The sequence below is a fragment of the Bidens hawaiensis genome, unplaced genomic scaffold, assembly GCF_021521415.1.
Source record: "Bidens hawaiensis isolate Kalapana, Puna unplaced genomic scaffold, B.hawaiensis_p1.1 tig00029276_1, whole genome shotgun sequence".
In the NCBI taxonomy this organism is placed as follows: domain Eukaryota; kingdom Viridiplantae; phylum Streptophyta; class Magnoliopsida; order Asterales; family Asteraceae; genus Bidens; species Bidens hawaiensis.
The window spans coordinates 123,522-182,626 of record NW_027494822.1 but is presented as its reverse complement, the minus strand read 5'-3'; the positions used below and the strand labels follow the sequence as shown (position 1 = coordinate 182,626).

Below are 59,105 nucleotides of genomic sequence, written 5' to 3'. Positions count from 1 at the left end.
ATCTTTTGAGGATAAGTTAACCTTTGAACGTGGTTGATAACAGGTGAAGTTTTGCTTCCTCTTTCGTGATTGTGCGGGTAGAACCGTCACTTGCACTTAGTAGGATGGCAGAACTTTACCCTTATCTGACCTGCGTGTAGGTTTTTCTCATCTTTTTAAGAATTTTGTTTTGAACCGTTCGACGCGCGGTTGTCGATAGGTTAGTGTTCATTTTCCTTTCATGATTCATGCGGATAGACCGGCACTTTCATTTAATGGGATGAACTCTTTCAACTGACCTGCGTGAAGGTTTGCCACGTTATTGGGTTCGTGCGGGTAAGACCGCCTTCCCACGCGACGACTTCACGTAATGTGTGTCGTCACCAGTGTTGGATAGTTTTAACCGTTCGACGCGCGGTTGTTGACAGGTTATTATTCAGTTTCCTTAATGATTCATGCGGATAGACCGGCACTTTCATTTTTGGGTGCTGAACTTTTTCCCCTTCAACTGAGCTGCGTGAAGGTTTGTCTCGTTATTGGGTTCGTGCGGGTAGGACCGCCTTCCCATGCAATGACTTCACGTAATTATGCGGTGAAAACCGGCATATTAGTGTTCAGAAAAGTATAAATGTAAAATCATCAGCTTCGATATTCTTAAAGAGAATCATTTCCATTAGAAGTGGCTCTTGGCCTTCTCTTTACAAATTGGAATTGATTACATGCAAACTGTGTAATTGAACTCCCTTCCATGTTGGGATGGGAGTGCCATCGAGCCGATACGCACCTGGTTCGGGATCTCGTTCTTTACGCAGCATGTAGTCTCGATTTTGAGGCTGAAATTGGTTCGTGTTTTCCCCAGCTGGGGTTCTATACGCACTCGCCTGCCTAGCTTTTATTTCGCCACGAGGTGCGCGAGCGTCCCATCTCTGACGAATGTTTCGACCATGTCTTTTACGTCTATGCATTCTTCGGTGTTGTGGCCTTTTTTTCTGTGATAGTCACAGTACTTGCTCCGATCAGCATCGTGACGATGCCGGATTACTGGAGGCTTTGGCCATGGGAGCTCCTCAGTAGCAAATATGTCAGTGACGCTTTTGGTAAGTGGCGTCCACCTGGAGTTCCGGTGCGGCTTTACATTATCCCTTTCACCCAATCGGTGCTGTAAGCCGGATGAGGTGTCAAAGTTTACCCTTGACTGCCAAATGCCTTGCTTCCGTTTTTTGTTCAATCGGGCGGTGAGGACGTTGTCCTCTCTCGTCCTCTGGGTGTAAAGGTTTGTGTTCTGCGGAAGGTCTCTACCCAGTTGCTTCTCCGTTTCCGCATAGCGTTTGGCTGCTGTCATGATGCCATCCCATGTGGATGGCATTCCATCTTTACCCGTTAGGGTGCGGATAAGCTCTGGGTCTTGCGCGCCCTGGATGAAGGCTGCGCGAACAAGATCCTCGCTGATATTGCCCAAACTTAACTTCTTTGAGTTGAAGCGAGTGATGAAGTTTAGCAGAGATTCATCTTCTTCCCGTGTGCATTTGAGGATTGTCCATTGCTCCTCGGTATACTTTCGCTGCTGGCTGAAGTGTTGGCTAAACTTCTGCTGGAAGTCTGCCCAGTCGTAAATGTGGTTAACCGGTAAACGATCGAACCAAGCCCTAGCAGCCCCCACCAGCGTCATTTGGAACATGTAACACCACGTGGGTTCCGTCCAATTGCTAACGGTTGCCCCCGCTATGAACCTGTTCAAATGATCGTCTGGATCAGATATGCCGTCATATGTGCCTATGTTAGGCATTTGTTTAGCACTTTTCGGGGCGATTGCTTCAGCAATGTCCCTTGCAAATTTGGACGTTCCTGCATTTGTAACGTTTGGTCTGAACGTTTTAGAGAAGTCTCGTGGACCTCCATCTATGCTTTTTGGTTTGAAGGCTTGTCCAAAATGCCTTTTCGGTTGGGTTTCCGTTTCTTTACGCTTCCCTTTTGCCTTATGACGAGGGTTCGCGTCGGAGTCGGATTCCTCCGAGTCATCCTCCCAGTATTCGAATTCGTCGGCCTGTTGCACGGAACGCAAGCGTTCGTTCAACTCAGCCTGGAATTCCTTTTGTCGTGCCTCCGCCCATGCCTTGACTTCGTCGAGAGTCTGGCGGGGGAGTCTTCGTTTTTCAAACTGGGTATCGGTGGATCCCAGTAGGCGGTCATTTACTGCACTTGCCCCTGCTTTAGTAAGTGGGGTAGTGTTCGTAAAATTTACTTCACTTGCTCCGGCTTCGGTAGCCGGAGTAGTGTTTGTAAAAACTGTGTTGCCGGTATTCCCCCCAATAGCTGGGGTTGTGGTTACCGGAATTTCTCTAACCATCTTTTGTATAAAGTTTTGAAAAAACTGGAGAAAATTGTAGTTCTAGCTTTATGCACGGATGGCGCCAATGAAGAAACACTAACCGAACCCCGGGCAGGTTACTGGTAACCTGGGGGTTGGAGAGATGTTTCCCACGAGGGGTTAGACCCTTGGAAGATGGTTCTTCTGATAACCTGCAAAACAGACACCGTGAGCTCGTCACTGAGAAGGGGGGGGTTCCTCCTTGTGACCACCCTCCGGCGTGAGAATCAGACTAGATTGCTCTTTAAATATAAAAGTATATTAAGAGATTGCTAGAGCAGATATCAGGTATAATATGATGATAATGTAGTAAGATATGATAAGATATGATGTCCATACCATTTGTGGTATTTATAGCCGAAGGTAGGTTTCCAAAGAGGTATGGCCGGCTGCAACAGTATTCCTGTTCCACCAACAGTAGCCTACGCACGTGCCCTGCTGGTAGTTGGTGGGTAGGTAGCGGCTGATAGTGACCAGGCCTGCTGTATACTATTCCTGTTCCACCAACTGACGGCTACGCACGTGGTATGGCAGTAGTTGGTGAGTAGGCAGCGGCTAATAGTGATACAGTACAGGAGCATGCTGCTCGCCATACTGTATCAGTGAGCTGTCGTATCTCTGATCAGATCTTTCGCCCATACCTCGTCAGGTACAGTAAAAGATCCTTCAGTATACGGACTGGCTTATTTGGGCGGGAGTATTCCCCCTCCCGCCTCTGTGCGGGATTGCTCCCGGCTTGGCTCATTCCTTCAGGTGACACTGAATGATCGAGAGCTAAGTGCCTTGTGCGTGTAGCCATGCTGCGCGGGTGGCCTTCCCTAATGGCTTGTATCCGAGGCTGCGGGGACAGGCGGAGTCCTTCACCATTGGGAGGCATTTCCTGCGGGACCAGCTTGCGTACTGCGCGTAAGGACGTCACGTCTCTGAGCATGGTTGGTCCTGCGGATCCAGTTGGTCTCTGCGCAGACGTTCCTGTTTAAGGTGAGTCTTGCGGGTCCAACTGGGCTCTGCTGGGACCTACCTCTTCAAGAATCATTAAATATTTGAAGTTTATCTGATTCACTAAGTGTAATGTATCCACACTGGTAAATAATATGGCAGGTTCCATATAGAATCAGTTTATTAGTTCAAAACGTGAGAAACACTATTTCTGTAGATCTCTTCGCTAAACTTTTTTACTCATCGTTATTTTCATAATTGAAGTAAAAAATACGTTGTAATAATATAAATATACACAAATTGGAACCAATGAAACCAAAGACTGCAAACCCACCACTAACAACTAAATAGAAAACAAATAAAATAATTACCTATTCCAACCGTCACAAATCATCGCCACAAATAATAATAATAATAATACTACACACTTCTCCACCACTCACAAATAGCAATTGTATACCACATACTTTCCATTTGGACTAGAGTGGGGGTTATATTGATCACGGTCCCATTCCAAAACGTACAGACTGTACGGTACAGTTAGTAATTGCATGAACAACAGTTTACACATTGTATTCAAGTGAAGTCATACCATGATTTACACACAATAACTCAATAACACCTGCTTTTGATGGGACATAAGCTTATTTCGATTCTCATTGTTTAAATCTACTATGACTAAAAGTAATTTATATTGTTATTGGCTGTTGGAAGACCATGCCGTTATTATAAGAGAAAATAATCTAAATAACCATTTGGACTAAAAAATATTACTAAAATAGTCAAGAAATATGTCATAATTACCATTCAATCATTTTGACTCGGGAAGACCAAGAATGGCGCGAGAGAAATGATGGCGTCGTAGGAGATTAAGAGTTGGCGTAGAATGGCTATTTAGACTATTTTCTCTTATAATAATGGCATGGTCTTCCAACAGCCAATAACAGTATAAATTACTTAGTCAAAGTAGATTTAAACAATGAGAATCGGAATAAGCTTGTGTCCCATCAAAAGCAGGTGTTATTGACTTATTGTGTGTAAATCGTGGGATGACTTCACTTGAATACAACTACAGCTTCAGACACCTACAATTATGACCGGGTCGGGGCCTGCATGTGTAAATTGTTATTTATGCAATTACTGACTGAAGAAACACTAAGTGAACCCTGGGCAGATTATAGATAATCTGGGGGTTAAGTAATGTTTCCCACGAGGATGAGGTTCAGCAGAGAAGATTGTTCTTCAGATGACCTGCAAAACAGACACCGTAAGCTCGTCACTGAGAAGGGGGGGTTCCTCCTTGTGACCACCCTCCGGCGTGAGAATCAGACTAGATTGCTCTGAATATAAGTGTATATTAAGAGATTGCTAGATAAGATGAGATATCAGATCATGTCCTTACCATTCCAAGGTGTTGGAGTATTTATAGCCGAAGGTAGGTTCTTTAGAAGGTACAGCCGGCTGAATAGTATTCCTGTTCTACCAACAGTGGACTATGTACAGGCCATGCTGGTTGGTGGATAGGTTACGGCCGACAGTAACAAGGTCGGCTGTATACTGTTCCTTTACTGCCAGCTATACACTGTTCCACCAACTGTAGGCTGCGCACGTCCCATAGTAAGGGTTGGTGAGTAGGCAGCGGCTAATAGTGACAAACAGTACTAGAGGGTGCTCCTCCTCGTACTGTTGTCAGTGAGCTGTCACCCTGTGATTGGTTCATGGGCTGTTCTGGTCAAATCGTCTGTTCTGCCCATACCTTAGTAGGTATAGTACAAAAGATCTTCCAGAAGCATATGGACTGGCTCATTAATCGGGAGTATTCCCGCCTTGCTCATTCCTTCATGTGACTACTGAAGTAGCTAATGCCTTGTGCGTGTAGCCTTGCTGTTAGTGCGGGTAGCCTTCCCTGATGGCTTGTATCCGCAGCTGCGGGAACAGGCGGGGTACTTCACCATTGGGAGGCTTTCCCTGCGGGTACAGCTGGCGTACTGCGCGTAAGGTTCTCTGAGCATGGTGGGTCCTGCTGGAGCAGTTGGTCGTTGCGCAGACGTCCCTGTTCAAGGTGAGTCTTGCGGGTCCAACTGGGCTCTGCTGGGACCTACCTCTTCAAGTCCCCCCAGTCCAATGTTCTTCTCATGGATTATTAATAAGTGAGGTAAACTTTTGGACTTAGCAAGGGGTTTTGAAAAGGGTTTAGTTTTTAGGTTTTCCGTGGTGATTCTTCCCGCGGTTTTCCTGATGTCACGCAGAAATTCCCGACTTTTCTGCTTGATCTTTGGGTGTGAAGCGGGTAGGTTTGTAACCTTCTCGCAAGTCAGGAGCGTTGAGTCCCACTTGTGTGGATTCTCCATGGGGTTTTGGTAGTTTTCAACATATTGATCAATTATGCTAAAACCACCAATCCCATCATGGAGTTTCAAACAATATAGTTCTCGACGTTCCCGTCATGCGGGGATGTTATTCCGGTTTCCGCAAGCATGGCCCAGAAGATCCTTCTTGGTTTGAATTTCCTGCAGAGTGCTAAATATGTGAAGGGTTTTGCCTTGACACTGTACCCGCACTCGTCTTACGGTTACTTTACTTCCAAGGTATTCCTGGCGTCAATTCCCTGCGGGTGCTAAGTATGTGAAGGGTTTTGCCTTGACACTGTACCCGCACCCGTCTTATGGTTACTTGGTTGCCAATGTAAGGAGTATTTTCCCGCTTATTTTTGAATCTTTTTGAATTTTTTTTTTTTTTTTTTGAAATTCGAAGAGTTGGTGAAAGGATAAGAACTGTTCAAACCTCTGAAACGTCGTGCGACGGTTTCTTCTGACTGTGTCAGGACGTGCAGGAAGTTATGGTGACGTGACAGTACCTGGTCATTCCAGACGCTTTTTCAGGCGCGTGGGACCGATTTTTCGGGCGCGTGGCCGCGAAATTAATGGTATGCGTCCTTTCAACAGCTGTTGCCAGCTTGCTTTTTGCCACGTGTCATAGTTTCATTGCACCTTCGATTTCTCTCTCCTCCGCATTAAATTCATCGCATTAATTGCGATTAGTATATAAAGGGGGAGAGGGTCCTTTGCAATTCACACTTTCACTTCTCTCTTCATCTTTAACGATTTCCGGCGAATACTCACCTTTTCTTAGTCGAGCATTCTCTTGAAATCGTTTTCTTCTTTCATCTGCAAGATGTCGTCTCGTGATCTCGAATCTACAGCCGACGACAAGAGTACTGCTGGCGAGTGCCAGTGTGCTTTGCCTGTCGATCTGTATCAGTACGTCGTCAGGAAGTTCATGCTCGAGTCTCTCGAGCCTGAGTTTCCTGAACCCCATCAGACAGTGTGCGATGCCCCCAGAGGCAAGATCGGGGTATATGCTGCATTCTTTGTTTATGGGAATCTTAGGTTCCCATTGACAAAGTTTGTGTACCGTGTCCTGGAGAGGCACGGTGTGCACCTGACTGAGGTGCACCCGATGGCGATTGCCAAGATTCGGCACTTCGAGTGGGTGTGCCGGATTCTGGGCATTGAGCCCTATGTTGACCGCCTGATGACCTTCTACTCCTGGAGGTGCATCCAGGGGTGGTATACGTTGATAACCCGGATTAAGGGTTTAAAGATTTGCGCAACCGAGCGCAGTCTTCGCTCGTGGAAGCGGGAGTTCTTCTACATCTCCGCTCGCGCCATCCCCCTTGCCATGAAGTTCAAAAATGGGCAAGCACTTCCCAGCCTTCACGCCTCCAACAACGAGGAGGCGGAATGGTTTTCGAATATATCCCGAGTCCAATCTCCGGTTTACCGGTTTGCGGAGTCCGGGATGGTAATGCTCGGGATGAGCCGGGTGTGGAAGGATGCGGATGCGCGAAAGATCCCGATCGTCCTCAAATACGGTTCGAACTCTGTTCCTTACGGTATGCTTTGTTTCTTTTTGTTGATTTAGAATCTCTTCTAACTTTTTCCTGTTTATTTCAGAGGGGAACGACTTGCAGTCGCTCATGTACCCGCGGGAGGCTGACGGTCCCGCTCGGATGGGTACTCGCGCTCTAGACGAGAACGAGTTGCCCATCCTAGAACAAACGGCGGATCGGTTCGTGGAGGTCTACCCACTAGGCCACGAGATCCTTAGCGCCAGGCGGCCAGGTAAGGCGCTATTCAACCCTCGACCCCTCAATGTTGAAACCTCTGCTGGAATTCCTCTAATCGTATGTTCTGATGAGGAATCCGCAGATGGTCCTCCGTTGGTGCGGAAGAAGAAGGCTGCCGGCGGGAAGGGGAAGGAGAAGGTGGCCTCCACTGCCGATCCGGTGCCTCGGTCTGACTCGGAGACCGAGAGCGAAGAGGTGGCGGGGAATCCCGGTGGTGATAAGACCACCGTTCCAGAGGCTGTGACAACTGTCACCGGAGAGCCCAGGATGACAATGGTGAGCGGCGTGAAGAGGCCGGCTCCATCGGGTTCATCCCCGCCTGTCCGTACATTTAGGCTCAAGAAAACCCGTAAGTACAAACTTCCTTAATCTTTAACTTCATAGCTTAATATCATTAACACTTGTCTTCTTTGTGCAGGCGTGGATGTTGACGCATTCCAGGGTGGAGCGCAGAGTACCCCTCCGCCAATGACGGTAGGCTTGGTCAGCCTACCTGAGGCGACGACCCAGGCGCCTGCGCCTGCTTCCGCTGGTTCAGTTGCTCACTCCTTTGAGCCGACTGTTCCAGCTGTGATGACGTTACCTCCGGCTGTGAGTGCTATTTTTACCGCATCCTTCACCGAGCCGGCGGTTACTATTGCTGCGGATTCCGCAGCGGCGACCCCGGCGGCTGTTACCATGCCGCCTCCGTCATCGGCCACGACGGCCGATCCTTCAGGTATGCCCGGGGCTTATCGCCAACCTCTGCCTCCTTCCCATCTGCCTGACCTCTTGGATGGATTTCCGTTGGGTTCAGGTGATGGGTTTGGCGGCTATCGGCCTGTTATTGACCCTACAGGTGCGTAGGGTTCTTTTGGCCTATTTTATATATTTTTATCATCTTTTCCTAACTGCTTTATGTTTTTTGCAGTGTCGGATTCCAATGAAGTGTATGTTCCACGATGGAACATCCGCCGAGGAACAACCCTTCGCACCCCTGTGGAGTGCGTGGAGTGGGCTCGTCACGCTGCTCCCAGTGGTGCGTTGGGGGAAGCCATGGCTAGCTACCAGGAGGGTAGGCTAACCAATGAGCTTCGGGTTCTCCTGGCCCGGATGCAGCCGCGCGTCGAGCTGCTTTGTCGTGAAAACGACAAGTTAAAAGCAGCTCGCATTAAAGAAGTAGCTCAGGCGCGGGCTGTCCGGGAGGAGAACCAAAGGCTTACCGCAGTGGCTGCGGAAAATGAAAAGGCCTTCAAGGCCCTCGAGGTTGAAGTTCAGGCCCGGCTCGGGGCCCGTTCCAAGGCTGCCCAAGCTGTTAATGAACAGCTTCGGCTGGCTAAGGAAACTGCAAGGAACGCAACCGAGAGGGCCACCAAGGCTGAAGCTGTTGCTGAGCCTCTACGCGTGGAGAATGAGGAGCTTAAGGCCAAATTAGAGGCTCTCCAGCAGGCTCATGATGCCTTGGCGATGGAAGACGCCAAAAAGCTCCAGGAGATCTTGGACCAGAGGGGGGTGCTTGACCATACTGAGCGGAAGCTAAAGGGTGTCGAAGAGGCTGCTGCAAAGGAAGTGTTGCCAACCTTAATAAAAGTGAAGCCGAACGCGCCTGTACCCAAGCTCAAGCCGCCCTCCAAGAAGCTCTGGTTGCCAAGGAATGGCTTCTTCGAGAAGCGTTGTCTCAGGTAAGCTTTTCATGTCTTTACGCTTTTCTTTGTAAATAGAAAAGGTTCTGATACTTGTATTTTTTCTTTGTAGGTTGTGCATCGGGTCTTCTCAGAGACGTCTTATGACGATGCTATGAGCGCAGCCCTCAACGCTTCTCATGAGGATGGGGAAAAGGCCGGCTTCCTGCTTGGTCTAGGGTTCGTTGAGAAAGGCATCCCGCCTTCCAACTTCCCTTTGTATAATGTTGATACTGAAGCTGTTTACGACCAAGCAGTGAATCAGTATGCCGCCTTCCCGCATCCGGTGGTGGAGAAGGTGAACGAAGTCGCTGCTGCTGATGATGGGCTAGCTATCCTTAAAGCTTTCCTTGAACCACCACGCTCTACTGATGGAGCGGGTCCAAGTGGAAGTGGTCCTGAAGCTTGATTCTGAAGATCCCTTTCCACCATAAGCGTAGATTTTTGCTTTTGTATAGCTATCTTTGTAATATTTGAATTTGATGGAATAAAGATTGTGTTAGTTCTTTGCCTTGTTTATTTTACGCATGTTTTGATCTAACTTAGCAATTTCTTTAGTACTTAGATAAGTTAACTTTTTTAACGTGGTAAATTATAAGTTTGTTTCACTTCCTCTTTCATGATTGTGCGGGTATGACCGTCACTTACACTTAGTAGGATGGCTTAACTTTACTTATATCTGACCTGCGTGGAAGTTTTCCTCATCTTTCCCTTTGAAATTTTCTAAGTGTTCAGAATAAGTTAACCTTTGAACGTGGTAGATGATAGGTTGAAGTTTTGCTTCCTTGTTCGTGATTGTGCGGGTAAGACCGTCACTTGCACTTACAAGGATGGCTAAACTTTACTTACATCTGACCTGCGTGTAGGTTTTCCTTAAAACTTGAAATTTTTACCGTTGTGTTTATGCGGGTTTTGCCGCCTTCCACACGTAACGACTTACTTCTTCCCCGATTTATGCGGTGAATACCGGCACATCAGTGTGGGAAGTTCATAAGTATAAAGGTAAGGCTATTAACACATTGTGAAAGGAGAATCATTTCCATTATATGTGGCTCTAGGCCTTTTCTTTACAAGTTTGGAATTGATCTACATATAACATTTGCGTAATTGAGCTCCATTCCATGTTCTTGGGATGGGAGTGCCATCGAGCCTTTCGAGCCGGTATGCGCCCTTTCCTAGAACTTCTTTGATAAGGTATGGCCCTTCCCAGACCGGGGCCAGCTTTCCTGGGCGTTCTTGGTTCGAAGCCTCGTTGTTACGCAGTATGTAGTCTCCTACATTGAAGTTGCAGAGTTTTACCCGCGTGTTGTAGTACTTTTGCATTTGTCGCTTGTAGTTCTCTTCACGCACTGCGGCTAAGTCTCTGCGTTCCTCGGTTAGCATAAGATCTAACCGTCTTTCCGCATCATTGTCTTCTGGCTGAATCAAGACCCTTGGTGAAGGTAAACCAATTTCGACCGGGACCATAGCTTCAGTGCCATAAGTGAGGCTGAACGGGGTTTCTCCCGTACTGGCCTTTTTCAGCGTTCTGTTTGCCAAAAGGACGTGCGGAAGCTCGTCCACCCAGCCGGATCTGTGTTCCAAGAGTCTTTTCTTTATGCCTTCGACGATGCTCTTATTTGCTCTTTCCACCTCACCATTACCTTGCGGGTGTGCCACTGAGGTAAAGGTGTGGGTGATTTGAAGTTCTTTCAGCCACTGTTGTAGCTTCTTGTCAGCAAAGTTGGTGCCGTTATCGCTCACCAAATTCTGTGGAAGTCCAAAACGACAAATAATAAATTCCCAAATAAATTTTTTGATATGTTTCGCGGTTGTTTAGGCTAAGGGTTTTGCTTCTATCCACTTGGTGAAGTAGTCGATGGCTACCACTAGGAACTGAACATTTCCTGCTGCTGTAGGAAATGGGCCTGTCACATCGATGGCCCACTTATGAAATGGCCATGAAGAGGTGACTGGAACAAGTTCATTCTTCGGGCGGTGCGTGTTGGGTGCGTAGAGCTGGCAAGACCTGCATTTTCTGATGTATGCCAGCGCATCCGTATGCATCCCCGGCCAAAAGTATCCCGCGTTGTTTAGCTTAGCTACAACAGCGCGGGGACCTGCGTGTACTCCACAGATGCCTTCGTGTACTTCCCTTAGGAGGTAGTCAGCATCTTGGTTGTCCACGCATCTTAAGAGTGGGCCAAGAAAGTTACGTCTGTAAAGGATGTCATCGATGAGTTGATAATTCAGTGCTTTACAGCGTAGTTTTCTTGCCTGTGCTTTTGATTCTGGTAGTGTACCTGCCGCAAGGTATTTTATTATTGGTGTCATCCACGTTTCCGTGCCTGTTTGGATGACACAAATTTCCTTGTGCGGGACCGAAGGTGTCTCGAGGAGTTCAATGCGGATATCCTTTCCTAAATGGGTGAAGGCTAATGATGCAAGCTTGCTTAACGCATCCGCAGATTTGTTTTCGCTTCGCTTGACGTGTATGACTTTGCAGTCGTTGAAATCGCGCATAAGGGATTTTGCTTGTGCGAGGTACAGGGCCATTGTGTCGTTCACGGTCGTGTACGTCCCGTTGATCTGATTGGCTACTAACATGGAATCCACGTGGGCTTCCAAGTTTTTCACTCCCATCTTACGCGCAATTCTCAGCCCAGCCAAGAATGCCTCATACTCGGCTTCGTTATTCGTACTTGGAAAATCCAGTCGAATAGCGTAAGTGTATTCTTGGCCTGCTGGGTTGGTTAGTTTCAGCCCTGCGCCTGAACCCTCGTTACTGGCTGCTCCATCAGTGTAGAGTCGCCAGACATCATTGATGTCTTGTGCTAGAGAGGATTGAGCCTCTTCCTGGCACTCTTTTTCCCGCGATGCAGGCACTTCCGCAATAAAGTCGGCCAAAACCTGGCCTTTTATGGCTGGTCTTGGCTTATACTTTATCGCGTACTCCCCCAACTCAATTGCCCATTTGGCTAGGCGTCCCGATAACTCGGGTTTGCCTAGAACGTTTGCAAGTTTGAAGTTGGAGAGAATGGTGATTGGGTGACCCTGGAAATATCGTCTTAACCTGCGTGAAGCGTGTATAAGTGCTAAGACTAATTTTTCGAGGGTAGAGTACCGGGTTTCTACGTCTGTTAGGATACGGCTGACATAATAGATTGGCATCTGGATGCCTTTTCGCTCTACTAGCAGGACTGCCCCGGTTGCTCTATCTGTTGCGGAAAGGTATAGGATTAACTCCTCTCCCGCTTTTGGTGCTGTGAGCGTTGGGAGTTCGATCAGGCGTGACCGAATCTCCTGAAAAGCTGCTTCCGCTTCTGGTGTCCAGCGGAAGTGCGTTTTCTTTAAACAGTTTCTCAACGTTGACACGAAGGGAAACGACTTATCCGCGTGGTTTGCCAGAAAGCGATTAAGTGCCACTAGTCGTCCATTCAGTGTCTGAGCCTGTTTGATGGTAGTAGGTGATTCCATTTTGATAATGGCTTCGACCCTTTCAGGGTTCGCTCTGAAGCCATCTTTAGTGACGATGACCCCCAAGAACTTCCCTTCTTCCATTCCAAAGGCACACTTGCTCGGGTTGAGCTTCATGTTTATCTTCCTGAGCGTGTTGAAAGTCTCTTCGATGTCTTTCAACATCGCTTCTGGGTCAGGGCTTTTGATGACCAAGTCATCCATGTAGACTTCCAAGTTCCTCCCAATTTGGGCATGAAACTGGTTGTCCATCAGGCGTTGGTATGTGGACCCGGCATTCTTAAGTCCGAATGGCATCATTTGGTAACAAAATGTGCCATCGGGCGTCCGAAAAGCGGTTTTGTCCTGATCATCAACGGCCATGTGGATTTGATGGTACCCCTTATACGCGTCCAGGAAGCATTTAAGGCGGAACGGTGCCAACGAATCCACCTTAAGATCAATTTCGGGTAACGGATAACAATCTTTGGGGCATGCTTTGTTCAAGTCCTTGAAATCTATGCACATGCGCCATTGTTTGTTATTCTTCGGTACCATAACGGGATTTGCAACCCAAGTTTGATATCTACTAACGCGTACGATGCCTGCGTCAAGGAGTTCCTTGACTTGGGTTCTACACGCGTTAGTTTGTTCTGGCCCCATTACTCTGCGCTTTTGTACGATCGGCGTAACAGCCGGATCGCATTTGAGCTTATGCTCTGCCTTACTTCGGGGTACACCAGTCATGTCAGCTGGTGTCCACGCGAAGATGTCAGCGTTTTTTTGTAATAAGCGCTTGAGTAAGGTGCGTGTGGGATCAACAACTGTTGGGCCAATGGAAACGGCCTGGTCAGGGTACTTGCCGTTGAAGGCCCATCTTTCTGGTTCGGTGATGGTTGGTTTAGCCATCTTTGGTTTGGGTTTAGATGAGACAGATGCGATGCATACCTGGGGAATGCCGGTGATCATCGCTACACCCTCAGCTGTTGGCCATCCCATCATGCCGTGGACTGAGGATACCACGGCGTTGAATCTTGCCATCCCGTCTCTTCCGAAGAGAATGTCGTATGTGTGGTGTGGCTTCCTCATTACGACAAAATCCACGTCTTCTGTGCGTGAGTGATTCCCGTCCGTAAGAGTGACGGGGAAAGATAGGATGCCCAGGGGGGTGTTTGTGCTGCCATCGAACCCTTCCATCGAGGCGCAGATCGTTTCCAGGCGCTCTTTGTCTTCGTCATCTAGCTTGTCGAAGAACTGCCTGTACATCACCGTTGACGAGGCGCCGTTGTCAGCAAGAGTGCGAGAAGTGATGTAGTGCCCCAGCTGGCTTTTTATGACGATAGGGCCTTCTTTGCTGGGTCCTCCTGGCACTCGCGGGAAGCGCACCTCAGCTTCTTTCCACGCACATGGTTCTGTCGTTCGCCTTTTTCTTCCTCTGATCTTACCATGAACCATGTTGATGCTGATGTCAACGGGCTTTCGTCCGTTGCCTCGGTACCGGTTGTCGTTCCTTCCTCCCTTCTTGATTGATGCCACCAGGTGTGCCAGTCTTCCATCCTTGACGAATGCTTCAACAATATCCTTCAAGGATGTACACTCTTCCGTACTATGACCTTTTGTCCGGTGGAAGTCACAGGATTTACTCTGATCCGCATTAGGTCGCTGCCGGATCATTGGAGCTTTTGGCCATGGTAGCTTTTCAGTGGCAAATATCTCCGTGACGCTTTTGGTGAGTGGCGTCCACCGGTGTTTTTGGCTTGAAGGGTGTGTGTTATTTCTTCCGCCGACAAGAGGGTGAGAGCTGGATGAGGTGTCAAAGTTTACCCTTGACTGCCAGATACCTAGCTTCCTCTTTTTGTTCTGCCGGGCGATCCGAATATTGTTTTCTCTAGTCCTCTACGTGTAGAGGTGTGTACTCTGGGGAAGATCCCTTCCCAGCTGCTTCTCCGTCTCGGCAAAGCGCTAGTGAATGGTGGTATACAATTGCTATATGTGAATGGTATGTGGTATTCATGCAATTACTGACTGTACGTATTGGAATGGGGCCGTGATCAATATAACCCCCCACTCTAGTCCAAATGGAAAGTATGTGGTATACAATTGCTATATGTGAATGGTGGAGAAGTGTTTAAGATTATTATTATTATTATTATTATTATTATTATTATTATTATTTTTATTTTGTGGCGATGATTTCTGAGGGTTGGAATAGGTAATTATTATTATTTTTTTTATGTAGTTGTTGGTTCCAATTTGTGTATATTTATATTATTACAACGTATTTTTTACTTCAATTATGAAAATAGCGATGCGTAAAAAAGTTTAGCGAAGAGATCTACAGAAATAGTGTTTCTCAAAGGGAAATAATAACGCATGAGGTGATGTGTTGCACCATCTGACACATGATTAGATAAATAACCGCGCACGAGGTATATATGGTCATGCTGTAAAAAGACCATATTCAATAGCTTTAGTATATAGTGTTGTGTATTCAAGAAGACTAAGGGGTTGTTTGTTTATATCTGAATGGAACCATTCAGATGTAAACATCTGATTCATTCAGACTTCAGACTGTTTGGTTCTAAACAAAAAAAAACATCTGAATGGTTTAAATTATATCTGAATCATTCAGACTTATTGTTGTTGCTGAATGGGACAATGGCTCATTCAGATCTGACTCATTCAGATCTGAATGAATCAAACAGCTCCTAAACATTGTGAAAGAAACTAACAATACCATCCAAATTCAACATCACAGTTGACCGTCTTGTCACTTGACGTTTTGTTGAAAGTTCACTCAAACCTCCATATGCAAATTCACTTCACAAAATTAAATGGGTTGACGTGTAACACGACACAATATTAAATATATCTAACAAAAATCTTGAAGTATGCGTTACACACAATTATTTATCATGTCTCGTTTTTATTTAGAAGACAATATTTGAAAAAAAAAATAGAACCACATATATATGCTAGATTACAATAAATAAACTAGCATGTGCAAGATTCCTAGTAGTATAAACTTAGGCTTATATATAAACATTAACACACAAACATATTTGTAAAGAAAGCTCAACCATTATTAACACATAGATATGCCAGAGGTTGTGAGAAACAAGCAAGTGATATTCAAAGACTACGTCAATGGGTATCCAACTGTATTTGACATGGTGATAACTTCCGATGCCACCGTCCATTTGGAGCTGCCATTGAATGATGGCGGTCTAATTTTAGTTAAAAATCTCTATCTGTCATGCGACCCCTACATGAGGAATCGAATGACAAAGGCCATGGAAGGAAGTTATATTGACTCTTTCACTCCTGGTTTGGTACGTATGGTTACTAATAAACGTTTGGTTAGAAATCTAGAACGCGTTACCTTTATATCTCGTATTGTGTAGTCTTGTGTTTACAAGAAAACCATAATTTTTTGCAGCCTATAGTGGGTTATGGTGTGTCAAGAATTTTGGATTCTAGTCACCCAAACTTTAAGAAAGAAGACTTGGTATGGGGTCTTGTTAATTGGGAAGAATATAGCTTGATTAAAGATACAAGTTCCCTAATTAAGATTCAACATACTGATGTTCCATTATCCTACTATACAGGAATCCTAGGTAAGTTATAGTTCTATCTATTCTTCTACATCGTACAATTTACTTGTTCTTTTTCAGATTTTAATTGATTTATGTAATGGTTTAGGTATGCCTGGAATGACTGCTTATGTTGGTTTTCATAAGATATGTTCTCCAAAGAAAGGGGAGACTATGTTTGTGTCCGCAGCATCCGGAGCTGTTGGTCAACTTGTTGGACAATTTGCGAAGCTTTTTGGTTGTTATGTTGTTGGAAGTGCTGGTTCCAAAGAAAAGGTGAAATGACGCATACCATTTATTATCTATGTTTAGTGTTCTTATCTTACTAGTTTGTTAGATGTAGACACAAGAAATACATTCAACACCAAAATAGCCTCATGTTTTCTTTTTTCAGTTTCATTGCTTAGATGCAATTCTGATGTGGTTTAGTATAATTTCTTCTTTTCAAAAGGTTGATCTACTCAAGAACAAATTCGGGTTCGACGAGGCATTTAACTACAAAGAAGAGCAAGATCTTAACGCCGCATTAAAAAAGTCAGGATTTCTACTATATTAATATAATGTAGCTACTTATAGTGTTAGAAATTATTGATAAATAAATTTGACTTTCAGGTATTTTCCAAATGGCATTGATATATACTTTGAGAACGTTGGGGGAAAGATGCTCGAAGAAGTACTACGTAACATGAGACTTAATGGTCGCATTGCGGTTTGTGGAATGATCTCGCAGTACAACCTTGACCAACCCGAAGGCATTCACAATCTCTTTTTGCTTGTCATGAAACGTATAAGAATGGAAGGGTTCATTGTTTTTGATCACTATGATGAATATCCGAAGTTCTTAGAAATGATTTTGCCTCTAATTCATGAAGGAAAAATAACTTATGTTGAGGATACGGCTGAAGGTCTTGAAAATGCTCCGGCTGCCCTAATCGGTTTGTATAGTGGTATGAATGTCGGAAAACAAGTGGTGGTCATAGCTCACGAATAATTAAGCAAAGTTGTCGTTAAGACACAACTGTGTTTTTGTCTTTGTCAATTGTCATTGTCAAGATTTAATGTTTTATGTTTTACAAAATTATGTCTCAATTCAGCTTCATAATGATGAATTATGATGGGCTGATGGCAATCAAATGAAACATGTTTAATAGTTTATATTACAAGATGCATGTTTGGTTAAAGTTACAAGTATTGTTTCATGTAGAAATTAATTATTTACCCTTTTAATTCTAGTTTGATTATTTGTATTTATTTAAACAACTAAAATAACTAAATCTATCTATAATTATATATATAAACGAAACCTCTAATATCCTAAATGACGCGTTCTGGTAGCTCCCCACCCTTTATGGAGCCACTAGATTGCTCCGTTGGTGTATACTGTTGTTAGTAAGTAGTAACATCCAGTTTTGATATTTTTTTATGGGTTTTTTAGATTTGGTGAAGATTTTGATATGAAATCAGAGGTAAACATGGAAGCCATTGTTGCCTCTGTTCTTCGGAACAAAGCATTTATCCTAACTTCACCAAACAACAATGAGAATGTGCAGCAGAAGCTCTCGGATCCTGTCTATAATCTGAATTACGGTATACTGAAATGATCTTTTTGATCTCTATGTATTTTTGTTTTCAAAAAAGGGAAAACACTCCGGGTGGTTGTTATTCTTCTAGCTGCCACTTGTGGATTGCTAACGCTTTCAACTCGACAACATAATATGGTTTTCGGTCTCATCTAGCTAAATCTGCAGTTATTCAAACCATTGTTTTGGTTCTCCTTGATGGTGGTGTGATTGAGGTTGGGTCCATTCGGTCGATAACCAAAAGTTAACAAACTTTTCCGTCCATTAGATTTACATGTAACTGGATTACTTCTTCAATACCCTCATCAGTTACTATTCACAATAATGGGAATTCAAATAAAACCGACCGCGGTTTCCAAGATTTTCGGGCTAATGTGTGTGAGGGGTTTGATCCTTTTGTTTGACTATCCACCGCCATGTACGTTGAATCCCTGTCACGTCAATCTCGATTTCACTCATCGCTCCCCACCATTGGCCCCAATTCCTTTCATAAAAACCATAATTTACTACAATAGATTCCGCCATCATTGCAGGCACGACTATTAGCGTCGTTAGAATGCCTCTGTACTGGTATTCTGATTCATCTTCTTCCTTAAATCTATCAAACTTGTTTTAAGTATTACACACAAGAAAGAGATTAATAATGTTTGATTGTTATAACACTTAATTAACATATTAAGAGGGATGTCTAATCTTTGGCTACTGATTGATTTCACAGTAATGAATTTTATCTTCTAATTATGCCTAGAAATCGAACTGGAGTATGCCAAATTAAGATCATTTATGTAAATGAAATTCCACATGTAAAATTATTTTTTTTCACATAGCATTCATTAAGCCTATAATAATGTTTTTACTAAAAGGTTCTATTAGTCACTTCGCAATAGGCACTGTCTTAAAGCCTCACATTACACATATGATGGAGCATCTAATTTGTGATGCTATGAATGAAAGTAGATGGTATCTAATCCTAGCACAATAAACACTACCTTGCAGAATTTGGTAGGTCTAATTTGGCCTGTTCCTTGCGTTCACCTAGAACCATTCAGAATCCTTGCAGTATTGATGCATAACATCATATACCACCATCAACAAGTTAGGAAACCTGCGGCGAAAGTAGCAGTCAACATCTTCCAGCTTGGGTCCCAGCAGCTCCTATGTTTCAAGCAGTTAAAAACAGACAGTCAGAACGAGTAACATTTAAACATGCTCGCAGATGAGTTAAAAAAATTTTCAGAATTATTGGAAATTAATGTACCGGATTGCCTTAAATATATATTGTAAAACAATTATTTTTAGTTAAATTTTTAATTTTTTTTACTCGTTTAATGTTAACAGCCTTAACTTATATAACTTGAATGTCGTTAAAAGAGAACCTTCATATTCACAGGACTTAATCCGTAATAATAGTATGTTTCTGTTACTTGAATAATACGGAGCAAGTCTGGAACACTGTCTTCGTCGAATGACACGTATTGTTTCATTTCATTGATAAATGCTGAATCCATTGAACCATCTCTGAAAACCACAGGACTTTTGTCTTTTAATGCTTCAAGCATTAAACTAGCGTTCTTGCCATTACCATGTGCCCTCAAACTCGCATCCCACAGAAACCTCATTCGCTTCACGGGATTCCAAAGAAGAGGATGGAGTAATACCTCTGATGCCTTCGGCCTAACAAATATATAACTTATATATAAATATGAAAGACATAATACTAGGGGTGCAAACGAGCCAAGCCCGAGCTCGACTAGGCTCAAGCTCGGCTCGTTTAACTTACACAGAGCTCGAGCTCGGCTCGTTTCAAGCTCTATTTTCAAAGCTCGAGCTCGGCTCGTGAATGGATTGTGAAGCTCGAGCTCGGGTCGTTTACTATTTATCAATTATTTTTTTATATAATTATAATTATTTTATATTATAATTTTATTTATAAAAGAATATATATTATTTAGTTATTTTTATTTATTTTTCATAACATTATATTTAATAATTAATAATTATTAAATATATATTTAAAAAAAAATTGTATAAATGGCAGGCTCGCTTAGGCTCGCGAGCTGGCTCGAGCTCGGGCTCGTTTATTAAACGAGCTTATTTTTAGGCTCGGGCTCGGGCTCGATAAAGCTTGGCTCGATCGAGCTGCATAATACAAAGTACTTCCTCCTGCCAATTAATATTGGGATATTGTAATGTAGTTACCAATGTCAAATATCTATGATAGTAAATTGCCATTTCATAAAAACAAAAAAAGAGATAAAAAGTTAAAAACTATCTAGATGTGTGTGATTTTGTGCATACAGATCAAAAACCGAACTGAATGAAAAACATTCACCAGAGTAAATTAGTTGTACCTGAGTTCGGGTTCAGATTTCAACAATCGAGACACGAGATCCTTGGCTTCTGGAAAGTGTTCCAGCCGGGAGAGATTGACTATGTTGTTGCTGGTCACATTGATTTCGCATTCACCAAAGGGATGTTCGCCTCGAGTCAAAAGGAAGAAGAGGACACAGCCTAAATCAAACAAATCCGTGGCCTGTGTTTGGGGCATATTAAGAATTTGTCCAAGCGATCGCTTTCTTTTAGTTCCTGAAACTGATATGTAATAAGCATTAACAACCCATGAAAAAAAGTGTAAATCACGCATAATAAATATCTAAACGATCTAAACACATATATGATGTAGTTGATGTTATGTAGGGCTGTAAACGAACCGAACGAATACGAGCAAGGCCTTGTTCGTGTTCGTTCGTTAAGGAAATAATGTGTTCACGAACGGTTCACGAACACTTACCGAACGAGATTTTATGTACGTGTTCTTCATTAAGGAAATTAATGTGTTCACGAACACAAATTAATTTGGCAGAGCCTAGAGATTAAGACCGATGTATTCATCAATGTGAATAATGAAAGCATGTAGACGAATTGAACGAACACGAACATGGGCATGTTCGTGTTCGTTAATTTAACTTTAAACGAACACGAACACTTAATCAAACAAATATCTATGTTCATGTTCGTTTATTTAAACAATGAACATTTGTGTCGTTTATGTTTGTTTGATTAAAATCTAAACGATTATAATTGAACAAAGATAAATGAACATATATGAACACAAACAAACATAAATGAAGGCACTTAAATGAACACAAATTAACAAATATAAAACTTTAAGTAGATAACTCATTCAAATAATATTTAATTATTTTTTTATTAATACATAAACAAACATAAATATACAGACAAAAACGAACATAAACGAACGTTCATGAACATAAATGAACGAACGGAACATGCGTTCATGTTCGTTCGTTTAATTAAACGAACACAAACTTTTTGTTCATGTTCATTCATTTATTAAATAAACGAAAGTTACCATTTGCATTAGGTCTAGATGCTGGCTCGTCCTCAGCACGACGGCTGCTAAAACTCATACCAGAAAGTTGAGCAATTTTATCCGATACCAACACAAGGATTTAAATCCCCATGAATAATCCCAAGGGAATGCAAATGGTCAAAGCCTTCAACAATGCCCCTATGATATCAACAAAGAACAACATTCATACAATACATACATACGTACGAACATACATGTAAGGAAAGAAAAAGCGCACTAACCTGATCAACTGCAACAAGTCAGAAGACGGGTATCCAAATGGACTCAGCAACTCTGCATAGTCCCTCCCGCTCGTTCTGAACTAAGCCATGAAGGTCGTAATCACAACGCCTCATGATAACGTAAATAAAATCCTCATGTTCCACAATTGGATACGTAAAAACAAAATTCGTGCCAGAGCGGCACAAACGCATAAGAATGCCAAGTCCTTGTTTCCGAGCATTGTATTGATCCTTCGAGAGGCGTTTCACAGCTACAGCTATCGAAAGGTATGTGGTATAGTTTAACCCTTCGTACACAACTGTCCCATCAATTCCATGGCTAATTATTTTATCTGGAAATAGTTTCAAGCCTCCGTCGAATTGTGTGTTGACCATCAACCCTCCGTCGTGATCGGCCATCGTAAGTACTGTTAAATCAACAGATAATTAATTATGATTGATTGTCATAAACGCATAAAACATTATTTAAAACCCTAGAAACAAACAAACTAACTAACTATAACTATAATAATAATAATAATAATTTAAACATACATAACATAGAATGATATCAAGTATCGATTATTTAACCTGCAACTCCGCGATTCAATTATGGATGAGAGCATGGTGTAAATCTTGACCTAAACCCTTACATATATGTTAATTTGGGATGTTTGAGGAATTAATTGGGGCAACGGGTCAAATGAGTCATTTGGAATTCTATCTTGTTATTTTCGAGTTAAAATGGGTCGACAATTTCAAAGAAATGAGTCGATATAGGTTAGTGTTCTAAGGAAATGTGACAGGTTTCATCGGAATGGATTTTCGTATAAGACAGGTTTTGGCATGAAACGAGTTTCAGATTGAAACGGGTTCGGTTCAGGTTTCAAGTCAACACGAGTTTTCACACCGGGCGTGTTGGGTTTTGGTTTCTTGTGTTTTCTTTTTGGTCGATTCCGGACTCGTTTTTATGCGTTTTTTCAGTTTCGTTTTTGTTCGGTTTGAATTCTTTTAGTTTTGTTTTGATTTTCGATTGATTTGGTTGGTTTAGGCGTTTTGTTTCGTTTTCGTCGATTTTTCGGTTTCGGCTCGATTTTTTTCTTTTCTTTTTATGGAACGAGAACAATGGAGGAAACATTTTAGTGTTTTTACTTTTTTTTTATAATTATATTTTAAGTTAGGATTTTTTATTATTATTTTTGAATAGTTTTTGAGGGTTTTTAATCTTAATCCTCTCAAAAAAAATTCAAAAAAAAAAATAATAAAAAAATCATAACTCAAAATATAAATAAAAAACAAAAAATCTAAACAACCAAAATGTTTATGCCGTTATTAGGGCCGTCCAAACCACTCGTGACTCGAACTCGCTCGGAAAATGCTTGCTGGTTTTTTTGCTCGATTGAAAACGAGCCGCCCGGTTCGGTTGTAAACGAGCCAAGCAACGAGCAAAAGTCTGATCGGTTCGGTTTGACTCGAATATTTTTAATTTATTTTATATATAATTATATATGAACAAATATATAAATATATGGACAAAACATATTCATATAAGCTTACAATTATTTTTACCCTTTTAAAATTTTCACAATTCGTCAAATTTATAGTTTTATTTGTTCGCTTCATGTTTTTAGAATACTAGAAGTTTACATGATTATCATATCTCACTTCAAAATTATTTTTATAAAAAATTTACAATCTATTACACGTTTGTCTAAAAAGTACTAATTTATTTATAAAATATATTATTTACAACATTCAAATTTGTTTCTTATTGTAAATATTAAAGTGAAAAAGAAATAAATAATGCTCGAAATCGCTTGATGTTCGATCGAAAAATGCTCGATTCGATTTTGGCTCGATTCGATGTTTCAGCCGTTCGGTTCAATTGTAAACGAGCCAAGCAACCAGCAAGCCTTCGCTCTGTTAGGCTCAGCTCGTGAACAGCTCTAGCCGTTATTCTTGTTCACATTAAAAAAAACTGAAACCCGTTCCGACCCTAACCTATTCCAACCCAAACTAAAACAACCATTCTTTTAACTGACCCGTTCTGACCCAAACTCGTCTTGACCCATGACTCGTTTCGACCCATGACCCATTCGACTTAACCCAACTCATTTGCCACCTCTAGATGAGAGAGAGAGTTTGAAGTAAGAGAAAAAAAATATGTTATAAACTCGTGTACTATCCAAGCATAAGTAAATAAATTTCCAAATTTCATAAAATCTACCTATTCTAATAAATTAAAATAATTGTGACACGTGTCAGTTTATGATTAATCTTTACAATTTTTTTCCCTCAAAAACTTATATATGGCAAATATAAAAAATTATTCACTTTCCTTTTACACTCTATTTATATTATATCTAATTAAATTATTCACTTTTATTTAAACTCTATTTGTATTATATCTATACATTTTTATACAAATAAATATTTACATATTATACAACATACTTGGTGAAATTCAAAAATCTACAACAAACCATGTTTATTAAATATTGAAAAATTTGTGAAAGACTTTAGCTATATCTTTCACATCGAAAGGCCTCATTGTTTTAAATTTTCCTTCAGTGGTATTGTTTCATTATCGTATACCGATTGTAGAACAACTCATTCTCGATTTAAAAGTCAAATATATTTGATGATATAATACGATTTTATTGGTAATACATGTTTTTTACATAATATATAGAGGCTTAGTTATCTTTTCTTTTATTTATATTAAATTATTCATTGTAATTTATATATTAATTTATCCCATGTAATACACGGGTTTATAAAGCTAGTTCAATAATAAATAAATAAATACATATTATTTTTTAATGCTTACATTCGCAATATACGGATTAATATTACATTTACAATTACCATGTTTATTAATATTACATTTACAATTACCATGTTTATTAACAATTATATTGCATGTCAGCATGTGTACCATTACCGATCTTATAAGAATGTACGGATTTTAAAAGAATGTAGCCACCAAAGCTTAATTATTCAAACTTTAATTGTGATGTCAAGTATTAAAACATCAAGTTGGCTGAGTGAGTTACCGGTAATTAATAAAATCACGCGACCAAGAAATATTATATATATAAAATGGTCATGGAACCCATGGTTGGAGTAGCACTGGTAACCGAAGTAGCCATATGCAAACCAGCTGACAGAGAAAAGAAAACTGATGTAGAAGAGTATATTTGTTAGTTACTGAAAATAATTAGTATTATATTTACGTATAGCCCATGACCATGTCACCACCTCCATGCCGCTTTATTGTGGTGTGCTTGGGGCTTAAAAGCCCCTTCATGCAGCCCCTATGTTGTCCACACTGGATGTTCTAAGGACATGCACCATTTATTAATGTATTATTGCTTGAAACTAATTTAGGTACTATTTACATCACCTATATATCTATGCTATGCTCAACTTTATTTTTAAAAAGAAAACACACAAGAAACAAGCAAGTAAATACAAAAACAAAAGTATAATATCATGATACAAGTATACAACGACACTCAAAACAGGACCCATTTGGGTGAATCTCTTCAAAACCATGACCCGCATTGGATATATAGAAAAGTTGTACAGTAACAAAAAAATAAGTAATTTATAAATATCAAAATATATAGTCTCAAATACCCCAAAACTGAACAAAGATAAAAATGTATAAATAGATGGGAATGTTTATATATGAATTTGTTATCAAAACTATTATATGCACTTCCTAAATGTATAAGTATGAGTTCCCTTCTAAAATAGAGGTGATAGTTTCAAATCCTTACAATTATAAGATTACTATGATTTTGAGTGCAAGGAAATAAATTTGATGTTAAAAAAAGAGAAAATCGATCACCAACTCATAAATTTACTTGGCGTTCAATAAAAAATTATAACTATTTGCATATTGCCAATTAGCTAGTGATAGAGTGGTAAGGAAAATATTTGGTTTTACATGTGACTCATGTTCGATTCTTACTCCCATCATTTAGTTTTAAAATACCCAGTGTGATGATGTGAGACTAGACGAGTACGTATCTTTCACTAATTGGATCCTTGAACTGAACGTGTTTTATCTCATTGAATTGTTGTGCCTTCGGACGAGTGTTCCCGGGCGTTGGCCTTGGATGAGTGGTTTTTATCGAATCGAAAGACAAATGTATCCCGATGTAAATTTAGCCAGTAGCCTGTTTGAAAGATTCGTTGGCTCTTCAAAAAATAGGAAAGTTATTTGCTAAATGCATAAATAATAAGTTCAATAATAGATAATATATATATTTACTTTTATTTTCTTTTTAAATTATAGTTTTGAAAGGTTTTCCCTTTTACAAAATTACAAAAGTGTATAAATATAAATACAATTTCACAGACGCACACACCAAGAAGACATGCATTTATTTATCTCAATTCTATTCATCAAATTAAACTCATTCATTTATTTCGATACATAACTTTTTGAAATTCAAATTTGACATATTTTTCTTCTATACATTTTTTTTGTAAATATACTTGACGCTCATAGCATTCTTTGCCCATCACATAAATTTATGTGAGAAAGTAAAGTTATAAGTGGTTATAAGTAAAGAAAAGAAAAAAGTTAGTGAATATTTGTTGAAAATTAGTTATAAGCGAAGAAAAAAGAAAAAAAAGAATAATAAAGGTATTAAAAATATTATTTAACTAAACTAGTAAAAAAAATATTATAAAATTTAGTGTAATTATAGAGATAAAGTCGTAAAAGCCGGGCTTGGAATGCTTTTTTTCTTGGAACGACCAGCTAAGTAACGTCTGGTACTCCGTATGTGGCCCCCATTAGCTAAATGTAGCCCGAGCCAGCCACGAGTCCGGTCGGACAGAACCTCTAACGGTTCACATATTAAGGGATTACTCGAATAAAACCCAACCCTCACGCCCGCCAAACGGCATGACAACAAGGAGCCAGTAAAACATGGTGAGATCAGGTTTAAACCCTCATATCTTCCAAATAAATTGGTAATAGCAAGGTTTAAACCCCCTACCTCTCACTAATAAAGTGAGTGCTCTAACATTTAACATTAAAATTGATCCACATCCAAATGCTTTTAAAATACCCATTTTAAAGTTTCAAAATAAAACTTTAATACTATTTTAATGTCACTTGCCATCAAAAATAAAAATGACAAGCCATTTACACACTGAAAACTGAAATTGCAACCACAGTTTAATTTGACTGACATTGCGACATAAATGTTTTGCAACTGGGCCTTTTATGATGGACATTGCGACCGTAAAGTTTTCCCACCAAAATAGTTACCCCATTTTTTAACGGCGTTTGTAACAACCCTCAACATTTGAGTGAGTCTTCCTGTTGATGGTAACCTAAATTTTAGTAGTGTATATTTTTCCTAACTTATAAATATCATTACATAATTCACCTTTTACAAACCAAAACTCATTTCCCTTGTACAACCCAACAATGCATTCAAAAACCGATGATTTAAACCAACACATATATATACTAAACTAAGTCAACAAGTCAACCACGCAATGAGTTGTACTGCACAATTCATCAATGCATCAACAACCCGACATCAACCGACCGTACCATGATCCGACGCATCATCGTAATAGTATGGTGTTAACTTCCCATCTTTCGATGCAAACTTCATGGGATCTACCGACCCGATCTCGTGCAACATCTTCACGACTCTTCTCATTGACGGGCGGTTAATAGGAAGCGGGCTCGTACACAAAAGCCCGATGTTGAGCACTTTGCATATTTCTTCCTTGAAACACGAGTCTAGTTTCGGGTCAAACACCGCATCTACACCTTTTTGGTCCAATGTCGTACACACCCACTTGACCAAATCCTTTTCTCCATACTCCGGGTCAACCGGACGCTTCCCGGTCACAAGTTCCAGAATTACAACTCCAAAGCTATATATATCACACTTCTCGTTTACCCTTAGTGTATATGCATATTCTACAAAATGTAACACAATATAGTTTAGTTATCTAAATCATAAGTTTCATAACAATATAACATTGTATCTTATATCTTATGCATTACCTGGAGCGATGTAGCCACACGAACCGGCAATGACCGACACCGAATTACCGCCTTTTGCATCACTATCGACCACCTTCGCGACACCAAAATCCGCCACACGAGCACCAAAATCACCATCCAACAAAATATTATTGGATTTAATATCTCTATGAACAATGGCGGGAACACAGTCATGGTGCAAATACGCCAAACCCTCGGATGCATCCACAGCGATCTTGTACCGTAATGGCCAATCAAGTAACCCGCTTTTAGTACTATGAAGCAAATCCCCCAAACTCCCATTCAGCATATACTCGTACACGAGAAGTTTACACGTTTTTGTAGAGCCACAACACCATAACCGAACAATGTTCTTGTGACGGATCCGACCTAATGTCTCCACCTCAGCATCAAACCCGTTATCAACAACCGGGCCCGAGCCCGACTCATTTTCAAGATCCTCATCCTCACCCTTTTTCGACCCGCCCCAGAGCTTCTTAACCGCCACAGCCTCGCCATTACTCAACACAACCTTGTAAACTTTTCCCGACGCACCACGCCCAATCACATTATCCTCATCGAGAGCACCCAAGATCTCGTATTCGCTAAAACTTAACTTGTGAAACGACATTAACGTCCATTTCGATTTGTCAATACTTTGCTTTGAATTCTTGAACTTCCTATACTGAAAGTAAAACCATCCGAAACCAACAATGAAGATCGAACCGGATAATACAAAGATCGACCGAAGTAACCAAACATAACCCATGCCTCTAGTGACATTTTTGCCATCACATAAACCCTCAATGTCGCCACAAAGGCCCGGATTACCCACAAAGCTGTTAATGTATATTTTCTTAGCGTAAACGGGTGGGATATCTCCGGTAAGCAAATTGCTCGATAAATTAAGCTGATTGAGTCTCAAATTCTGTAACCCGTCCGGGACCTTGCCCGAAAACTGATTACCCGAAAGATCAAGATAGTTCAAAACCGATAATTCCCCTATCTTATCCGGAATGTTACCCGAAAACCTATTGTTAGCCAAATTAAGCTCGTTTAGCTTCTTTAACGAATCAATTCCACTCGGGATACCACCGTAAAACCCGTTATTACGAAGATCAAGCTTAGTCAACTGCTCAAGTTTCAAAACGCTAACCGGCAACGAACCCGAAAACATATTATTACTCCCCGAAAATTCAATCAAACTATCAACATTCCCAATCTCATCCGGCAACTCACCCGAAAACTTATTATAACCAATATTCAAAGTACACAAACTTCTCGCTCCGGCTATAGATTTTCCAACAACCCCGGAGAACGAGTTCTCAACAAGCTCAAGTAGCGTCACACCCGGAAGCCCCCAAAACCCCGCGGGAACTTCACCCGAAAACTTGTTATAACCCAAGCGAACACGTTTCAAGCTCCGACATTTACTAAAACTCTCCGGAATACTACCCGAAAACGAGTTATGTATCATTAAAAGCTCTTCTAAACCACCATTTCTACATAAATTAACCGGTATCTCACCGGTAAACATATTATTAGACACATCTAACCACACTAAACGTGAGTTTTTACCCAAATCTTTAGGCAGGCTTCCAGTAAATCTATTACCAAACAATCTTAACTCATAAAGATTACTAGAGTTTGAAATAATATTATGAACATTACCTTCAAACTCATTTTCATAAACATGTAAAGACTCAAGCTGCAACCCACACAGCTCTTCCGGTAATGTACCGGTCAACATATTCATTGACACATCAATTAACCTCAATGACGTCATCTTTGACCACTTCACCGGTAACTCACCGGTCAACGAGTTGTTATAAAGCTCAATCTGCACCACATTTGTCAACTCAGTAATGGAACTCGGTAACGGACCGACGAGTTTATTAACCGCCAGATCCAGATCCACGAGTTTACTGAGTCGACTCAGTGAGTCAGGAATCGGTCCGTATAAATTACAGTCCGTGAGCCATAACACTTCGAGATTCGTTAGGTTACCGATTTCCGCCGGAATCTCGCCGGCGGCGAACGGGTTGTATGATAAATTAAGCTGCTTTAACGTGGATATGTTACCCAGATTCGCCGGAATATTCCCTCCGATGAGATTATCAACTAACGATAAAGCTTCAAGCTTTTTAAACGAACCAAAACTCGCCGGAATCTCGCCGGAAAAGTTGTTTCCGGTCAAATCTAGAAACTTTAACTCCGGTAACTGAGATAAACTTTCCGGCAGCTTTCCGGTGAGGTAATTTTGAGCGAGATTTAAATGTACGAGAGTCCGACACGTGGACAAGTCGTCGGAGAGTGTGCCGTTGACGGAATTATTATACAGAGAAAGATATTTAAGTCCGGTGAGCCGGCAAAGAACGGTTGGAAACGGACCGGCGACATTGGCGTTTGATAAATCAACGGATACAACAAAGCCACTACCCGGTTCGGAACACGTGACTCCGGTCCAGTGACACGGGGTGTAGTCGGAAACCGTGTCGTCCCAGTCGGAGAAAAAGCTGTCCGGGTCGTCGAACCCGAGTTTTAGTTGCTGTAGGCAACGGCCTTCTTGGTTTAAACAATAACCGTAAGGGAGTTGTATAATAATAGGTATAGTGACCAGGAAAGTAAAGAGTAGAGAGTGTGACATAGTGGTGGTTGAGTTAGAGCAAAAGAATGACTTCTTTCATGAATGTTATGTTTATGTTTATTATCAAGTGAATGAATGAATAATAAAAGGGAAAGAGTAAAGGGGTTATATAGATATAGATATATGTATGTGTGTATGTATATGTATATGTATATGTATAGATATAGAAAGTGGTCCATGAGATAGAGAGAGGGTACAAATCACGAGGAAATGAAGATTAATTATGTTTAGTGGGGTGTGGTTAGGCCGACAGTGGGTTTTCATCGGGAAAATGAAGTTACACAAAGATGGTAAAGTGAGAGTGTACGATTATGTGGTTTTGTATGTGGTCTTTTTGGGGTTGGGGTTTGAATTCGATGATGATGCCTCAAGTGTTAACTTTTTTAGAAATTTTTGTTAATTTCTATAATATGTGTTTATAAATGGAAATTACATAAATAGAAGCTTTACTGATAACAAAATAGAAACATTAATCAAGTGCAATATATGTTAGTCATGTGAACTACTTAAAAACGTGCCGTGTTTCAAAAAAGTTGCTCCAGTTTGTGTGTATCGAAGCCACACGATTGCAAGTGTATATTTTCGTGTATGACTAATGTCACTCTGTGCCTAAAGGTTCCAAATGTTATGCGTTGTTAGATAATTATAAGTGAAAAGCTAAGGGTTAAGTGTGAACAGTGACGGCTCAAGGTTTCGGAGGCCTCAATCGAACTAAAAACTGGGGCCATAGATAAAATAAATTGTTATAAAGTTATAACCCTCTTTCTTCGAGCTTGGTACCAACAATTGAATTTTAAATTTATTAGTAATAAATTTTTAACTATTCAACAAAGTTCTAATCTATAATGCTTAAGTGTTCAATTAAGAAGCACTAAACAAATTAACAATGTTCTAATCATTATGTAACAAAAAAACAAGCAATTTATATAACCTTGAAAGTTTGTCACGATAAATTTGAGGACTGTAAATTTAACAATTGCCAACTGGAAGTTTGACACACACAAGACAAGGAAATTAAGTTGAAGGCAATTGGCAATTAAAAGTGGTAGCAAATGCTAATTCCAATTTCAATTAAATGCAATTTAATTTGGCAGCTGATTAATTGCAATTTCCATTTTAGCAACAAAAAAAGGCCTAATATATTAACAATTCTAATAAAATGAGGCATTTCTTTTTTAGATGTCTCAAGCTCTAGCTTGGCCCGTTAATATAATTGGGTCAGCCCTGAGTGTGGATGCAGTATTCATGGGGTGGGTTGGCTTGGTCTTGTAACCGCCATGAAGACCACCCTTGGCTCCTCGGTATCGAATTGGAACCACTCTGAAAGAATTTCGGGATGGGGCATGAATTTCGAGACGGGATGAAGTGGGAATACTACCACATCTCAATTGGTACCGTAACTAAATGGGACGGGATTTTGGATGGTAAAAGTGTAAAACCACTCCCATCATCTTATCTTTTAATTGGTTTAAAGAATCAAATGTATATTCCTTAAGAGAATTAACAAAGGAAACGAGTTTATTGGAAAAGACAAAAACTGTATAGTTGTTTGTACAGGGTTGTATAGTTGTTAGTACTTTGTGCATGGTAAGTTGTACAAAAATTATTTTGCAGGAGTGTCATAATCGAAAGCTAGATTATGCACGAGGCTAGGCATCAAATCAGTTGGGGAGAAAGGCCAAAACTTGAAACAGTGTTAATAAATAATCCAATCCCACTACCAAAGTTTTAGATTCACTGGCTCATAAAATACACACACCCAACTCAAAATTATAAAAAAAAGGGTTTTGGATTTAAGTTTTGTTTTTATTTCTTTGTTATTAAAAGGTTGTTAATTTATATGCAAAATAGTTCTAATAAAATTAATTCTGTTACTAACAGATATAGCTTTAGAATAACTACTTTTTATATATACAACGGCTAACTCATACATACAGTTATCATACTTGTAAAGCTACATTGTTATTATTATTGGACTATAACTTTCAAAATCCTATATAGGAGCACTGAACACCACTATGTGCTGCACACTTTGATACCACTAAGCTTTAAAAATACAGACCTACATTAACAAAACAAAACAAAAATAAAATTATATACTTAACCCGGTTAAACCAATAAGTTTAGTAAAATGTTTGTTAACTTTTAAGTTTAGTAAATAGTTCAATCTAATGGAAACATATCATGACCCGTGTGATACATGGAGTTGGGTACATAATTAACCTGGTTAAACAATAAATTTATAACTAAAATGTTCATTACGTTTTTTTTTGAAAGACGGTATTTTATATAAATAAATAAAAACAGTCATAGCAAGTAGCTAGAACAAAAAAACACAAAAACATTACAAATACAATAGAGGGTTCTTAAGCCACTCGATCCTAGAAATATTACATTTACGATTTCTGCTACTATACCATAAGAACGATAAATGTAAAATTTCATCAAATATTGTTTCCTTGTTATGCCGAGTCTTCTCAAATACCAAGTCATTTCTGAATCTCCAAATAATCCACCAAGTGACAAAAATAATCATCCAGATCAAATCTTTCTTATGAGTTTGAACTCTTAACGTGTCCCACCAAGACATCAACTCAATCGGAACCAAAGAGGAAGACAACGGAAGGCCAAGCCAAGAAGTAATAAGACCCCAAATCCGATTTGCCACCGAGCACATACCGAAAACATGGTCAATAGACTCCTCATGATCATTACAGATAGGACATAAAGAACTCGGAATGTCTATACCCTTACTCACCAAATTGACTCTCGTAGGAAGTCTCTTAAGTAACACCCTCCAAGCACAAATATTAACTTTTCTAGGAAGAAATTTGAACCATATTGTCTTTCGAGCCCATGATGGAAGAATAAAGTCATCAATAGCCTTCCTAACACATTTAACCGTGAAGTCTGTCATATCCCCAAAACTCCAAACCCATCTATCTTGAGAATCCGTTAAACTTACATGTCCTAACTCAACCATCAAATTATCAAATTGTTCACTTTCTCTTCCCCCTATAATCTCTCTTCTCCAATTCCAAGAAACACCGTCTGCCCTTTGATTAACAAAACATTGTTTGTCCATTTTCAACACATAAAGGCGAGGATATCTGACCGCCAACGTACTACTTGTCCCCCAACAGTCTAACCAAAATCTAGTTTCTTGACCATTTCTTATCTTTTTTTGAACAGCCGAAAGAGGAATTACTTCTAAATCGTGTAGTTTATTAAAGGAGTTACACATAGACGACCACACACCCATCCCTAACCCATTATTGTCACGATAGTTAGGATTCATTTCAACTCCATAGATGGCTTTGATCAACTTAACCCACAAACAATTACTATTTGAAACAAATCTCCAACGCCACTTTTGTAAAAGAGCCTTGTTAAATGCCTCCAAGGAACCAATCTCGATACCTCCTTTTTCTTTAGAAGCCAACACTTGTTTCCAAGACACCCAATGAATTTTTCTTTCGTCATTTTTAAAACCCCAAAAGAACCGAGACCGAATTCTTTCCAAAACCTTCAAAACACTTGGAGGCACAACGAATAGGGAAAAGAAATAAAATTCCAAGGCTCCAAGGACCGAAGTGTTTAAAAGATCTCTAGCTCCAATAGATAATAAATTCGACTTCCAAACCGAAAGACGAGTTTTGAATTTATCTATGATAACCTTCCAATCTTCAACCCTTTTCATACTCGAACCAACAGGTAAACCCAAATAGGTGAAGGGAATTTTAGCCGGAAGACAACCTGTCGAAGAAGCACATAAAACCACCTCTTCATATGGGACCCCCACTCCATATAAATTAGATTTGAATAAATTTAACTTTAAACCTGAAGCCAAATAAAAACAATTCAAGATCTGAACAATACCATTTATATTTGTCTCCGACCATTCCCCCAAACATATAGCGTCGTCAGCATAAAAATAGATGAGATATCCGCCCTCCATTTCTACCAATTCGAGCTCCTTTAAAAATACATGCTTCAATAGCATCCTCTATGGCCACATGTAACCCTTCCATAGCTATTAAAAAAAGAAACGGAGATAAAGGATCACCTTGACATAAACCTCGATGCATCTCGAATTCCAAAGTCGGGATTCCATTAACAAGAATTGACATACGAGCCGATCCCAAACACGCTTTAATCCAAGAAATCCATTTCATTTGAAAGCCCATGTGTTCCATCATCTTAAACAAAAAATTCCACGATAAAGAGTCATACGCTTTTTCGAAATCAATTTTGAATATCATCAATTTTTTATTCCGCTTTTTGAACCACTCAACCACTTCATTCATAATTAACGAACCATCTAAAATTTGCTTCCTTTTATGAAAGCGGTTTGTTCCGGGCTAATAATTGAAGGAATGACTTACTCACTCGATTCGCTAGAATTTTAGCTACCACTTTATAAACAGCTCCGATAAGGCTAATAGGACGAAAATCTTTGACAAGTACCGGACTTTGCACCTTAGGAATCAATGTAACAAAAGCGGGGTTACAACCTTCTGGAAAGGAAGCTTCCAAAAAAAATTGTTGAACCGCCTCAAAAAAATCCGCCTTCATAATGTCCCACAATTTTTTAATAAAAGCAAACGAGAAACCATCCGGTCCCGGCGACTTATCTGAACCACATCCCCAAACCGCCAATTTCACTTCCAACAAAGTGACCTCATAAACTAAAAAATCACTATCACCCGGTGATAAAAATTTTAATTTATTACTTCTTCGAACAACCTCCACCCCATCAAAAGGTTTAAATCTCTTCGAGTAAAACTCGAAAAAGATCTGCTTTACTTGAAGATGATCTATAATCCACTCTCCCTTATCTTTAACTCCTGAAATGTTCATTTGTTTCCGCTTCTTTTTTAGCAAAGCATTAAAAAATTTTGAGTTTTTATCCCCTTCCAAAGACCATTTATATTTAAGTTTAATCGACATTTCTTTGTTCTCAAGATGATTCAACTTCTCCAACTCGAGAAGCAAATCATTTCTCTCCTCAAACACCCATTCGTCTATCAAGCCTGTTTCAATCTTATGTTCACAATCAATCAACTTAGATACCAACCTCACCTTATCTTTTGAAGATTTTTCTTTGTTTACTTTCACCCAACCTTTTATTCTTTCCTTGAGCAACTTCAGTTTGTTCTTAACCTTAACGAGACCTCTACCAACAACCTCCTCCTTCCAAGCATCTTCCACCACCTTATACAGCCCCTCCCATTCAAACCAGGAATTAAAAAATTTAAACGGAATACGACCAAAGTTTACCTCCTTCATTTGAATCATGATGTCACACCCGGCCCTGAGCGGCGGAAACAGCCGGGCGCGCGCGAGTGGGGATTGATAATTAAGCACGGGCCATTGCAAACATTTATAGTAAGATTTTCATTGCGCATGAAATGTTTAATACAAATACATTACATTGTTTAAAAATTACATAAAAACATCCAAGTATAAAACTGTTGAAGATTTCCACGCCCTATCCCCTTGCGCGGCGGGAACAACTACGCGCATCGAAGGGATAGAACTAAAATCTTCCAAAAAGCTAATTTTAGATGTTCAGCGTGAGGTGCTCTAAGTGTGACTCCATGCGCTACCTAGTTATCTCCTGAAAGACACGTAAAAACATTTGAATCAGTATAAACTGAGTGAGTTCACAAGTTTTAGTAACTATATAAATCGCATTGCATCATAGTCTTGATAAAATCATATTGAAACACATTTCTGATTTCATGTCTAAACATATACTTGATAATCCGTATGAAAACATAGATCTGACACATTTTTCTGATAAAAGTCGTTCCGCGGGCTACGCGCGATCATTACCGGAAGTGTGCTCGTCCATGCAAAGTGGCGCTGCCACTACGAGCTAAATAATATAATGCCGTCCCGCGGTTTACGCGTGGACATTTCTGAAAAACCGTGCTCGTCTATGCAAAGAGGCGCTGCCCCTACGAGCTAATCAATAATTCCGTCCCGCGGGTTACGCGCGGACGTTGTGCCGGAAAACAAGGCGCTCGTCCATGCAAAGAGGCGCGACCCCTACGAGCGGGCTCAAACCCATAGTACTGCCCCATGACCATACTAGGCACTCGTCCATGCAAAGAGGTGCGACCCCTACGAGTGGGTGGATCAAACCAGCAGTCCCTACCCTTAGAGTTCCAATGGTAAAGTGATCACTTACTCGAGTTCTAGCGCACATACATCGAAAACCTTAGATAACCGTTCGCATTGCTCATCATGAAATATAATTTAAACATATAATCGCTTGCATAGCTTGTAAGTATACCATGATAAAACATTATTTAAGTACGTGTCCCTCGCCCCGAAAACAGTTTAAAAACAGTGAAAACAGTGAAAATAGGGGCTGTGAGACTCACCTGTGGTTCTTGTTAAGGGATTAATCGAGATTCGGGTTTTCTTGGTGTTGGCCTCGGAATTGAAGGTCTAGAATGCGATTAAATAACAAGAAGTATATATATTAAGATCAAGAATTAGGAGAATATAAGGGTTGGAAAGCAGATTTCAAGGTTATATTCTTGGCTTACCTGGTAACAGGATCGGAAACGAAAACAACGGATGCTTGGGAGATGATTAGTGCAAGTTGCAGTTCTTAAGAGAGAAGTTTGAAGTGTGTTTTGGGTGATAATTTAGGTTACATATTTATAGGCAAACTCAAGGGAACACAATCCCTTGCTTTAGGGGATTGTAATCTTTTCATATCTAGGTGTAATGATGATAAGGTATGGAAATTATTATTATTTATTTAAAAGTGGAGTAGTGGATAAAAGATTTTGATTTGATTTGGTCAGGACATGCAGGTCTGGGGTTGGTGAGAATAGGGTGGCTGACAGTTGACTTTTCATGTTACAGTGTGTTTTTTCAGGTACTTTTGTCAGTGTACAGTAAAAAGTGGAAAATCTCTGAAACACGCTACTGTTTCCTTTTGGGCGGGAGTAATCTCCTTACGTCTGGAGAATAGACTAAGTGTTCTGTGCGTATCACTTTGTGCGCATAGCTTTCTGCGTGAAGGACATTTCTTTGCTGCGGGTAGGTGCGTAACCTTCTCGCAGTTAGGGACATTGAGTTTCATTTGTAGATTCTCCAGGTGGTCTTGGTATTTCAACATAGTGATCAGTTATGTTGAAGTCAATTCCATCTTGGAGCTTCAGACAAACTAGCTCTCAATGTTCCCGCCATGCGGGAAGGTTAGTTCCCTTCCGCACGCGCATAAACGATTTAGGATGCACCCGCCTTAGCATCATGCGGGATGGTCAACCCATTAGACAACATAACGTTAAGGTACATGAAAACATAAAGCCAAAACATTCGCGCATGGCGCATATAACATATGCCCACGCTGGTTCTTAACATGGCGCGCTCGCGCAGGGCGCACATAATATGCCCGCGCTGACTAACATGGCGCGCTCGCGCAGGGCGCACATAACAAATGCACGCGCTGACTAACATGGCACGCTCGCGCAGGGCGCACATAACAAATGCACGCGCTGATTAACATGGCGAGCTCGCGCAGGGCGCATATAACATAATTACCTAATATTTAGGTTGATTACTTGGTTTAAGGGATTGGGAATTTACCGGGTGTCACATTCTCTCCCTGTTAAGCGAATTTCGTCCCGAAATTTAGGAGACGTTGCTGGCAGAAGCCATGCTCTGAAAGAGGTGTGGGTAATTCATGCGCATCTGGTCTTCTCTTTCCCAAGTGAATTCAGGCCCACGCCTCGAGTTCCATTGAACCTTTACTAACCTGATTCTGCTTCTGCGTAACTTTTGTTCTTTCCAATCGGTTACTGCTATAGGTTCTTCTACGAAGTGCAGCTGTTTGTCGATGTGAATCTCTTCCAACGGCAAAATCAACGTTTCGTCAGATAAGCACTTTTTGAGGTTGGACACATGAAACGTATCATGAACTCCACTGAGTTCGGCGGGTAAACGGAGTTTATAAGCAACCGGACCGATCCTTTCCAGGATCTCAAATGGTCCAATGTAGCGCGGATTCAACTTTCCTCGCTTGCCGAAACGGGGGACTCCTTTCCATGGAGAGACTTTCAAAAGTACTCTATCCCCTACTTGAAACTCCAACGGTTTCCTTCGCACATCTGCGTAGCTCTTCTGTCTGTCGCGCGCTGTCTTAAGGCGATCCCGTATCTGAAAAATCTTGTCTGTTGTTTCTTGGATCAATTCTGGACCAGTCATTTGCTTGTCACCCACTTCAGCCCAGCACAGTGGGGATCTACACTTGCGCCCATACAAAGCTTCAAACGGCGCAGCCTTGAGGCTTGTGTGATAACTGTTGTTGTAAGAAAATTCAACCAATGGGAGATGAGTATCCCATCTACCTCCGAAATCGATTGCGCACGCGCGTAACATATCTTCCAATGTCTGGATTGTTCGCTCGCTTTGTCCATCTGTTTGGGGATGATATGCCGTACTCATGTCAAGACGAGTACCTAAAGCCTCTTGTAACGATCTCCAAAATCTTGAGGTGAACCGACTATCTCTATCAGAAATGATGGACACTGGGACTCCATGTTTTGAAACTACTTCTTGAATATACAATCGGGCTAACTTTTCCATCTTATCGGTTTCCTTGATCGGCAGGAAGTGCGCTGACTTAGTTAGCCGATCCACAATAACCCAGATCGTGTCATAACCCCCAGGTGTCCTTGGCAGTTTGGTGATGAAGTCCATAGAGATTTGTTCCCACTTCCACATGGGAATTTCTGGCTGCTGAAGCAACCCTGATGGTTTCTGGTATTCAGCCTTCACCTTCGAACACGTCAGGCATTTACTGACATACGTCGCGATGGCGCCTTTAAGATTGGGCCACCAATACAGCACTTTAACATCTTGGTACATCTTGTCTGCGCCAGGATGTACGGAATACCGCGTCTTGTGAGCTTCGTTTAATACTTGCTCACGCAATCCTCCCTTGAGAGGGACCCATATGCGGTTAGCAAAATATCGAGTGTCGTTCTCTTTGAGCTCCAAATCCTTAATCATACCCCCAAGGGATTCGTTTTTAACAAACTCTGGTTTCAAGGCTTCTTGCTGAGCGTCTCGGATGCGGGTAGAGAGATCTGTGTGAATGGTCAACCTTAGAGCCTTGACTCGTAGCGTTTTTATTCGCTCCTTCCTACTTAGCGCATCTGCTACCACATTCGCCTTTCCAGGGTGGTACTTAATTTCACAATCATAATCATTCAACAACTCCACCCATCTTCGTTGCCTCATGTTTAAATCCTTTTGATCAAATATATGTTGAAGGCTCTTGTGATCCGTAAAGATTATACACTTTGTACCATAGAGGTAATGGCGCCAAATCTTTAGCGCGAAGACAACCGCTCCAAGTTCCAGATCATGCGTTGTGTAGTTCTTTTCATTGGTCTTGAGTTGGCGCGAGGCATACGCTATGACTTTGTCTCGCTGCATAAGGACACATCCGAGTCCCTGATGTGAAGCGTCGCAGTAAACGACGATGTCATCCGTCCCCTCGGGCAGAGACAGAATTGGCGCACTACATAACTTCTGTTTTAACATTTGAAATGCTGTTTCCTGATTTTCGCCCCAAACAAACTTCTTGTCTTTCTGAGTTAGCGCGGTCAGAGGTAGAGCTATCTTGGAGAAGTTCTCAATGAAGCGTCGATAGTAGCCAGCTAGTCCTAGGAATTGCCTCACCTCAGTTGGGGTTTTTGGCGCTTCCCAGTTTTCGATGGCCTTGACTTTTGAAGGATCAACGTGTATTCCTTTCTCGTTTACAACGTGACCGAGAAAGTGAACTTCTCTAAGCCAAAACTCGCACTTGGAAAACTTCGCATACAACTTTTCTTTCCTCAACAATTCCAACATCAATCTCAGGTGTTGCTGATGCTCGGCCTTGGTCCGAGAATAAATCAGAATATCATCTGTAAATACAATCACAAACTTGTCCAAGTATGGTTTGCACACGCGGTTCATCAGATCCATGAATACAGCCGGCGCATTAGTTAGCCCGAAAGGCATCACTAAGAACTCATAATGGCCGTATCTAGTTCGGAAGGCTGTTTTCGGCACATCTTCCTCATGGACCCTAAGTTGGTGGTATCCGGACCGTAGATCTATCTTCGAATAATAACTGGATCCTTGCAACTGGTCAAATAAGTCGTCAATCCTCGGTAATGGGTACCGATTTTTGACTGTCAGCTTATTCAGCTCCCTGTAGTCAATACACATTCTGAACGAACCATCCTTCTTCTTAACAAACAGTACTGGAGCTCCCCAAGGTGAAAAGCTTGGGCGTATGAAACCCTTATCCAATAGTTCCTGTAACTGATTGGATAGCTCTTGCATCTCAGATGGAGCTAGTCGATAAGGCGCTCGAGCTACTGGCGCAGCTCCTGGGACCAAATCAATACGAAACTCGACTTGTCGCGGCGGCGGTAATCCGGGCAAATCTTCAGGAAAAACTTCTGGAAATTCGCGCACTACTGGTAAGTCTTCAATTCTTCGCTCATCTCCTTTCTTCTCTACTACATGCGCCAGGAAGGCGTAGCACCCTTTCCTTAGGCACTTGCGCGCTTTTAGGCACGAAATTAGTTTCGTCGCAACTCCCCTTCTTTCCCCTTGAATCACCAAGGTTTCTCCGTTCAACAGTGGGACCCGAACCTGCTTCTCATGGCAAATAACTTCCGCGTGGTTCTCGACTAACCAATCCATACCTATCACAATGTCAAAACTTCCCAAGTCTATTGGTAACAAGTTAATATTGAACCCGTGACCTCCCATGACTATAACACATTGTTCAGTTCTTTCGTTCGCGCATAACTGCCTACCATTGGCTAGTTCTATAGTATAAGGCGTGTCTAGCCTACTGGTTGCTAAGCCTAGGGAGTTTTTAAACTCAGCAGATATAAAACTTAGGTCAGCGCCAGTATCAAATAAGACAGATGCAAAATGGCCGTTAAGCAAAAACGTACCGGTTACCACATTCGGCTCTTCTTTAGCTTCACCCGCGCCGATCACAAAAGCTCTCCCGCGAGCTTGGTTTCCCTTTTGCGGGCAATCCCGACTAAAATGCCCTGGCTTCCCGCATGCGTAGCAGTTGTCGCTCGCTCCAGCTTCTCTGACACGGCAATTCATCGTCTTGTGCCCTGGTCTGCCACATTTGGCACATTCGATTCTTGCGCATTCACCCTCGTGGTGATACTTGCATTTGTTGCACCATGGGCGAGGCCCGCTGTATCCTTTCCTTGATGGCTCCGCGACTTGGATCGCGTAAGCCCTTACGCTCTCCTGCTTCTTGAACGGTGGTTGCTTGGAGTCGGACCCTCGGTGGTGAGAGTTCCACTTCCTCTTGGGATCAGAGGTTCGCTGCTCGATTCCGCGCGTAGTTAACATACCCGCACGGACCGTATCCCTTGTAAGGGTGATGGCCCGCGCTACCCGCCTCATCAAAGGTTGGAGGCGTTGCGGCGTTGAGCGGAACCCTAACAACAGGGGGTAACCCAAAGATATACCTCTCGATCTTCTTTTCCTCCGTGTTTGCCATGTCTGGCACCAACTGGCAAAGCTCGTTGAACCGGTTGTTGTAGGCGTCGATATCCGTTCCTACCATGGTGTGGTTCCAGAATTCCTGTTGTAGGTTTTGAATTTCTGCGCGAGAGCAGAACTTTCTCATCAACATTTCCTTCAGTTCCTCCCAGGTCTTGTGGAGAGCAACTTCTCGCCCCAATGTTTTCGTTTGAAGCTTCCACCAAGACGAAGCTGCCTCTTGGAACATGCAGGTCGCGTAAAGGACCTTCTGGTTCTCACTACATCCGCTAATGGAGAGAACTGTCTCCATCTTGTCAATCCAGTTGTAGAGCCCAATGGCCCCTTCGGTACCCTTGAATGGCCAAGGCTTACAGGCCATGAATGTCTTGTAGGAGCATCCTTTGTCCAAGGCTCCTGATTCGGGTTCTGGGGTCTCATTCTGACGACCCTGACTTGATTCGGCCTTGCTGGCCTCATGTGTTGCGATTGCTTGCGCGATTATTTCCGCGAGTTCCTCGGGTGTCATGGTAATTCCCTTGGCTTTAGTTGGAGGCATTCTCGCTTTAAAAGAGTGAAAACATATCAATCTTAGCGCATGTATTCTGAGCACATAATATTATCATTATTTACTAGACACTGTGTGACCCGTATTCCTAAGTGTGTGTATAGTTTCTTTTGAAAATATTTCATGCGATTTCCCCCAACGGTTATAGTCTAGGTTAAAACTTCTTTTCCTAGTTCGCTATAACCAGTGCTCTGATACCAATCTGTCACACCCGGCCCTGAGCGGCGGAAACAGCCGGGCGCGCGCGAGTGGGGATTGATAATTAAGCACGGGCCATTGCAAACATTTATAGTAAGATTTTCATTGCGCATGAAATGTTTAATACAAATACATTACATTGTTTAAAAATTACATAAAAACATCCAAGTATAAAACTGTTGAAGATTTCCACGCCCTATCCCCTTGCGCGGCGGGAACAACTACGCGCATCGAAGGGATAGAACTAAAATCTTCCAAAAAGCTAATTTTAGATGTTCAGCGTGAGGTGCTCTAAGTGTGACTCCATGCGCTACCTAGTTATCTCCTGAAAGACACGTAAAAACATTTGAATCAGTATAAACTGAGTGAGTTCACAAGTTTTAGTAACTATATAAATCGCATTGCATCATAGTCTTGATAAAATCATATTGAAACACATTTCTGATTTCATGTCTAAACATATACTTGATAATCCGTATGAAAACATAGATCTGACACATTTTTCTGATAAAAGTCGTTCCGCGGGCTACGCGCGATCATTACCGGAAGTGTGCTCGTCCATGCAAAGTGGCGCTGCCACTACGAGCTAAATAATATAATGCCGTCCCGCGGTTTACGCGTGGACATTTCTGAAAAACCGTGCTCGTCTATGCAAAGAGGCGCTGCCCCTACGAGCTAATCAATAATTCCGTCCCGCGGGTTACGCGCGGACGTTGTGCCGGAAAACAAGGCGCTCGTCCATGCAAAGAGGCGCGACCCCTACGAGCGGGCTCAAACCCATAGTACTGCCCCATGACCATACTAGGCACTCGTCCATGCAAAGAGGTGCGACCCCTACGAGTGGGTGGATCAAACCAGCAGTCCCTACCCTTAGAGTTCCAATGGTAAAGTGATCACTTACTCGAGTTCTAGCGCACATACATCGAAAACCTTAGATAACCGTTCGCATTGCTCATCATGAAATATAATTTAAACACATAATCGCTTGCATAGCTTGTAAGTATACCATGATAAAACATTATTTAAGTACGTGTCCCTCGCCCCGAAAACAGTTTAAAAACAGTGAAAACAGTGAAAATAGGGGCTGTGAGACTCACCTGTGGTTCTTGTTAAGGGATTAATCGAGATTCGGGTTTTCTTGGTGTTGGCCTCGGAATTGAAGGTCTAGAATGCGATTAAATAACAAGAAGTATATATATTAAGATCAAGAATTAGGAGAATATAAGGGTTGGAAAGCAGATTTCAAGGTTATATTCTTGGCTTACCTGGTAACAGGATCGGAAACGAAAACAACGGATGCTTGGGAGATGATTAGTGCAAGTTGCAGTTCTTAAGAGAGAAGTTTGAAGTGTGTTTTGGGTGATAATTTAGGTTACATATTTATAGGCAAACTCAAGGGAACACAATCCCTTGCTTTAGGGGATTGTAATCTTTTCATATCTAGGTGTAATGATGATAAGGTATGGAAATTATTATTATTTATTTAAAAGTGGAGTAGTGGATAAAAGATTTTGATTTGATTTGGTCAGGACATGCAGGTCTGGGGTTGGTGAGAATAGGGTGGCTGACAGTTGACTTTTCATGTTACAGTGTGCTTTTTCAGGTACTTTTGTCAGTGTACAGTAAAAAGTGGAAAATCTCTGAAACACGCTACTGTTTCCTTTTGGGCGGGAGTAATCTCCTTACGTCTGGAGAATAGACTAAGTGTTATGTGCGTATCACTTTGTGCGCATAGCTTTCTGCGTGAAGGACATTTCTTTGCTGCGGGTAGGTGCGTAACCTTCTCGCAGTTAGGGACATTGAGTTTCATTTGTAGATTCTCCAGGTGGTCTTGGTATTTCAACATAGTGATCAGTTATGTTGAAGTCAATTCCATCTTGGAGCTTCAGACAAACTAGCTCTCAATGTTCCCGCCATGCGGGAAGGTTAGTTCCCTTCCGCACGCGCATAAACGATTTAGGATGCACCCGCCTTAGCATCATGCGGGATGGTCAACCCATTAGACAACATAACGTTAAGGTACATGAAAACATAAAGCCAAAACATTCGCGCATGGCGCATATAACATATGCCCACGCTGGTTCTTAACATGGCGCGCTCGCGCAGGGCGCACATAATATGCCCGCGCTGCCTAACATGGCGCGCTCGCGCAGGGCGCACATAACAAATGCACGCGCTGACTAACATGGCGCGCTCGCGCAGGGCGCACATAACAAATGCACGCGCTGACTAACATGGCGCGCTCGCGCAGGGCGCACATAACAAATGCACGCGCTGATTAACATGGCGAGCTCGCGCAGGGCGCATATAACATAATTACCTAATATTTAGGTTGATTACTTGGTTTAAGGGATTGGGAATTTACCGGGTGTCACACATGATGGGTCTATGATCCGAACAACCCGAAGGCAGAATCGTAGCCGCCAAAGACGGCATCACCTCCAATAATTCTTCAGAAATTAAAACTCTATCAAGTTTACTTAACTTTTTACCCGAGAAGCCAACCCGAGTAAATTTAAAACCTCCTAGAGGCATATCGAATAAACCAATGCGATCAATAAAATAGTTAAAATTCGAAGCATTTACTTTAGAGAAAACGGTCCCCATTCTCTCTGACGGGTACCTACAAGAATTAAAATCCCCAAAAATAAAATACAAACCCGGATTATTCCTTTTGAACGAAGAGATAACCTCCCATAAAATAAGTTTTTCACTCTCTTCTTGAGGCGCGCAGACATTCACCATATAAACCGAGACCTTTAACTTAACCCATATCCCTTCCACTATAAGCACATTATCAAAACAATATATTTTTTGATTTAACGAACACCGAAGGATCCCAAATAGAAATAATTCCACCTGATTTCCCCCGCGCATTCACTGAAGCAAAATCAAAAAAATAGTTCCCCCGCGCCTTTAGGTTTTTCTTAACTTCATTTTGCCTCAATGAAGTTTCCTCAACATAAGATATTTCTTCCTCTACGTTCCTTACCGCATCCTCGTTAGCATCTTCATTAAACTCCTTAACCGAATCTTCCGACTCCAAATCATTCGTTGCAAAAATGTCTTCGCCGTCCCCCTTGCAAGAACCTTCCACCGTATCATCCTCCGATGGAGCACCACGATTAATTGAAGGTGACCACGGTGAAAGTTCTTTGATCTCCACTTCATAACCTTCCTTATCAATTAACACCCAAACCTTTTCGTTTATAGTAGACATTACTTTTGTTCTTATTGTAACTCTACCTGTCACGTAACTTTCATCTTTAAGTTTAGTAAATAGTTGAATCTAATTGAAACATATCATGTGTCAGGCTTAACAAATTTATTCTCTTGTAGGTAAGTATATTTTTTCCTTTTGCAATTATAATTAGTGTTAACATAAAGAAAAAACTGACTCAATGTTTGTTTGTAATGTCAAACTTTGTTTTAATTAGTTAAATTGTCATCGGCCTAACTATGGGTTTATTAAGATAAACATTAAATCTCCTAATCTATCTCTTCTAATAAAAGTCTACCAGTTTTGCCACTTGTCAATACCATAGTTCTCCTCATCTTTTTTCAACCAATTTTCATATATGGTCCTTATCTTTTAAGTCATTTCAATATATGACATTAAAATTATAGGTTTATTCCAACTAAATTCGTTACTACATATAATAAGTATTCTCCATATGGATTGACAATAGACGATTAGTCATTAGTGTTTATTATGGTTTATATTCAAAATAATAAACAATAAACATTTGATTCATAATATGTGGAATGAGAACAATCAACTTGGACTAAATCCTGACAACGTCAGCGGCTAAGGCTTAGCCTTTAATACCTAGAAATACATATGATTTTAAAACTATAAGTTTTCATGTTGACCCGAAACCTAGAATTCAGACCCAAGAACCAACCCGAATTACTTCGGTTCAAGTTATGGTTAGTATTTTCTTGGGTTCGAGTTTCTCGAGTCGGGTTAGTTTGGGTTCAGGTACGGGTTTTCTTGGGTTGGGTTTCATGTTACAGGTAAAACTGACAGTCCTACTTTCAACGATTATATATAAGAATCACTACATTAACTTTATGCAACTTTAAATCTTATAATATTTTTCTAACTCAGAATCCTATCATTTGAACATGGTAATAATGTTAGTATTTATTTTTCATTTTCCTGGCAATTACATTCATATGAAACAAACAAATCATTTTGTTATATTTAAATTTTAGGTTTTTATTTTGCTTGATTATACAATTTTTAATTGTAAAATATAAAGTTAATTAAAACATTTGTCATACACAAAATATTAATAACGACAAATTTATCATGATCAATCAACTTCAAATCGTAAAGATTCTAAGAATGATTATATCATCAAAGTTCAGGTATATGTTTTTGAGATAATCATGTTTTTTTATAAACATGAGCAAATATTCTCAAATGACATGATATTTTATGTGTACGAATATTTTTTTTATTAGTATCATAAATATATATTATCATTTATTTAGAGTTGGTATGTACTTGGAGAACATTTTTTTGTCACACGGACAACTATATAGGGCTATATCAAGAGTTATAAGCAGGCTAATATGTTACTTTATTAATAACTACAAGCAGACATAGACTAAAGATTTTGATTTTTGATAAACAATGTATACATGCTAATACAATTACAAATGTAGTGTAAAAGAAAGTTTTTACCTATTTGTAACATATTTGTGTAATCTTAGTTATGTAATTTATGTAATTTTAATTTAATTGTAATTGTATTAACAATATATAATCAATTTCTTAAATGTATTTCACTTAATGGTAAAAGTTTAAAATTTTCAACAATTACCCATGTAATACACGGGCATCAAACTAGTTCATAAATAAACCTTGGTGGGTCGGATATCGAAGTCATCATTCTTGAACTTGAGGGTTTTATTTGAGATATGGCTTTATTAGAACATTAGAGATGTTTGGGTGTTACAAAGAGAAATTACGAATTTTGTTTTTAAAACTTTTTTATCACAATAATAAATGTTGTATGATAACCCAAATTGTTAGAATTTGTGAAACTTATAGTTACGTATTTTTCTACGTGTATATGTTACAAAAGATGTACGTGTGCATATAATAAATATATTACTTTTATATGGTATTATATGAATTATTGAGTAGAGAAATTTTGAAAAATGAGTTTAGAAAATCAAGAAAGAAAAAGAGCACTCTCCCACCAGTCAACAGCTCTGGTTTTCTTGTTTGGTCTTTGTCTAATGTCTGATCCCAACATTTGATTTATTAATTTCCTTTAAGTTTGTTAAACATTATTCTAATTTGATTTCTGTTAAGACCAATACACTTGGTAGGTAATCACAATTCTTATTTTGATGGGATTTTCTTATGGTTTTTTCATGAGGAGTCTTGGATTTGAATCCTTGCTCATGTGTAAACTCTGAAATTTGGATAGCATTACTGTAAAAGAGATTCGAACATAAATAATTAAACCCCGTGGTTGAATCGAGGGACAACCCTTAATGAACCCTCCCAACTAGACGTGCACAAAATAACCGGTTCCGGAACCGAACCGGTGGAACCGACCCGGAACCGGTTCTAACCCATACCCGGAACCGGTTCCTGACCGGGTATAGGATTTCTCCTAGGAGCCGGTTCCGGAACCGGAACCGACCCGGAACCGGTGGAAAAAACCCGGAGGAACCGGTCAAAAACCCGAAAAAAACCCGGAGGAACCGGTCAAAACCCGACCCGGAACTGGTCAAAACCCGGTCAAATACCCGACTATACCCGGAACCGGTTCCAGAACCGAACCGGGTTTGACTTTTGTTGACCATACTCGGAACCGGTTCCTACCCGGTTCCGGGTTTTTTAAATACCCGATTTATGCACCTCTACTCCCAACCGCCAATGGTGCTAAAAACGTTCAAATAATAAAAAGCTTGTAGAAAATCCAAATTTGTATGTTTTGAAATGAATTAAAACAAATCACATCAGTCATCAATTCATATTTTCACTCATATTTCAATTTTCAAATATACTCATTTCCCTCTTTAATGCAATGACTAAATTTTACCAAACATACCTAAAACATCTATATACTACAACTCTTTACACTTTAATGTTTATTAAACCATGAATATCAAACATATTTTGCTACTTATTTGTCAGTCATGCCTCATAATAATTTCAACAAAAAATAGTTAAAAACAATTATTCTTGGGTTATTTATACAATTTGTGTTAATGTGTGTGTGACATAATTTTCAGTAAATAAACTATCAGTCAAATCTAGTCAAATCAGACATCCTCATCTTCTCTATTCAACATTAATCACATGTTGATTGATTCAGACCCAATTTTACCCATTAAAATATTTTTTAAAAACAAAATAGTTTGAACTCCGACCGAATCAAATATTCACCTATTAATGGTTCGATTAAAATGTAAACAATCAACCACTTAATGCGTGCACGACATAATTTTCAGGTTTCATATGCCATTAATCCATGAACCCTACCCCTTTTAACACCCCCAATACCATTAAATGTGTGGTTCTCTTACAATTTTACCCTTTGTGTTTCACTCTTGTTTTTCCTGAATGCAACGTGATGGAAGGTAAGCAAAGCAAAGGACTACTACGCAGTGGTCCAATACTCCTATTATTATTGCATGAGTCACGCTTTGTAGGGAACAGTCCTTAAAGATAGGGCTAGGAGCTTTTTAAGTTTTCCCACAACAAAATTCTTAAGATATATTTTCCTAACTTAACAAGCTAAATGTCCATAGAGCTTCTCAAACACACTTATTTTTTTTTGAAGAAGAGACGGTTTTGCTTAAAACGTTCCAAAATGGCCTTTGTGAGAGGCTGGGCGTTTTATGAAGCCGTCTTTAAAAAACAACTTTTTTTGGGTGTGTGAGTGGGGCAAAACCGGGAAAAGGATGACATGATTCTAATTTTAAAACTTACGTTTTTACATGATGTTACATTTTCTAATTATATTGCAATTATACCTATCAAAAAGTAATGAACAATGGCATCACCACATCCGTCACACGAAAACTGCAACGTTACTTTAGATTGTCTAACCAAAGGTGGACATATTTATGAATATGGGTTACATGGACGGGACGTGTTAAGATGACATTTATTGAAATTAATTATCTAAGATATAAAAAGCATCTAAGATTTAAAATATAATAATTATAATTATTATTATTTATAATAATAACTAAACTTTTGAATAACAATTATAAATTTTATATGGAAAGTTTTCGAATATATTTTTGGAGTTTTTAAACTGGTTTTTACCCTTTTTTTAGTCTTTTATATTTGTTATCTTTCAATTTTACACCTTTTAAATAACTTGTTTCTAAATAAATTGTTTGAAAATACCTTCATGCATGTCGAATTTAAGTTCATGTTCGGTGTCTTTCTATCGATTTTAAGTGGTTTTATATTAAAATTCACAGTTAATGATGAAACAGAAATACAAGTAACAAAGGGGAATGGAAATAGTACGTATAGCGTGGGTGGTTTTAAAAGCAATTCGATCGACTGGCCAGTAAGCCATGATTACAACTCCTTTTGACATTATTGCCATTGAATACCATGTTAGAAGCATATCTACAATTCTACAAAGCAACTAAACTCAAATCTAAAACACTTGCAAACATCATCATACATGCATGAGTAACATTGTCACTTAAAACACCATAAAAAGTGATTAGGTAAAATAAACTCTTTTGTTTTTACGTTTCATGAATTTTAACGACGTTTTAATGAATTTTAACGTCTTTCACGTGACAATATAATGAAAAATAAGAATTTTGATGGAGATTAAAGCATGTTCTAGAATATTGCAGAATTTTATAAATTTAGGTTTATGTCAAAGACGATTTACGTAATCTTTAAAGTACATAATTCCATAACTACATACCGAAAGGACATAGATTTATTATTATTTTATAAAATGATTTTCTTGTGTGTTATGTCATCGCACTCTTCAATTTGAGATTGTTTTAGACATTACAACAGTACAACAACCGGAAGCAGTTGTACTTTATGAGATGACCATTGAATATGAAATTCACTTGAAAATAGTAAGTTCTAGTTAGGGGTGTGTTTTTAACCGTACCCGAACAACAAACCCGACCCGAAGCAACCCGAGACCCGAATGTAGCCGACCCGAATAAACTATTAACCCGAACCCGAGAATAAACACTCGGGTTGGTATTTGGGTTAGAATATCCAAAATCTGGTTGACCCGATAACTCAAATAGTTGGTTATAGTGTTTTATAACCCGAGGGTAACCAAATGTCTCATGCTCTCAAACACATTTATGTTTTAGTTGAGGCATACTTTCTTCATTCAATTCACAATTTAATTTTTCAAAACCCTAAATTATTTATTGCTTTTAAGTATTGCTCGGTGGTTCTTTTCATTCTAAAATCCACAACCACACATCACATAGAATCACAAAAAGCAGTGAACCACTCTACACTCAACTTGGGTCATTCAAATCTATTTCAATGTATTACTTTAAATCTTCTTGTTTAATATAGTCTGATCAATGATGCCTAGTGCTGTCATTTTTTATAAGTTCCCATAATAATTATCAAATTTTATGTTTCAAGCATTTTATTTCTATTAAATTTTGGAATTATGAAGCTTTTGGATTTTGTTATAGTTAAATATGGTTGTATGTTGAAATTAACTTGATTATGTTTTTATCAAGGTTTGAATTATGGTTTTATTTATGATCTTGTTAAAGGTGAATTTTGTATATGTAAGACCCTAAACCCAACCCGAATTAACCCAAAACCCGAACAACCCGACCTTATTTGGGTCGGTCCTTGGGTTGATTTTTTTTAAGCTCAAACACGAATTATCCGACCGAACCCGAAACCTAAATTAATTCCCCGAAAAAACACCCCTAGTTCTAGTTGCATAAAATTGGATGTTTCTATACCGATTGGCCAATGAGAGATTTTGAGATGCATAATTGATGTATTCTTTGACGTAACTCCACAACCTAAGCCACTCCATTAGCTTTATACTCAACACAAAAGAAATCTCCAAAGCAATAAGTTGTATTAAACATATGGATTGAACTATATTTGATTTAATAATAGTGAAATCAAGTATTTGAAATTTTTGGATATCCGAATTTGTACACCCATACGACATCAACGGGCCAACGGCAACTCAACTATCAACACTAACTGCCTTCACACATGTTGCTACCCATTTGTAAAAAGTTTCTGGTGCTCCCAAGTCGTCAATAGCAACCAACCTGAGTCGTTCAGTGACAACCAACCGATCCATCAACTGGAAACTCAAAACGCTGGATCACTTTATTCGCTCAAGATCGCAAACATGTGTGCGTGTGTAAGGGTGCTTAGCACCCTTTTAGCTCGGATTCTTGTTTATTGCTAACTGCTAAGAAAGTAATACCCAAGAAATACTCCCATTTATACGCACTTGTGAGATTCCACCTTCTAATGTGAGATAAGTTGTAACCTTTTTTTTTTTTTTTTTGCAAGTTTTTCATTTCAAACACAACACCTTGTGAATCGATATTCGATTAACTTTAACTTCATTTTGGGCACGCCTTGATTGAGTATTAAACACACATAAAAATACAACCCAAACCCCATAATACTTTTAAAAAACTAATTAATAATCTACTTTTAAATCCATCTACCTTCTCTATTGTGAGATTTGAACAGTCAACATCCAAACCATCAGATAGCAATTGACTATGGCGATACTTATTAAATATTTATTTATAGATAAAAGATTATGAGAAGTGAAAACTACATATTTTGATGTGGATCAAAATAATAGATCGATCAAGATCAAAGTGTCTATTTAATCTCAAGAGGGTTTAAAAGTAAGTTTAGTAAAATAAATAGAAAACTGTTTGTAAGTTTTAAGGTTCGGTAGATTTTAGTTGTAAAAAGATTGTTGTTAAAAAAATGTCTTAGAACTTTTAATAATAAGGTTTTGCTTTTGACGCAAACGGGTTTATACATCTAATAAATTCTCACACTAGATCTCATGATTGTTTGTTGTCAAAACCAACAGATAAAATAACGATGCTACATACATTGTTTTTGTAACGTTAGTGTATTAAGTAGGAATTCTCGTATATAAAATCTTAAAATGCAAGGATTGCATGCTTAAAGACACCGCAGTCTATCATTTAAAAAAAACGATTTAATAAAACATTCGTCTCATAATTTTTCATAAAAGAATATATTGTGCAAGTTCCCAAAAGAAAACTTACGAAAATAGTGACCCACATATCTTGACAATATCGATTCCATGTTTGTACTTGGGTCATGAAAGAAACATGTTACATGGGCAGACTTAAGAGCAGCAATCAATTTTGGGACATTGCAGTAGTTCCTTTTATACAAAATAATGTAAACCTCAATTATTTGTTTGTATTTACTCCATTCTATATATTTCAAAAATAGAGGAGCCCACCACGCACTGTATATTCAATTATTTCGTAATTATACTTCTGATGTCACACACCACCATGTTTCGTTAGGCTGAGGGGTGTGGGGGGGGGCGCGAGTGGGGGCGCCAGCCAATAATATTGTGACGTGTGGCAGAGAGAGAAACTTGATAAGATGGGTGTTGGTAGTGGTGCTCGCGCCCCGGGACATGGTGTGGAGGGGCGCGAGAGGGGGCGCGAGCGGTTTTTTTTTTATTTTTTTATAAATGTATTAAAAAAACGTATTATTAAAAAAACTCATAAATTATTTAAAAAAACACACATTAATTAAAAAAACACATTAATATCTAAAAAAAAATTAAAGTACTAAAAAAAACATTATTCTTATTCTTCGGCTTGGTCTTCTTCGATCAACCTCTTCCGGATACGTTCCTTTTGTTTTTCCATCAGCATTTGGTCGACCGGATTTAGGTTACTGAAGTCTCTTGTAAGGAATTCCAAATCTCTCATTCTTTTTTTTTTCCTTTTTGTCATTAGAGACCACCTCCATGGTTTTGTTGAATTTATTGAGGGATTCAACAAGATCGTTGATGTTTACGGCTTCCCCCTCAGCCGGTTTTTTGCCCCTGGCGTCCCTTCCCAATGGCCGCCTCCTCGGCGGTGAAGACGTTTCCTCCCCCGCAACGTTTAGGTCGAATCCAACCCGGCAATCCGACCCGGCGGAAGTGCTATACGCTCCAGACGAACTAGTTTTAGTTCGTTTCGGCCCTACTTCCGCATCAAGGTCCGGCGCCACCAGCTCAACCCACTTAGAACACCTTCTCAACCTCTCCCACACCTTTACACCGTCCCACGTCTTCACCGTCCCATACCTCCGCAGGCACTCCTGCCTCCACTCTTCGACAGTGAAATTATAAACCGCCAAATCGTCACTGCCACTTGGTCTCATACGACCGGCGTTCCTGTTGAACAGATTAGTAAACAAGCCGACAAATTTTCTGATTTCGGTCCACCGACCCGAAATCATATCGGCGTTCCGCTCTGTACTCCCAACGAGCGAATAGAACGTCTCCCTAACCTTTGTCCAAAAGACCTTGCTCTTTTGGTAGTCCGCTGCAAAATGCATAAATAAATTTGTAAGTCATTTAACTTTTTTATTTAACTTTTTTATTAAAAATCATTTTTAAAAACGTTAAAACAATTACCGCAACGCCGATCCTCAGAAATGACTATCCAAGCCCGACACAGGGCTTCCTTCTCATATGATGACCACGGAGTGGTTTTCCGTTTCGTCCTTCCAGTCGAAGCCGAACCCGACCCGTCCGTTGCAACTTGTTTTTTCCGGTGGACGCGTCTTCTTTGTCCCGCAGCTTCACCTTCTGGTTCTTGTGTCTCCGGAACTACAAAGTTAGGAGACGGTTGTATGTTGGATGGTTGAAAGCCGGATGGTTGTTGCGACCCCGAATAAAACATCGCTTGGTCCGGTGCCGACCATAAATCGTCGTAACTGTAATCTGAATCTAGGTTTGGGTACCAATTTCCAGCCATGTTTTTAAAAAAAGGTTTGGAAGATGGGGTGATTTTGGGTTTTGGGTGTGGTATGTGATATTGGTATGTGATATTGGTGTTGGTTTGGGTTTGATATAGGTTTAATAGAGAGAAAAAATTGTATGTTTTATATTGATGTTGGTTTGTATTTGATATAGATATATATAGAGAAAAAAAATTTTTTTTTTTAATAAAAAACGAGCCCAACGGCTCTATTCACGCATCCCAAGCCTCCTTCACGCCATTCCCAGCCGCTAGCCCATCCGCGCCTGCCTCTTTTTCCGCGCTCGCGCCCCTCTCGCGCCCCTCTCGCACCTCGGTGGTGTGGTGCTCGCGCCCCGGGGCGCGAGCGGAAGGGCTTTCGCGCCCCTTCTCGCGCTCCGCACCCCTCAGCCTTATAAATGTATATGTTTCCAAATTTTCATTAACATAGTGGTAAAGTGGTAATGTGCAATTTATTAAATTTATTTATAAGTATAGAGGTAGGGTACCAAAAAGACTCAAATACCTTTAAGTACTATTTGCGGGTCACAGAGAAAGCTCTTATAAGCCACCCGCGGGACAAACGGATCACCCGCATATCAAGATAGAGGAGGAACGTCCTCATAATACGCGCGGAAGCATCCGGGCGTCCTCAAAAGTCGTCCGCGGGACAAGACATATGTCCGCATAAATAACTGGAGCACAGTGCCAGTAGGACAGCTGTCACCATTCAAATACTTTCTAGAAGAAAGGTTCATGATTCTTACTTGGGGAATACGTGACATACTAACCAATAAACAAAGGACACATGGCCAGGTTGTTATAACCGTGCACATGGTCAGGGTGCGATCCATCCTATCAGCTGGTGACACGTGTCCAAGTTGTTGTACCCATGCACATGGGACGTATAGCCCAACCTATCACAAGAAAACACGTGTCCAGGCGGTTATCAAAGATCTTTTAGAAGAGAACAGCTGCCCCAATCATCTTCCATCATCCTTCGGCTATAAATACCTTGTCAAACGGTATGAGGTATTCATTCACTCACATATATTCGGACTACACTTAGTCTCTGTACTTCAGTATTTTCTTCATTACGAACGTTACTAATTCTCACGCCGGAGGTGGTTACAGAAAGACCCCCCCCCCCTCTTGTCCTTCCTGTAACGAGACTCACGGTGTTTGTTTTGCAGGCTCCGGTCACTGGACTTTAGGGAGCTTTACTCATATCGTGGTAGTAGTTATCGTATTGTACCCTGTGGACTCACTGGATCCAGGACCCATACCTGGGGAGTGGATCCGTGTTTCTTCATTGGCGCCATCCGTGATTTGTGTTAGAACAGCAATATTTTTCGTTAGTTTTTTGGTTCGTTTGATATGAGTAAACTTCCTGAAGGGCCGACGGGAACCCCTGCAACTGAGTCACGTGTAACTAACACAGAAGCACCTCCGGGTCTTAGTGTTTTTGCACGCATCACGACTCTAAGTGGTCGTACTCTTGAGCGAGTCACAGCTCCAGGGTCACGGAACATTGACGTAAAACCTGGGGGTTTTACCCTAGAGAACGTCACAGCACCAACCGGTACCACTCCCGAGATATGGGACGGGCCTCGGCACCGGAAGGTTCTAATTTGGGTAATCTCAGACGGATTACGGAAGAAACTCGCCGAAAGCGGTTAGTGTTGGATCTAGAAAATGATTCAGGTGACTCTGACATAGCGAGATCTCATAGACGTAATTCCAGATCCAGAGGAGCCTTGACTCCTGAAGAGTGGCTCCATGTGCAACAACAAAGTTTGGTGGCTGAATACGAGCGTAGAAAACGTAACGAGAAACTTCACGCCCGCACTTTGGATTATGAGGAATCCCCTAGGGGATCTCCTTCTCCTCCACCAACAGTGTGAGGAAGTAAAACTCGTTACAATCAACAGACAGAGCTAGAGTTTAGCGAACTTCCGAGGCTACGTCCTCGTCCTCGCATAAATATGCGGATGCCATCTTATTTAGATGAGTTTGACGGTTACGATTCATCCTACCACCCAGGAGATTACAGTATGTATACCGGAGACAGTAGGATGAGTTCTCAGGCAAAAAGCAGCCGTCCGCATGACATAGTCCGCCATACAGAATACCATAGCAATGCGGAACGAGACTTTACTAAACCATACCGCCCCGCGGCCTTCGCTGAAAAATCAAAGTTCATAGCAAGTATTGCCACAGCACCCTTTCCCGTTAATGCTAAGATACCTACATCGGTGGGTAAGTATAATGGTATGACTGATCCAAGTGATCATCTCCAGAACTTTATTGCGGTAGGTGGTGTTAGTGGTTGGACGCTGCCTTATTGGTGTCACATGTTCGCATTGACACTAACAGGGGCAGCAAGAGAATGGTTTGAAAAGTTACCTAACGGTGAAATTTCTAGCTGGGACGATCTGGTGAAAAAATTTTCCCAACACTTCAGTCAACAGAAAAAACATACGCGAGACCAATCAGAAATTTTGGATGTTGTCCGCCGCGATAACGAGTCCATAGAAGATTTTATCACCAGGTTCAATGATGAAAGTTTGAACATCGGTGGAATCAGTAAAGACATGCTTCGTGGTGCCTTCCGCAAAAACGTCAAATGTGACGATTTAGTCCGCACGCTTACGGGCAGAGATGGAATGCCAAAAGAGTGGGACGACCTGATGACTGCGACAAAGGTGTATGCTAGTAGTGAGAAAACATTAAGGAATGGTAACCTGAAGCAAAAATTTAAAGTTGAATTTCAGAATCCGAGACCTAATAGACAGGCGAAAGGCCCTATATGGTCAAGGCTTCAGCCAAGTGCGGAAGCATCAAAACCATTTGATGCAAGATCCCTCATAGGCAACAAGAACAAAGCGGGACCCGCAAACCGAAGTCCCAACAATTGGACTCCTCTTTCAAAGACTCCCGCTGAAATTCTCACCACAGAGAATATAAAATTTAGAAAGCCACAACCACTAACAAGACGATCATTCTTGGATGCTACCAAGCACTGTTCGCATCTTGACGACATTGGTCATAATACAAATGAATGTAGAACATTGAAAAATGAAATAGAGACGTCTGTGAAATCTGGAAAGCTCAGACACTTGGTAAAAACTGGAAAACCGGACAACGGGAAAGCAACCATTCGAGACATCCAAGGCCCGGGCAAGAAGCAAATTAAAGATTTGAATGTTCATATGATACAAAGCGACTCCATACAGGGAATAAGAGGAAAGAGTTTGATGATGAAGAGTGGAAGAATGAACCAGTGATCTTCCCTCGAATTAAAGGAGGCCCGAACAATAAGAACCCCCTGATCATCACTGCTCTCTTCGGACACTATCGTTCTCATTACGTCTTCTTCAACACCGGCAGCACATCAGATATCATGTATGAATAATGTTTTGATCAGCTTGAGGAAGAAGATAAAGAAAGATTGAAACCCATCCACGCTCCAGTGTCGGGATTCGGAGGAGAAATAATGCATCCACGGGGTGTAATTTCATTTCCAGTCACCCTGAGCGATGGAATTCATTCGAGGACCGAGGAGGTCGAATTTCTGGTTTTGCCAGCAACATCAAAACATGACATTATCCTTGGGCGAGAAGCGATTGGTGATTTTAATGCTCATCCGTCCACGGCACACGGTGCAATGGGAGTCCCAACTTGTACTGGCATCGCAATAATTCATGTTAATAGGCACTGCTTTGCAACCTAGAGCTCAAAGCCCAGCAAGATCCCAAAACAAACTTTGAGAACTGAACCGGAAAAGTGGGTCTTGAACAAAGATTTCCCTGATCAAACTGTAACAATTGGACCTGCTATCTCTGAGATAGTGCGGACTTTCTTGAAACAGTTATTCTCAAAGAATGTCGATGTTTTCGCATGGCAACCTGCGGACATGACGGGTGTCCCGCGGAACATTGCGGAACACAAACTAAAGGTAAACCCGTTGTTTACGCCAATTTTTCAAAAACAACATAAGATGGGTCCGGAACAAACAAAAGCAATGAATGAGAGTCCAAGACCTCTTGCAGGAAGGGATCATTCGTCCAATTCGTTACCAAACTTGGGTCGCCAACCCAGTTATCGTCCCTAAAAGCAATGAGGCATGGCGAATGTGTATCGATTTCAAGGACCTAAATAAAGCATGTCCCAAGGATTGTTATCCTTTACCCGAAATAGATCTCAAAGTTGATGCTGTGGCACCATTCAAATTCAAGTGCTTCTTGGATGCTTACAAAGGCTACCATCAGATCCGCATGGCAATAGAGAAGCAGAACAAGCTTTTTTGGAAGTTAAAAAAATGTTTGATGAAGATGCCCACGTTAACAGCACCCTGTGCGGGGGAACCATTAACATTATACCTATCAGCGTCAGACATTGCCATCGGGGCCGTCCTCCTGGCAGATCGAAAGAATATTCAAACACCGATCTACTACGTCAGTAGAACCCTATCGGACCCAGAAACAAGATACTCCATGCTTGAAAAACTTGTTTTGGCACTGGTCTATGTTGCCCGACGCCTCCGCATGTACTTTCAAGGGCACCCCATCAATGTTTTAACCGGATACAAGCTCAACAATGTTCTCAGTAAGCCCGAATTATCTGGCCGACTGGCCAAATGGGCCATCGAACTAGGTGAACATGCAATAGAATACAAACCTAGGCCAGCAATCAAATGGTAGGTGTTGGTGGACTTCGTGACAGAAGTTCCGCATCACAAAGAAAAAAAATGTTTAATCGAGCAACAACCCCAAGCACCTCCGGAATTGGGACAAATTTGGTCCTTATTCACGGATGGAGCTTCAAGCAATGAGGGATGTGGCGCAGGCCTCA

General features: G+C 40.7%; 2 protein-coding genes across 2 annotated transcripts; one reads left to right on the top strand and one right to left on the bottom strand.

Annotated features, from left to right (window-relative positions):
- Nucleotides 1-15,383: 15,383 nt before the first annotated feature.
- Nucleotides 15,384-17,281, top strand: LOC143578474 (2-alkenal reductase (NADP(+)-dependent)-like). Its single transcript, XM_077062049.1, has 5 exons — nt 15,384-15,843; nt 15,951-16,128; nt 16,214-16,380; nt 16,556-16,638; nt 16,717-17,281. The coding sequence occupies exons 1-5, from the start codon at nt 15,610-15,612 to the stop codon at nt 17,093-17,095; spliced, it is 1,041 nt and encodes a 346-aa protein (XP_076918164.1). The 5' UTR covers nt 15,384-15,609; the 3' UTR covers nt 17,096-17,281.
- Nucleotides 17,282-26,656: 9,375 nt separating this feature from the next.
- Nucleotides 26,657-30,002, bottom strand: LOC143578473 (uncharacterized). The gene is made up of 2 exons (XM_077062048.1): nt 27,328-30,002; nt 26,657-27,240 (listed from the first exon to the last, which is right to left on the bottom strand). Exons 1-2 carry the CDS (start codon nt 29,951-29,953, stop codon nt 26,849-26,851), a joined length of 3,018 nt encoding a protein of 1,005 aa, XP_076918163.1. The 5' UTR covers nt 29,954-30,002; the 3' UTR covers nt 26,657-26,848.
- Nucleotides 30,003-59,105: the final 29,103 nt, after the last annotated feature.

Coding starts and splice junctions, on each gene's coding strand:
- LOC143578474 (XM_077062049.1), top strand. CDS start 15,610: ATGCCAGAGGTTGTGAGAAACAAGCAAGTGATATTCAAAGACTACGTC. Junction 15,844..15,950: donor ACTCTTTCACTCCTGGTTTG/GTACGTATGGTT, acceptor AATTTTTTGCAG/CCTATAGTGGGTTATGGTGT. Junction 16,129..16,213: donor CTACTATACAGGAATCCTAG/GTAAGTTATAGT, acceptor GTAATGGTTTAG/GTATGCCTGGAATGACTGCT.
- LOC143578473 (XM_077062048.1), bottom strand. CDS start 29,953: ATGTCACACTCTCTACTCTTTACTTTCCTGGTCACTATACCTATTATT. Junction 27,241..27,327: donor GTGTGGCTACATCGCTCCAG/GTAATGCATAAG, acceptor TACATTTTGTAG/AATATGCATATACACTAAGG.